General features: G+C 41.3%; 7 protein-coding genes across 24 annotated transcripts; 3 read left to right on the top strand and 4 right to left on the bottom strand.

Moving 5' to 3' along the window:
* Nucleotides 1-4,388: 4,388 nt before the first annotated feature.
* On the bottom strand, nt 4,389-15,098 carry LOC127784666 (uncharacterized). The gene is made up of 11 exons (XM_052312007.1): nt 14,608-15,098; nt 13,579-13,913; nt 11,873-11,947; nt 11,593-11,695; nt 10,378-10,466; nt 8,951-9,062; nt 7,868-7,921; nt 7,695-7,743; nt 6,478-6,584; nt 6,247-6,362; nt 4,389-5,026 (listed from the first exon to the last, which is right to left on the bottom strand). Exons 1-11 carry the CDS (start codon nt 15,052-15,054, stop codon nt 4,699-4,701), a joined length of 1,815 nt encoding a protein of 604 aa, XP_052167967.1. The 5' UTR covers nt 15,055-15,098; the 3' UTR covers nt 4,389-4,698.
* A 4,780-nt stretch (nt 15,099-19,878) lies between these two features.
* On the bottom strand, nt 19,879-26,739 carry LOC127784037 (uncharacterized). The gene is made up of 9 exons (XM_052311219.1): nt 26,488-26,739; nt 25,059-25,232; nt 23,703-24,108; nt 23,289-23,545; nt 22,705-22,773; nt 22,572-22,628; nt 21,670-21,722; nt 21,517-21,592; nt 19,879-21,386 (listed from the first exon to the last, which is right to left on the bottom strand). Exons 1-9 carry the CDS (start codon nt 26,529-26,531, stop codon nt 20,306-20,308), a joined length of 2,217 nt encoding a protein of 738 aa, XP_052167179.1. The 5' UTR covers nt 26,532-26,739; the 3' UTR covers nt 19,879-20,305.
* A 7,257-nt stretch (nt 26,740-33,996) lies between these two features.
* On the top strand, nt 33,997-39,000 carry LOC127769972 (uncharacterized). 5 transcript variants are annotated; one of them, XR_008016866.1, is made up of 10 exons: nt 33,997-34,739; nt 35,331-35,463; nt 36,057-36,126; nt 36,218-36,313; nt 36,405-36,509; nt 36,601-36,750; nt 36,844-36,969; nt 37,054-37,209; nt 37,461-37,623; nt 37,737-37,856. XR_008016866.1 is itself a non-coding variant. In XM_052295651.1 (10 exons), the coding sequence occupies exons 3-10, from the start codon at nt 36,078-36,080 to the stop codon at nt 38,329-38,331; spliced, it is 834 nt and encodes a 277-aa protein (XP_052151611.1). In that variant the 5' UTR covers nt 33,998-34,739; nt 35,331-35,463; nt 36,057-36,077; the 3' UTR covers nt 38,332-39,000. The 5 variants fall into 5 exon arrangements, 3 of the variants coding, with proteins under 3 accessions (XP_052151603.1, XP_052151611.1, XP_052151595.1); XR_008016865.1 differs by having other exon boundaries at nt 37,734-37,851; XM_052295651.1 differs by lacking the exon at nt 37,461-37,623 and adding an exon at nt 38,303-39,000 and having other exon boundaries at nt 33,998-34,739; nt 37,734-37,856.
* LOC127775738 (glycine-rich cell wall structural protein 1-like) lies at nt 34,159-34,575 on the bottom strand. The gene has a single exon (XM_052302064.1). It carries the CDS (start codon nt 34,573-34,575, stop codon nt 34,159-34,161), a length of 417 nt encoding a protein of 138 aa, XP_052158024.1.
* Nucleotides 39,001-49,621: 10,621 nt separating the features above from the next.
* Nucleotides 49,622-51,311, top strand: LOC127775651 (uncharacterized). The gene is made up of 5 exons (XM_052301964.1): nt 49,622-49,641; nt 49,736-50,075; nt 50,165-50,485; nt 50,582-50,620; nt 50,784-51,311. Exons 1-5 carry the CDS (start codon nt 49,622-49,624, stop codon nt 51,309-51,311), a joined length of 1,248 nt encoding a protein of 415 aa, XP_052157924.1.
* Nucleotides 51,312-53,114: 1,803 nt separating this feature from the next.
* Nucleotides 53,115-55,467, bottom strand: LOC127760564 (uncharacterized). Its single transcript, XM_052284844.1, has 2 exons — nt 55,306-55,467; nt 53,115-53,870 (listed from the first exon to the last, which is right to left on the bottom strand). Exons 1-2 carry the CDS (start codon nt 55,412-55,414, stop codon nt 53,494-53,496), a joined length of 486 nt encoding a protein of 161 aa, XP_052140804.1. The 5' UTR covers nt 55,415-55,467; the 3' UTR covers nt 53,115-53,493.
* Nucleotides 55,468-58,992: 3,525 nt separating this feature from the next.
* On the top strand, nt 58,993-66,460 carry LOC127776571 (putative disease resistance RPP13-like protein 1). Of its 14 annotated transcripts, none has more exons than XM_052303081.1 (7): nt 58,993-59,258; nt 59,391-59,578; nt 59,846-60,001; nt 60,752-60,967; nt 61,297-63,735; nt 64,342-64,968; nt 65,041-65,405. In XM_052303081.1, the coding sequence occupies exons 4-7, from the start codon at nt 60,782-60,784 to the stop codon at nt 65,080-65,082; spliced, it is 3,294 nt and encodes a 1,097-aa protein (XP_052159041.1). In that variant the 5' UTR covers nt 58,993-59,258; nt 59,391-59,578; nt 59,846-60,001; nt 60,752-60,781; the 3' UTR covers nt 65,083-65,405. The 14 variants fall into 14 exon arrangements, with proteins under 14 accessions (XP_052159041.1, XP_052158985.1, XP_052158969.1 ...); XM_052303025.1 differs by having other exon boundaries at nt 60,399-60,967; XM_052303009.1 differs by having other exon boundaries at nt 60,328-60,967.
* Nucleotides 66,461-70,262: the final 3,802 nt, after the last annotated feature.

Genomic DNA, 70,262 nt, shown 5'->3' with positions numbered 1-70,262 from the left:
GACTAAATCGTCTTGCTAGATTATATTAGCTTAGACATCTACCACCATAAAAATTAGTCAACATCTTGATTGTCTAGATATTGTGTTTCTTTTCATACTTTGTGTTGCATCAGTATGTTCGACCTACTAAGTTGTGTTTAGAACCATGATCTCTAGCCTGCTTCTTGATTGCCAATAGGGTAGTGTTGACGAAAAAATCGAACACACCGGCCTGGGAGATCTACTTAGCTCCTGTGCAGGTCCAAATCATGATGAGATGCGGGCGTGCTAGTCAGTTTGATCCTGCAACTGACAAGATATGCAAATAGCAAATAAAACAGCCGATCGGCTGACAAGCCGATGGAGTAGTTCCAGCCGATAGCCGATAATAGCCGATGCCGATACCAGCCGATAGCGATAGGGTTTAAGCAATCGGCTATATGTCCAATGTAGATAATGATATAGAGGCAATCGGCTGATGATGATGTAATAAAATAACAATATAATCCAGTATAAACCAATCGGCTAACAATATGAATCAATTAGATAAATCCAAACGATTAGATAAATCAATGAAACCTTTGTCGCAATCGGCTAAATCCAATACGCATGCAATCCTTGTAAGCCGATGCAACGTCCAGATAACTCATCGGCTGAAACCCCGATGAAACCCTTATTGGCAATCAAGAAGCAGGCAAGAGATTATGGTTCTAAGCACGACTTAGTAGATCAAACTTAACTGATGCAGCACTAAGTATGAAAAGAAACATAATATCTAGACAATCAAGCCATTGACTGAGTTTTCAGGGTGGTAGATGTCTAAGCTAATCTAATCTAGCAACGCGATTTAGCCGATACCGGCAGAATCCCTAAAACGAGAAGTAGCCGATAGAGCTAAATTGATATGCTAAGACTAGATTAACATAGACATATGATAAATGGGTAGGCAAATATATCATCCAAACCAAAGCAATCCAAGAGGTCGAATATACTGATGCAGCCTTAAACGACACCGACATAAACGATACAATTGCCTGGGCCGACGGAACATTGGATTTACCCCTTAGCTGGAGATCGAACACCGATGCAGCCCCGCGTCAGGTGCCAAGTCCCGCCGGACGATAAAATAAAGTAGAAAAGGTAAAAGGTGGCGATGCACCGAATTGTATTGATCGTGAAGATAGATTACATAGACCCCGGGTGTACATATTTATACCCATGGGTTGATACAAGTCCTTGTCGGACAAGAAAGAAACTTTCCTAAAGATAAAAGGAAAAGATAAAATCCTTATAGGACACTAAACACACTTTCCTAAAGATAAAAGGAAACTAACAAACTATTCCTAATTAATAGATAACTTGCCATGCCGCATTCTCTTTGAACTCGGTCTCTTCTGGATAAGCTTCCTTTAGTAGATCAATTTCCTTAACCGAATACAGCAAGAATCCGACAACTGACGACTTGATAACTCTCATCGGCTAATCTCAGGACTTTGAAGCCGATGCTGACTCTAAGCCGATGATTACTCCGGACTTACCAAATTTCACTGTTAACAGGTAGTATCGGGGTTTCAGCCGATCTTACCTAATATGCATGCTTCTTTACTTGTTTCATGTATATTTGCCATCTATATAGACAGATCACCTAATAGTAATATATCAAGTTTACGTCATATCGGCTGGATTACCAATATTGACTATTGATCTCTACTTGATATATTATTATAGATTGATTTGCCTATATAGATTTGTACCAGAGTATTAGCTAGTACTTTATCTTTTCTGCTCTAAATACTGTTACATCGGCTATGTTCATGGTATTGTATTAAACTTCTTTATCAACCTTGATAGATGGCATTACAGCCGATGAGGCATATTTAGGGTTTTATATTCTTCAATCTATCTAGTCCATAGCCGATTCAGTCTAACTCCATCGGCCGAGACCATCAACGATACGCTATCGGCCTATCAGCCAATCGGTTATCGGCTAACTAACTATATTTGTTGTTTCCTTGCTGGTTGCAAGATCAAACCAGCTGGCATGCCCTTAGCACACTCGAGGCAAGCCTTGGGCCTTCACTGGAGTTAATCAGATCTCCCAGGCCGTCGTGTTTCACGTGAACACAACGATAACCCCCTCGCTCTTTGTTCTTGGTAGTTTCGTTGGGGTTACTATGCAGGTGGCTTCCTAGCAGGGCTTTGCGTTAGTGTGTTGGGGGTAGTCGGAGCTGCTTGTCAAGGGTGACAAGCTCAGCAATAAAAACCCTCTTCCGCTTTCGTCTTAGCAGCGCTTTGGCAGCTTGGATTGTTGTAGTTGGTAGGGAGAGAGAGCCAGGGCGAAGCCCCTGCTCGATCCTGGGTTAGAGCCAACGATGTCGACGCCTATGGGTGTCGTTTTCCTTCTTAAAGGCATCGTTATTTTGCTCTCCCCTTTTTTCGGGTGAAAACCTTGTTCCAGTGTTCGGGCAGACGTTGTTTAGCGTTGCGACGCTACCTTCGTCCTTGGAGGCTTTGTCTTGAAGACCCTGCCCAACGTTGTCTGTGGTGTCTTGTTAGGAAGTCGGAGCTGCTCTTATGAGCTTGGCAACTATGACCTTTGTTCTTCACTTGAGCTGTCGCAAGTTTTTGGTTTGTTCTTCATGTGGGTTATGCCCGGTTTTCCCCTTTAAACCATGCTTATGTGAGGTTTTTGGACCCGGTTTTCCCTCGAAAACTGGGCCAAGTCTCGTCTTTTTAAATGAAAACAGGCACTCCCTTTCCTCTCTGAGGTTTTCGTTTCAAAAAAAAATTAATTTGATCGTGTTCATGGTCTTCTTTTTTCACAATTGTTGCATGGTTAAGAAATACATATGATGTCTTTGGTTTTTTAATAAATTCATGTTTAGCAGACGTTAATGAACAAATCATATTTTTCAAAAATGTGTTTCCTTTTTATTTTCAAGATAAGTGGATGAACAATAAACATTTAATTCAACAAACATGCATATAAGTAATAGAAAAATATAATCACTCCGTCCTAAAATATAAGTATTTTTAGCATAGTGCAAAGTCAAATATTTTTAACTTTGACTGTTTATAACAAACAAATAAACAAGATCAATGAAGGCTATCATACTATGTAACTTTTTTAAAAAAACATTTTACTTTTACATATATATTATTAGTTAAAGGAACATCTCGAAGACTGTGTCAAAGTCTAAAAATACTTATATTTTGGGACGGAGGTCGTAGTACATTTCATAAAGTACATCCATCCCACATCCTCTTAGCAATGAACTGTAACAATATGGTGGTCGTGCCACCGTTACCATCGAAATGGCGGACAATGGTGCCTAAGGCTCTGTTTGGGGGAGCTTGTCCCAGCTGCAGCTTTTCCCAAAAGCTGCTTCTGCTTGAAGCTGTCCCAAACAGTCCACAGCTTCTGAGAATCTGTAGTTATAGATTCTGAAAAATGAACTAAGAAGCCAAAAGTTGGAGAAGCTGGGTTTCAGAGCTTTTTCAGATTCTCAGAAGCTGGCTACCAAACAACTGCTTCTTAAAATCTAAGACTCTCCAAACAGACCCTAAAGCACCGATGGCATGGCAACATAAGGACAGCCCTACCACCATTGCCGCCAAGCATAGGAGGCAAATGAACCTACTACAGCACGGACCATGAGGCTGTTGGTGTCACTGAGAATGTCCTTTGTTTCCGGTGAGCTGCCGTGCTGTCTAGGCTAACACTGTCACCATGAATCGCATGCTCATAGGCTGTGTTTAGATCCTAAGTTTGGATCCAAACTTCAGTCTTTTTCCATCACATCAACCTGTCATACACACACAACTTTTCAGTCACATCATCTTTAATTTCAACTAAAATCTAAACTTTGCGCTGAACTAAACACAACCATAGTGAGAATATGTTGCAGCAAGAAGCCCCATGGTCGGCCACCGCTCGTGTGGCTACCAAAGGCCGTGTTGAGCAACTTCATATACTTACCACCTTTTCCTTTCCCTTCTTGTTCTGCTAACCATATTGTTTACTCTAGCATAATCTCTAATTAAACAAGTTGTAATCCCATATAGTACATATATTAGTTTGTTAGGAATTTTATTATTACACAGTCAACCAGCACGTGACTATTGTGTGCTCCCACGTAAACAACGTGAATGTATCACTATGCACTTCCAAGAGACATGTGGGTTCGACTTCAATATGAATTTGCAACAGAAATTTGGAAAAAAGAAAAGAATTTACCGCTAGTCTCCGTTGGAGCGTGTGATAAAGTGGTGCACTCAGACACGTGAATGTAATGCGCATGCGTAAAGGTGTGCTCGCGTGTGCATCTTCTATCTAAGACAGGAAATATATAGTTGAGCGCCATAACATGTGTTACACTTGGACATGTACTACAATTGTTTAGACTCAATTTTGTAGAATGATCAGCCGTAACATTGTATTATTAACCGTCTGGAAAAGTTCGTATACAGTTCAGAACAACCGGTATGCACAGTCGTTCATTAGAGATAGGTAGCAGGAGATAATGCAATAATTCATTTCCGGGAAATGGACATACGAACCCAACCCATCTAACATACGTTACACTTAAAGCATGGCTCGTCTTAACATCATTACTAACTTAGCATCCTATGCAATCTTACAGCAAATACATACCAGCGTATACTGGTGACTAACATCGTGATGCTTCATCTGTGATTAGCCGATCATCTCAAAATGGCTCAGAGGAAGTTCCTCTGAACAGCTCCGGACGAAAATCGGGACGACAATCCTTGTGCCATGTTCTCAGGATCCAAATTGACATTTTGCCGCCCAGCAGTCAGGTCCTTCTCACGGTCCCAAGGCTTCCATGGGTGGTTTCCTTCCCATTCTTCTTTATCCCGCTGCTTCTGCTTCTTTTTCTCCTTTTTGCTTTCTCGATGCTTTTGCACGAGAGATACTGATCGCTTGGAGGAATTGTATGTATCCACCAATGAAGCGTCTGAGGTTTTAATCTTTTCTTCATCTGCATCTGCAATTGCCTTTGCTTTGTTGTAGGCTTCTAAGTAGCTGTGACAAGCACGATAATATTATTCCATGTGGATCATTGCATTCATAGTGCATAAAGGGCGTCGTACTGAACAGCAAAAACAAAATTATCATTAGAAAGACAGACTCTCCTGTTTTCACTTCTTCCTAAGTTCAACTGTACCTATTTAAGAAAAAATCACCTCAAAAAAGATGCTTTTTACCAAATGCTGCATTCAAGATTTCAAGGTTGAAGGAAACATCATTTGAAAAGCTAATGGCCGCACCAAATAGAATATAAGGGCTAAAGACTAGCCTTGGCCACTAGCACGAGTGAAATTGTCCACTTCATACCATAATAAATGAATTCCATCACCTTATGTAGCAGATGACCATTCGAGGTAGTTTAGCTACTATCAGAAGTGGTGTAGCCTATGATTTGGCATGACTCAGCGAAAAAAAGATAAGATAAATCATTATTTAAATGAGGAATTAATTCAACTGATAAAGCTTCTTCATTCCTTACCCCCAACCCCACCTGCTATGCAAACCTCCAATATCACCTGATCCGAATTGAAGGCACTAAACACTGCTAATCCCCCTACCTCAGAAAAGCCCGGTCACCCATCTCTCCTCCCATGAACAATGTGCAGCTGGAGAAATCATCGTGCAGAGTAGGGAAGACCATGATTACCATGGCCAGCCAAAGGGGACCCACAGGCAGCCACAGCTAACCACATGATAAGGGGAGGCTTCGAGAAACTGCCACTGCCAGCACCAGTAGACTGAGCCAGCACGGAACAGGACTATTTGGGCAGAGGAAAACAAATGACAGAGAATAGTGAGAGAGGAAAGGAAAGAAGATAAGAAAGAGTCTTGTAATGTGGACCCATAGACAGTTTTCTAGTTTAGGGGGTAAAGTGGATGTATCTGAACAGTTCAAGGGTTAAATACACTTTGTTCAATCTTTTAAAGTACCCTCCCTGTCCTTAAACAGATGAGCCACTTGATATCAGGATCTCAATCCGCCTTCGCCTTTTCCTTAAATAGCCTAGGTAGCAATTTTTGGCCAAAAAAGTTTCTAACCCCTAGGAAGTGTTGACAGTTGACACTATGTTCTCTCCATCTCAGTAACATGCACAGGATGCCAATTAATGCCCTCTACAAGGCGACACCAATATTTGCTAAACTAGCAGGTATGCAAAATATTGATTGATAAAGGTGTGATATCATGATGTGAAAGCTAGTGTCAAAACTCTTACTTCTGTTGTGCTTTTTGAGCTCTTTCAAGAGGAGTATCTGTCCAGACACTTGTATCACCACGTCCTTCTTTACCATTCATACTAAATGACGTAGTCGAATGCATTGGTACTCCAGGCTGAAAAGGAGAGTTAAACATACATGTAAGAGAACAAAATAAAATAACCACTTTCTTTTTTTTTTCCTTTCAGAAGGAGATAAAACAGTAAAATGAGTATATTTTACTCAATTACTTTTCTTTCAGGAGGCAATGTGGTCATCCATTCATCTCTTTTAGGTGCCTGTGCCTGTGCCTGTTTTGGAACTGCCAGAAGTTCATCATCACCCTCAAGAGATACACCTGTAAACAAAATAACAACAAATATGCCATCATGATAGTTCTTCTAACTATGCTTCCATCTTCAGTTCTTATCAAGAACTTGCTCGGACCAGAATTGTTATGAAGGAGATGAAGTTTGTTAGTAAATTATTAGATTTAGTTTCTATAATATTTGAGACTGGATGTCAAGTCATTCCTCCCTATATATGAAGGCACCCCTTGTACTATATTATCAATCAAGTAATGAATCCCAAAATTCATTTGGAGAGACTTTAGCTCTAAGCCTGAGGCTAAGCCTGCGTTTGTTCTCTCCGTTTGGAGAGACTTTTTGCTCACGCGGAACGAGAAAGCTCATTAGCACATGATTAATTAAGTATTAATTATTATAAACTTGAAAAATAGAAAAAAATATATTTTTAAACAACTTCTATATAGAAACTTTTTGCTTAACAGGTTGAAAAGCGTGCTAACAGAAAACAAGGAAGTTGAAGAAAAGAACTGGGCCCTCTTTTGCATAACAGGGAGAAGCTTTGCTGGCGTTATTAGAGTACAAGTGCCCTATAACCCAGTCTTCAGACCCTTACCCTAGCTTAGTATAACCCAGTCTTTGGACCCTTACCCTATAACCCAGTCTACAACAATATTCAACTCTTTAAATTGCAAAAATCAAATACTCAAATGCTCAACAAACAGAAGATGATGACCAGACGGCTAGGACCTCACAAAAAATTACGGGTTATGAAAGTGTATAGGCCCTCAATAACTGCATGTATCAAATCAAACCACGGAAGACCAACAGTCCAACATCAGTGAAGTTCACAAGATTATCACAGAGGAATGAACAGTTAGAAGGATATCTAGAATTTTCTCAGCCCTATAATCTAAACCTTACAACAAAGCTATAATCAATTATATCCTATAATTAAAAATTAGACATAAGTGTTGTCAATGGCCCATTATAGGGATTCATATTTGGAGCAGTACATTTGGTTCTTCACGCCCAATAATGTATGCCCCATAAAGAAAATGGAATAGTTAATCTTCTTGCTAAAAGCCTAAAAATACATGTATTTTTTCTGTGTTTATGGCTTTTGGTGTTTTTGTTGATAACTAGACGCTACACAAACTTACCTTGTAGCCGCCTCCATTCTGCGGCCTCACGCATTGCTTTAAGCTCGACCTACAGAGGAAAAAAAAGGAAAGGTAACAACTATTTTTCATGCAGCTGACAGCAGTATCTGAAATCTTAGTTCAAGAAGAAAAGGTGCTCTATGTACATCAATATATGATGCAAATAAGTTTACCTCAAATTGTTCCATCTCCTCTTTCTTTTTTATCTTCTCATCTATCACACCTCTCTGGAACAAAGGGAATAATACAGAGAAAACATCAGTGTAAAGAAATTTCCTGACATGGTGAACTAGTGTAATAACTTCTCAAAAAATAAAAACAGTAAAAGTACCAACTGGTATATAAACAAGAACTTGGTTTCTATAGAACAAAAGGCAATAGGTATGTAATAAGTTCTAGACGTAATGAACTTCACACATGCTGGAGAGCATTGCTTGTTTGTTATGAAGGTAATACTATCTACAATCTAAAATTTTGGATAAATCAGCAATTTATGTTAAACCAATCTTAAATTTCCCTAGCAGCTGTATCTAGTAATGTTGGATCATTGGCATGCCAAAGACAAGGATTAATTCCATATACACCACTGAATATCTATGCAGTCCCTCATTATCTCAATGACCAAGTGAGTCCAGGTCCACATGTCATTTACACCAAGTCACATATAGAGATGCAGTAACTCAAAAGAAATCCAAGAAAATAGTATCATGGTAACAAGTTCATACTACAAATTCAAAATGAGCATATAAGGCTGTAACAAAAATAGCCAATATTTGCAAGTTAAGCATAAACATCGAAGCAATCAGCATTTTCTTCATAGAAAATTTTCTGTAGTTTAGAATCAGGACACAATACATGCATGGATTGCAATTCTCATCTCTAGTCTCTAGTAATAAGCAAGTTAATATTTTGTATGGTTCAGAATCAGGACACGGTACGATATTTTCTGCATGCATTAAATTTCAAGCAAAGAAACAGTAAACAAGTTAATTCTCATCTCTAGTCTCTACTCATATCAGAGGTCATTACCAGTTACCACCCAGTCATCTCTTGGCACTATTTACTCCAAAACTATCTAAGGACAATTCCACAACTTGCATGCAGAAATTCATTTAACAGATATCATATACCCTAGTAGTTGAAACATCTACTTTACAATTGCTCCTCCATATAAGAGTGGAGTATTTTGTACAACTTCACAAATGAGATCTTCACAGGATGATAAAGCTGAAGGGTATGATATAAAAATTAAGTACCTTTTCAGGGTCCTGTAAGTCTTTGAAAGCATTATTCAATTTCACAAATGCCTCCTGAGCTGAAGGATGAGGACATTTGTCAGGATGCACTAGAAGAGATAACTTCCAGTACCTGCCATGCAGGATAAGAGGTCAGCAAGAACAATTAAAGAAATTATCAGAACAACAGAATGCAGCATGATGAAATATATATTACACATGAATTACAAAATAAAAGTATGCAATAGCCTTTATAAAATATTTCTATGCTGCAAGTTATTGTTTGTAATAAATGCTACTATAAATTTTGCTGTTCCCTCGATACATGAGCTACAGCCAGCAAACAAATATTACGTGAATACCTCAAGATACAATAATTAGAAAAATGCTAATAAAACAATATATCACCACAAACATCAGAAGAAGCCTTAGGCTCAATGTTGATTTACTTCATGTGTAAGAAACACTACTGCAAATTTCAGGTGAGGTCAATGGAATGGTGCTATTTCACATGAAACTGCATCTACTATCAGGTTCTTTAGTGAGAATCTTAAAGTTTTATTCACAAAAAGGTCATTATGAGTGCATGGTATAACTGCATGTGTAAATTTGTTCTGGGCAGGTTAGAGGTTAGGGCCCTCATGCAGTCAGGCATAGTCAAGGAGACCCTACCCAAGTGGCATGACAGCGCGCATGGAGACAAGCACACCGCACACCACTAGGGGAAGGGATAAGATGGAGAGATAAAAGACACATATGGATTCATTTCTTAATGAAAAGAGATACAACCCCATCGTTACATAGAAGGGATGACCTTTGTGAAACTTATCTCTGAAATTAAGAAATATATAACAATTTACAGTCAAAAACATGCCAGCGCATAGGATTGAGGCCCGACTGAGGACGATGAAAACTTTGTAGCCCAGGGCTGTATGCCAGCAGAAATTAGACCTAAGTAGTAAGACTGCTAGAAATTGAATCTCCATATAAGTTTTCCGTTCTTTCTGAATGTTGGGCCCATTTCATGACCACTGTTCTGAAACAAATTTTACAAGGCCGCATACAGGGACTTTGTGCCCAATCTAATGTATTAAATCATCTTCAAAAGAACTAATGCTACAAGTAGAAAATATTGATATGATAGGTGTTACATTCACCAGAAATGACTAAAACAAAAATATTCTTGAAGCCTTGACATCATTTTTTTGAAAGCATAATGTGCAACATTTGCATCTTGCTACAGACATAAAAAACGTCACTGCACTATGCAATTGTGTGGATATATGTACTTTAAATTTGTGCTTGTGACCTGTACCATATTTTCAGTGACTACTTTGTAGGCCTATGAAATATGTGCATTTCTTCGCAGTGTATACTGTATATGTATGCATGTCATTCGCAAATCACACAACTGCCAACAAGAAAAGCAAATGCATACAAATTACTACCTTTTCTTGATGTTATCAGATGACATCTTCCAATTGATGCCCACAACATCATATGGCGAGTTCTCATCCGCCGCCAATATTCGAGTAACCTACAACCAATTCAAAAAAATACAATAAATAGTTGAATGTAGCACAGAAAATGAAAAGCAGTTAGTTGCATTGCGACTTTCAAGCAAAAACAAGTACTTTTGGCTTGGAGTCTGACCGACCTAATGGAACATCAATTACAATTATCCAAAAGACAAATGAGTATTATACAACGAAAATGGGCATACAGAATATAGCCTAACAAGAAAGTTAGAATTTACATTAACAAACACTGTATGTACGTTCATGTGCATGTTTATTACAGTTTCATAAACACTGGAAAAAATCTCGTAAGCAGTTCAATCAAAGATGTTTCAAGTAGCAAACACCATATAGTGCCATGTGAGTAGAGCATAATTTGTTGCATGATTATCACCAGAATGAAGTATAAATAATTCACCATTTAAGTAGATTATGTGATCATTACTGATTGAATATTAATAAACAAAAGCTCTGGCATAGAGATGGTAAGGACTGAGGACCAGTTTTTGGAAACCCCGCAGGTTACTGGCCAGTAAACCAAAACCGGGCTGGTGCCAGTTTTGATTTAAGACTCGATAACTCTGCATTTGATTCTGATTTCAACTGAAGCTTATTGCTGCTCATATGATATGTCTCGCACTTCAAACCTTGAAAAAAGGAAGCATAAACTCAAAATGGCTCCATAAAATATGGCTAGCTCTTCCCTGGATGTGTTGCCATATACCAGGCAAGTAGGCAACAATGAGCAACCACAACCAGCTTGAGTGCGGTTCTCATGGCAATTTTTGTTTCTAATGGTTAAGGGCAGGTATTACCAATAAGCTGGTGCAACCCGGCAGGAAATCGTTCAAGATTGGTCTAGCAATTTCTATTAATGGTGACTATATCACTGATTGAAGGGCCAACACAAACCACTGCCACACTATAATAATAGTATATCATGTGCTACTAACTTAAAAGCCTATAAGAACGAACCCACTTATTGGTCCAGACAACTGCAAAACATATTTGGTCAGCTACATGAAGCAGGAAGCAAACAAGACCACACAAGATAATCTAAAGTAGTATATTAAATTTTGAATCTGTAGAAATGTTCCAAAACTAAGGGTGAAGGTTCAAAACATAGTGTTGTCACTGAAAATGTACCTCTTCAAATCGCTCGGCTTCATTTGCAGATGCTGCTTCAGCGACCATGGCAGGCGGTGGGGGGCCTATGAGAAAACCATCATCAGCTTCAACTTCAGCATCCCTGGAGAAAGAAAATGCAATCAGTTAATATTAGGAGAATAAACAATGAATAACTATATTAACAATTTTCTCGCATATCAACTGAGTTACTTTTGGCATCACATAGCTGCCAGTGTCCATGCACTGTCAGTTCTTGACAAAATGGCAAAATAAGGAAGAGATAAACACAAAACTGTACCGGGATCTAAGAGCCTCTGTCATTTCAGCAGCTGCAGCTAGTAACTCGCGTGATGGCATAGCAGGACCAATTACCCTGGAGAGGGCACAACCTTGTGTTAGACAATAAATTGAGTTAATAGATAAGCATCTTTTTGTGTTGGATGACATTTGAATGACAAATAGGAATTTACTAAGAACATTCAGCCGCATTGAAGACCGACTAAATATATATCGACTGGACAAGGAATTCCATAAAAGCAACATATCCGTGCAAAGGATAAAAATGATACTAGTAACTAAGAAGCAGCATGAAAGAGAATACTGGGACACCAGCATGGTTAATAAGGCTAACACGTAACTCATGCATTTGCATAATCATCATATGGAACAGACAATAATAACCATAAAGAACACTGGCATATCCCCAGAAGTAGAAAAACTGTCAGAACCCTTTGGTACTAACAATGTGGCATCAGTAATGACTATTGACTTGATAACAGTGATATTGCCAATGCCTTAAACATTACCACCTAAAATATATGGGCATGATATGTCATTCTGGTGTTAAGTGTTAACACAAGGAGCAAATAAATTAACATGCATTTGCATAATCATCATATGGAACAGACAATAATAGCCATAAAGAACACTGGCATATCCACCAGAAGTAGAAAAACTGTCAAAACCCTTTGGTACTAACCATGTGGCATCAGTAATGACTATTGACTTGATAACAGTGATATTGCCAATGCCTTAAACATTACCACCTAAAATATATGGGCATGATATGTCATTCTGGTGTTAAGTGTTAACACAAGGAGCAAATAAAAATGCACAATGGACAGTTCAATGCCTATTGGGTATAGAAAGACTAACACACAACCTTCTCTCATTACCTATGAATTAAATCATATATAAATCAGGTAAAAATTATCTGCGTGAAATATATCACAATTGTATATTCTTTTTAAAAGAGGGCAATGATGGTGGCAGTGAATCTGCTACCACCTCACCAAGTATAGTATTTTTTTTTTATTTACCACCTACTCCATAATGTTCTCTACCAACTAGCCCATGTACTTTAATGTTATAAATAATCCCTCTACATATATGATTCTATCATATTTCAGCTTACAATATAGCATCTACAGGTACAAAATTGTCCCAAAAAAATCACTATTAATTTGTTTTAATCTGTAGCAAAGCATGGGTATTTGGCTAGTATTTGTAAAAATATCAATATTCTATACACATCTACTGTCATTGTGAAAAGAATAAGGAGACTAATAAATTATCTGCCAGGAAAAAGGGCATCAGCTAGATATTTAAATGTCTATGCATCAAAAGATGCTAGTGCTACTGCTATTTCTTAAGGAAACTAATGCTCTTGAACACTACCATCAAGTGGAATGCATGCTGGGACAAGACCACTTAGTAAATTACTAACTTAGTAAATACCAATACTTGGTTCTTAACAAGCGGTCTACTATAATTAGCTTTAAACTATCAAGTATCAATAACATTATAAAAATGAGACATTATAGCAGAGCAATGGTGGAACAAAAAATAATTCTATCTGAAATAATAACATTTTCTAGCAGAACAATGGAGCAAAATATAGCAAATATTTCCAAACACATAATATTTTCAATTGTGACGAAAAGAAAAGCTACAGCAAAGAGCCATTTGTTTTCTCGCATAGATTCTAAAACGCAGGTAATTTACCTCCGTTTAGGGGGTTGTTCATCAGCATCATTTTTCGCTGGCTCTTCAGGAGTGCTATCATTTTTATTTTGCACATCAAAATTGGATGATGGTTGTTCCTGTCTAGTTGGTGACGCTGGATTTTTATTTTCATTATCAGCCAGTTCACCGCTAGCTACTAATGCTGATCCAACAACATCAAGGGTGGGTACACTCTTTGGTGGCAACAAGTAAGCCCCATTTGAGCTTTCTCTCAGTTTAAGTGATCTGAAAAGTTTCTTTAGGCGCTTCACCAATGGCTTGTCAGAAATTCCAGAAATATCAATGCCTTCACCATTATCTATCATTTGAAGAAGCTGCAAGTTAATAGAAATTCTTATTAATGTACTATTCCATGGGGCAATTAGAAACGGTCCATAGGATAGGAAATAACAGTATAGCTGGAACTCTGGGAGTGCCACAAATATCATTCATACACTGATAAGACAAATGAGTTAGCATGTTCAAAATCAACAATAGGTGTGGATATACTAGTTTAGGCATGATACTAAGAAGCATTAAGGGAGTTAAGTAGATCTGCTAATCAGTAATCACAACGTATTAGAACAAGTAACTGAGGACAAACCAAGCCACTATGACAACAGACGATGAGAATCAAACATGTAATTAGTAGGTTGGAGGGTAGGACAATGGCATTCCCCCTATTCATGTATTTGATGGCTATAGATACTTAAACAAGGCAATATATTAAAAAAGAAAATTTCATTGGACTTAACAAGGCATAACTGAATGGAGAATATGGCCATAGTTGGCCCTAGTAGTTATTAGACATGTAGTTCAGCCAGTTCATCTTCACTGTTATGACTGCTTAAGATGGACAAATAGCACTGAAACTTCACACAGTTCAGCTTCATGGAAGAAGAGGTATGCCTCGAGCAAAGCAATGAATTTTCTTGCGATGCAATTGTACGGGTCTCTCGACAACTTAACCCATACTCCAAAGGAAATTCTCGTCGGAAATTTAAAAATGCGATAGGGAACGAACCCTACCTGACGGAGCTCCCCGGCGACGGCGGGGAAATCACCGAGGATGTCGCGGACGATCTCCCGCGCCTCCTCCGCCCTATCCGGCTCCTCCGAGCCCGATCCCGACGACTCCGACGCATCGCCGCCGCGCCTCCCGCGCTCCTCGTCCCGCCGCCTCCGCCGCCGCCGCCGCCGTTCATCGTCGTCGTCGCGCGAACGGCGGGACCGGCCGCTGCTCTTGTGGTGGTGGTGGCGATGCCGGCGTGACGAGGAGGAGGCCTTCCTCCGCTTGCTGCCGCTGCTGCGGCTGCGGCTGCGGCGGTCGGGGCTGCGGCTGGGGGAGGAGGCGGACGATGGGGAAGGGGAGGAGGCGGAGTCGGGGTCGGAGGAGGCGTCGCGGGATCTCCTGCTGCTGCGGCCGCGGCCGCGGCGGCGCTTGCCTTCCTTCTCCGCCTCGTCGCCTCTCCCCATCTTCTCCGACGGTCGGACGGACCTCTACCGGGGGAAGAATTTGTGACACTGTTATGAATGGAGAATATCAAATGAGGGGTCTCTTCATGTTATTGCCAAAATCAGCATTTCCGAAATTTAATAATACCAAATTTTTATCAAGTTGATAGTATGACCAAATTTCGGTTGAATAGAATAAATATATTGTGCTAAGATTTTCTATGCATTATCAATATTTAATAACAAACTAAATGTAGCTATATAGTATTTATTAATTTTATCAAGTAATGGCATGATTGAAAATAACATCAATGTAAAAAGGCCCGGAGTATATTGGACATGTTGAAGTACTATAATTTTTTTTATTGAAAATACTATAATCCTTTAAGAATCACACGCAGAAATGTACTCTACCTACTTATTCCAAATTGACATTGGGCATCTTTGTATCAAATATTTTCAGGGAAAAGATGTATGCAGAAGAACAAAAGTGCTTGTTCAGAAAATTTGTATTGCCTAAAATGTTGAACCTACATAGATAATAATAATAAAGGGATGAATATTTACCGGTTCTATGTAATCTTGAAAATTGGATAATGAAATACCGATGGCATTAAGCTCAAACATCGATTTAAACAGGGTTGGGCTGCAGTTATGAAAACGCAATTATATGTTTCTACCATAGGCTTCAACAGAGATACCTAAAATCCATACTGAATCAAATTAACCAACTGAAAATCCCCTAAATGATATGTGTTCATAGAAGGTTCCCCAATAGGTAGAATTGATGCCCTGCTACAGTTGGAAGGTGTAACAAAAGTAAAACTACCAGAAAACTACCATTTGCCGTCAGTGTTCTTCTATCCATCACGAAGAAGGCTGGTAATAAATCAACCATTTGTGATGGGTAAGTCCATTTAGTCAGCAGCTTGGAATGTCAACTGCACAGCAAGCGGGAGAATTAGAAGTAGTTATAGATTTGTATAGCATTAACCGTATATATCTCTTACTAGATGAATACCTCACCGCGTTGCTGCGGGAAATTAAGTTGTATAATATCTACAAATAAGATGAAATATGAATATTAAAACTAAAACAAATTGATACTTATGAATTTTGAGGCCTAAAAATGTTTGAGATTACATGGTGTTATGAGAGAAGATAGAAGAGACAATTTAAACTATAGATCTATCATCTAATGGCTAGAAATAATTGAGGTAATATGGTTTAATGAGAAAAGAGAGAAATAGCATTAACTACACTTAGTGGGGATGAACTATATAAGTATATAGGATTCAAGAGTTTCTTATAATCTTTATTGTATTGGCTATATAAATATAAAGAGAAAATTCTATCCATAGCACAGAAAAGAAATCGGTACCAAAAAATAGCACAAGAATTTTTCGCTTTCGATCCATAGCATAGGCCGCCGGTTTTTCTTCGCCCCGTAGCACTTCCGTCGCATTTTGAAGTAACGGTGTTAGATCGGAGTGGAGAAAATTTTTGTCGGACTCATTTGCCCTTCGTTCCCCACGTTCCCCACCACGTCTCCTCTTCCGCTCCCTCGTGGACGGCAGCGCGGCGGCCATCGGCTTGCCGGGCAACCGCCTCGTCTCCCCGCCACGGCATCTTGCAGCCCGGCGCGTTGGCGAAGAGGAAGGCGTTGAGGGAGTCATAGACGAGCAGGCGGTGGCGTCCCTCGGAGCAGAAGCCGATGAGGCGGACCACGAACAAGGTTGAGGTGGTGCGTGCTGCTGATGGTGGCCACCTCCATCCTGAACTACTTCTCCCCCTGCTCTATCCCCTCCAGCTGCTTCACCGCCACCACCGTCCGGTTCGCCAACACGCCACGGTACACGGCGCCGAACCACCCACCACCACCGCGACCACCCACCCGCGGACACCGGACGCCCTGCTCGACGGTGAGTCGCAGCCGCCGAGGGGCGGGTTGGATATCCTAGGGAAGTAGACCTTGATGAACGATGTGCTGAGCAGCGCCGCGGACTGGTACCCGCTGACGAAGTTGGACACCTTGAGGAAGAAGAGGCCCAAGCCATCGGAGAGCGCTGTGGAGGCAACGCATGAGCTGCCGGAGAGGCAGTTGAGGTGGCAGGCGGTGATGCTGACGAAGAACTGCTCCGTCGTGATCTCCGGCAGGTAGGTGAGGAACTGCGTGTTGTCGAGCTGGAGCATGGTGGAGTTGCCTGGGCAGTTCTGCTCGATCTTACGCCGGGATCACCCTCATCGCCGCGTCGACACCTCGACACCCTCGTCGCCACGTCGCTGTTTGGCGACGGCGCCTCTATGTCTTCCTCCTCTCCGTTGCAGATGGTGGGCGGCGCTGGCGCAGTTCGGCTCAGCAGGGCGGCTGGGGACGAGGAAGGCGGCAGCGCACCTAGGGACAGGGATGGCGGCGATGCAGCTGGGGACGGGGAAGGTGGAAGCGCGGCTGGGGACGGGGACGGCGGTGGCGTGGCTTGGGGACGGGGATCGTCGCCGCGTCGCTGTTTGGCGACGGCTCCGGCACCGTCGTCGTGGGCACGACCAAGAGAACGAGATGATAGAGATTACGACGAGGAAGACGAAGGGCAAATGAGTCTAACAAAATGTTTCTATATTTCAATCTAACGCTGTTAACTCCAATCCTGACGGAAGTGCTATGGGGCGAAGAAAAACCGATGGCCTGTGCTTTTGATCGAAAGCGAAAAATTCTTGTGCTATTTTTTGGTACCGCTTTTTTTCCTATGCTATGGATCGAATTTTCTCATATTAAATCCCCCAGGCTCTCCCCGTCACCCTAGCCTCCCGCGACGTGAACTCCGTCGCGCCATGCCCACCCTTCTATTGCCCTAGCGCCGCCACGTTGGTCGCGCTTCATTGCACTCTAGCGTCGTCCCTTCTGCGCCCTCACATCCTCGCGCCGCACCCTCGCAGTGCCCTAGCGCCGTGTCCTCCCCGTGCCACGTTATGTCTACGGATCGGCACAATCTTCCATTATCTCATCGACTGCCTCCACCACGATGTCCAGCGGTTCCCCCTCTTTCGGTGGCTACACCGGCGAATTCGTCGGTGCGATCGTTGTCAACCCCTGCGCCACCGTCGAAGTGAAGACACGCATCCCGATCACCTTGGAGCTCAAGCACCCTAATTTCAACAAGTGGAAAGCTTTCTTCACCTCCATGTGCGGCAAGTTTGGGCTTCTTGCCCACATCGATGGCACTGCTCCTACTCGTCCTGATGACCCGGCCTAGGAACAGACCAACTAGTGCGTCCAGGGCTGGCTTTTTGGCTCCGTCTTCGACGCCATCCTCGATATCGATGTGATACCAGACCAGATAGCTCAGGACCTAGGGTCTCCAAGACAACTCAAGACCTAAGGTATCCATCGACAACATCTTCCAGTTGAACAAGGAACCCCGCGCCATCTACCTCAGCCATGAGTTCCACTCCATGACCTAGGGCGATCTGCCAATCGCCGAGTACTGCCATAAGGTGAAAACGGCTGCTGATGCTCTCCGCAACGTCGGCCATGCCGAGCAGACGTTCCTCTTTACGGCTATTCCTCAAGCTGCCTTGTCTTTTGATTTGCTTCTACAGGGACTCTCTACCACGGTAGCTCTGTTCTCCTTGGGCGTCGAGCGTCTGAGACCTCCTTCGATTGCTCCCTCTGCTGAGGTCGAGCCACAGATATTGGATGACACTACCAACACAGATTTCTTCCAAACCATGACCAAACTTTGGACTTCACCGGCTTCGGCACCTCATCTTGCCGCCCCATCACCTGGTGCCACTGCTATCGACGATTTGTCCATGGGTGGGCAAGACAATCTGTCTACGAGCGGATCTCCATTCGGTTGCTGCTGCGCCTATCTCTGTGGATCCACCAGCAGACCATAATGGGCGAAGGCTGGATACTGGTGGCGCGGCCCAATGCCTCCCAACTCAGGTGGGGTGCTGGGCTAGACCCTAGCCCAGAAATCTCAGGTTGGGCTTCAGTATAGACACTAAAGTAAATATTAAGTCTATTTCTTGCCGTAGGCTTTCTACCAATTCTAGAAAATCTTTTAAACGATGACCATTTACTTTAAAACTGTTACCTACTTACCTTCGTCATCCTGAGCGTAATCGCTCCATGCGATGAAGTGTCGATGATGGTATATGGTCACAGCCGCTTGCTTCGTAGTTTCCCATGCCCCAAAAATTCTTGTAAAATGTTAATATTACAGAGCAAATCAGGAGGTTTAAGATCCTGCAGGAATTAATCCTCAATTTTTTTAATGTATAGTTAATAATATTTCCCTCTTTTTTTCTACAAAGCTATATAATTCTAAATATTTATAGTTGAATGATTGATCTATATCACAAACTGTTTTCGCTTGAAGCTATAGCATCTTATTATCTCTCTTCTCCCAAGAAGCCATGAAAGCCATATTTTCTCAATACTCTCTCTTCTCTTGTAAAAATAGATTAAGTTATAAGAAAGATAGAGTACGTTACAAAAATGCTATGAAGTTGTTCAATTGAACGATATTAAGTCCAGCAGTTCAAAACTCCAAATCAATCTCATCAATCCAACAGAGCCTTTATGTAACTCAGTTTATGCAATTTCCCAGTGACTAATACTAAGTAATTACTCCCTCCGTCCCATAATACAAGGAATTTTGTCCCATAATACAAGGGATGGATTTTGAGTTTTTCTCGTAGTGTTTGACCGCTCGTCTTATTAAAAAAATTATACAAATATAAAAAACGAAAAGTTGTGCTTAAAGTACTTTGGGTAATGAAGTAAGTAAAATAAATAAATAATAATTCCAAATTTTTTTAATAAGACGAGTGGTCAAACAGTGCAAGCCAAAACTCAAAATCCCTTATATTATGGGGACGGAGGGAGTACCCAGCAAGCTTACAAATGACTGCTAAGAAACTTGCATTTCGATCACCTCTTCACAGGAAGAGCAAAAACAAAACGCGAACACACGAAAGCACGCGTTAAGTGCAACAATCTACATCCTTAACACCGGTAGCTTCTCCCTGTCAGTTCTTGATATATATGAACAACACTATAGCCACTATTCATGTATTACATATACTTGTCTTGTTCTCCTACAGGGATACATAAAAAACAATCCCCATCAACACAACTACTGCTAGAAAGAACTGGGCTCTATCCATCCTCACATCTTCTACATGGTGCAGAAGGTATATGCCAGAGGAAGCACGTGTTCTATTCACAAACTAACAACAAATGCTCAGCAGATTCCACATTATCACATCACGCAGCATGCACATGCCCATTTTGCTCATCTGTAACCACATTATCTATGCCATTGTGCTCCTTGCTGTCAGAGTCATTCTCAATTTCTGACTGAGCTTTCTTCAGCTTTCTAAGGCGGACACTGGTCTGCTTGATGCGGCCTTTACCTGGGTCAGACACTAAGAGCAGGCGTGACATAACATAGGACAAAAGCTCCTCCCTGTGGGAGAATGTGAAATCCAAGTGAGCGTACTCGAATTCATTGTAGGAAACCTCTACACCAGCCTTGCGCATCAACTTGTAGTGCTTCTTTACCATGGATGGTGAGATAACTCTGTCTCTTTGCCCAGCAACTAAATCTACCGGGATGCCAATCAGACCATAATGAGCTCCCAGGTCCAAGGGTTCTGGTGTTCCATATGCTTCCATATTTGCTACTGGACTTCCATAGTCATACATTTGGAACCTTTTTGCCCTCTTTATTTGTGCAAGGTGAAGTGCGACATGGAATGATACACCAGGCATGTCATCCATGTTGTAATGTGGCAACCCGAGCACTCCCACCCAATTTGAACTGTCACCGCCAACTACATAGCCCATAAGAGTTTGGACAAGGCCGCCCAAAGCTGGATAGTTGTTGAAATCCCTGGCCAATTTGTTCAGTAGCATCCGGAAGAAACGTGTTGGTATGTAAAGGCCAGGTATAAATGGAGCTAGTACTGGTCCAACAAACAAAATGAGCTTTTCTACCATGCTGAACACCACATTAGAATCCTCATGAAAGCCAGCAGGAGATAGCAAGACCAATCTTGATAACCTGTGGGGCTTCTGCGCAATCCTTGATGTCACCACATACATTAACATCACCGCACCACCCAAGCTGTGGCAGACAGCACAAAGCTTGTATGGTTGATTGTCTCTTTCATCGTCCTGTGAAGCCTGCACTTCAAAATTTTTTATCTTATCGTTTTGATCTTCTGTTTCCTCACTTATGTGAGGTCTACTTTTGCCAAGTTCTGAAATTTTAATCTTGTGAATTTCTTCAACAATTGCTGGCATATCTTTGGTTCCATGTTCATTAACAGAATATTTCCAGTACCTAGAATGGATTGACAATAACAAATAAGACATGAAAAAAAATACAGAGACCAAAATGACATAACCTACAATAGATTTCCTGCATGCAGTAAAAAACCTGATATGCTTTGCAGTATTACTGCATTACTTACTTGTAGGAAGAAATATTTTTATCAACATGCTCCCTGGAGACTAAACCACGCAGATTTCCAAGAAAAACATCATAACCTGCATTCACCCATAAAGAATTTTTAGCATTTACTCCATACATCTGCAGTATATTATATCCAGTTTTAAATACTGACCTTGATCATATGCCGCAAATGCAGGTGAGCCAACAACACCGTTCGATACCCAACTGCAGGAGAAACGACATGGAATCAGGGGAAACCAAACTGTATGCTTCAGATAAACTACATAGAAACTGGATAGACACAAAACTATTTGAAGTTTATTTGACTAACCACTAATGCATATTTTCATTTTACTGAAAAACATTAACAGTACGATCTTCAACAACACAGTAACATAGTGTGCTCATACTTTTGTATGCGTGAATTGATCATTCGATTATAAACAAATGTTAGCGCTTTGATGTCAAAGTTCTTTAAGGAACTAACATAACTGCAGAAACAGATTCTCACAGAGTGGATATTGTGACATTCAGCTTACGACATTATCAGTCAGGAGCAACTACATTATAAATCCCAAGTCTGATATGATGATCAATAGCAAGATTGTGGATCATCGAATTTTAATATTTTATGGTCTGCTGAGTCATTAGTAATTTAGTATAAAAGCGAACAGCAAAGGCAGCATCTGAAATTTTTCTAGAATAGCATCAACTTCAATATCAAAACCTACTATACCAGCTCATATTTCTCAATATCAACTATTCATTACTGGAGTAAAAAGCCATCACCTTATCGCATCAACTACAGTCAGGGTCCAATTCGCATACAAATCATATTATCCAACTGGTCAAGGACAAGCTAACTCAGGGCAACCTCTTTCCTATCAATTGGCTTGTTTTTACAGTCTATTAAGTGGGAAGGTAATGCCAATATAAATACATAAATAGAGAAAAAAGGAGCAACAGATCAAACGGCATACAACTAACAAATTAAAATACATTTATAAAGAACCAACACCAAACATGTAAGAAATTAGAAATGCCATCATGACTAAGCATTTGATTGTGACTCACCCCATTGATGAGTCCAGTATTCCATGTTGCAGCAATACCACCTTCTGTGAATCACGCCTAAAAATTGGATGCTTCATATCTCAATCTTCGTACCACAACTGTTGAGATAACATGCAATAATTCTAATTCGTACCTTGGAATTCTCTCCAGCAGTAGGACATATCCATCTGAAGTAACAACTTTTATAGCCTCAAAAGGGTACCTGAAAAAGATGTGATGAGATTAACAATTTGACAATGAACACTGATGCAAAAGGATTTAATGCAAAATAAACCAAACTGACTGAACAGAAAATAGAGATCGTACAAGACTCTGGATTCATAAACAATTATAGAAATTTGCACATTAACCAAAACATGGTCCAGATTCATTTGACACGAGAAAAATTACGCACTTGACTGATAAAACCTAAAAAACAATGGGTAACACATCTTGAAATTCAAGCATAGCTCAAGCCTCAAGGATAACTAGATCTATTAGAATAACACCAGCGCAAGCCCTTAGCAACAATTTGACACAAAGCAAATATAACGAAAAGCAGAAAATCACTGGAAAGGACATACCCACAAATTTGTGGCAAATGCAACTGAGTAAACAGTACTAAAACACCTTAAAATGCTAAAAATGCTCATTCAGGATGCATCCATTAAGTTTGAACAATATACATGTTTACGATTCTATTACTAAACCATACTAACATATAGGTCGATCACCTACCCAAGCTCAGTGATAACATCTTCACATGTCCGAGAATCCGTGTTCAAAGGATGGCGATATATAGTCTTCCTTTCAGTTGGGGCTGGATTGTCACTGCCAACATTAGCTGTTGGTACATCAACAACAGGGCTACTGCTGCCATGAATCCAGCAAAATAATTTCTTCCACACCTCAGAAGGAGAAAGAACAAAATGCGCGCCTTTATGAACAATGTCAAACACTGATTCGATGAAAATCTCAATTGCAAGATGAAGGTCCTAAATTTGAAAGAAAAAAAAAAGAGATCAGGATGTGACTAAGTGGACATAGAAACCACTAAATGAATTTCTTCAGGGAAATAGGTTAAACAATAATCACAACTTTTTCATGCCATAAGATAGACAAACTAAGGGTCCACTTTTATAAAAGTAGTACCTCAACAACTCCACGCCTCCTGTCAGTCGTTCGTTGGAGAACTTGATCCTTAATGTGAAGCCCTCTCCTAGAACGGAAGTTCCTAGAAATATGGGGACTTTCTGGGGGTTTATTAGATGTCTGCATGATCCGAAATTTGATAGCGTTGAACAGAATCACCAGCAAAGAGACAAGAAATCTGACAGGCCAAAGAATCCATGAAATTGCATATCTAATAGGTCTTCTCAAGCGGCGATCACGCCTACTGAAACTGCTTGTATGTGATAATCGTGAACTTTGGGACAATGGAGATGAAGGACATATAAAATCTTCGTTTTCATCATCCCCAGGGATTGAATCAGTAACTGATTCACCATCAGAATCGACAGAGAGTTCATGAATAAACTCATTGAACGATGAAACCCCACTGATATCAGAACAAGTAAGTGTAGTCATCAGAAAGAGAGAGAGAAAAATTTTCATCACAGAAATAGATGTGGAATCTGTTACATTAACCATACATAAGTCATAATATTAATAATACAAAACAAAACTTCATAAAGCTAAAATGGTAGGCGTAAGATCTCATGCAGGTGAAAATAATCTGGTCCATATTGTTCAGTCATTACATATTATGGTACAAATTTTATTCAAAATTCTAAAGACCCATTGGTACTTATCACATTTTTCCAGCAAACAAAGAGAAGCTTTCATTGGGCAGAGCCCCTCCTAAGCATACATTGGCACAAACCAAATGCAAAATGGCAAGCAGCACATACAGAAATTCAAGATTATTGAATTCACTTCATGTTAATGATCACTCACTATCTTGTCCTCCTCGGTTACAATAGAACATTCCTTAACCATGCCAAAAAGCTACTCCCTCCATTCCATAATATAAGGCACAACCACTTTTTGAAGATGCTCCATAATATAAGGCATGCATGCATATAGGCAATTAACTATGACCCCTTCTCCATTAAATTATTACTTTTTTAAATCCTCCACTCTCATATTCTCTGATTCTATTGGATGCATGCATTGTATTTATTAGGATGATCCAAACTACAAGATGATAATAATTATTTTCTTGGTCTTTGGGTTAGGGGTGGTTATGCCTTATATTTTGGAATGGAGGGAGTATTAAATAGGCCTACAAATGCACGACTGAGAAATTGCTTTGTAGAAAAAGCTATGAAGGTTTTGCAGGGACAAAAATAAACTGCGTGGATTTGTTGCTTGTAGATGGGGAAAAAAATAGTGAGTTACCAACTTGTGTCCAAAACCACAGAGAAAAAAATGGCAGGAGACAGGAGTGCAATTAATATCACAAGTTGTAAATATCTAGCATAATTAAGTCAATGAAAATAAGATAACCTTTCCATCCAACGAGGAAGACGTGGGCCACGGAATGATGGTCTAAGTTCCCAGCCACTGATGCCTTCTAACATGTTGGCCTTCCCTGGTAATAGAGTCAACAGGAGTGCCGATATTCCATTTATCAACCTTGCAATATTGTTCAGTGATTCATATGTGAATGTCTTCACAGATCTGGCCAAACAAATGCAAGAATTCAATAGTGCATCTCATTCATACAGAAAGGCTAAAATAAGAGCAACTTAACTGGCATCTTATAAACTTCACAGTAGAGATAGCATGCATGGTTTTTGTTTTTTTATTGAAGCATGAAAACTATCCATAAACAAGTACAAGCAAGTAAACCCCAGACCACAAATGCACTTAGCAAAGACATAAATACTACATTGAAAAAAGAACAACTTAGAAAGCCTGGGACACTCATAGACAAAATGTCAGAAATTTGCATTCTAAGGTACAAGTCAGCAATCAGCCCATATTTGTCCAAGGCTTTCAGCTCTTGGAATCATCTACAAAGAAAGATTAAAAAAAAGCAAGGCCAGAACTGGTCTTTATGGTTCAAATTCCACATCCATACTTATGTGTGAGACCAAGAAGAGGTTAACAAACAGAATAGCAGCCAACGATGGGGCAAAGCGGTGTTGAGTAGGAAGTTCACACTTAACGACGGTGTCAAGCGAAATGGCCCCATGTCATTGAGATCATTATTCACTGAAATCTCAGTGATCTTAGGCCCTGTTCTTTTTCAGCTACTTCATCAAGTTATACGGTGGATTATTTGCTCCATGTCTCTAAAAATACCTTTTATTTTCAAAAGAAACTTTCTTCTAATGCATTCTTACACCACTTGTTGACGGTACTTATTAAGTTTATTTCTAAAAATATTTAATTTATCCCTACAATCAAGTACATAATCCGTTTAATAATCTGTTTCAAACTAGGACCTTTGTGCAGCCGGCATAATTACTGATTCACAATTCTGCACGCAAGGTATCATGGTACTGCTGCTAAAAAATTAGTGCTTAGCCAAATACCCATGCCATATTTTTCTATCCACCCCTTACCCTCCCCTCCCTCCTCTCGGCATCTCCTCATTTAACATTTTGACATTGAACCTAATCCAACAAATTCTCGTTTCATGGCCATTCTGGAGAGATGAATGAGCTATAAAAATCCCCGACATCTAACCTCAGCGCTCAATCCAAAATCCCTAGCCTGAAATCCTACCCTATCGAGGCACCGACCACTCCCCCCCAACGCGCCACCCCCACCCATAACCCATGACCCACCTCGGCTCGCCGATCCTCCGCACCCTAATCAACCATTCATCAAAACACCCGCAAACAAAACGAAGTAAGCAAGCCCCCCACCGCGGGGAGGTAGGGATCGAGGAGAGAGAGAGGGGGGGCGGATGGGTGTGTATGCTCACTCCTTGATGACGGCGATGACGTTGTCGACGAACTCCTGCAGCATTATCGCCCGCCGATTCGCGCACGGGAGCCGCGGATTCGGGGCGCCACGGCGTCTTCTGGAAGCTTCGGCGAAGCGCGAGGGCGAGGGCGAGGGCGAGGCGCGGAAGGCTGAAGAAATCCGGAGGAGGGAAGGCGACGATGGCGCACAGCAAACGGAGACGGAGACGGAGACGCCAAAGGAAGGGCTTGGGCGGTTTGGCCCCCATCTATTTCCGTAGCCGCATCGTGTGGAAAGGAAAAATTAAAGGGGGGAATAACCTGGTCCGCGGAATACACCGGCCGCGTGGATGTGAGCATGACATGTGGGCCATGCTGGGAGATCATGGCCCACGTGCCGGGTGTCTCATCGGGTCTTGTTGCGTGACGTGGAAGGTTAGTTTATCCCGCGGAGCACTGTTCGACCCCCTGTATGCTACGGCAAAGGGTAGGCTTTGATTGGGATAGCTTTGTGACCGACAGGTGGGTCCAGGAACTCTGTGGGCTCAAATGTCAGGCAGGCGATCTCATCTGGGTTAGCCGCAGCGGGGTGTGTTTTCTTTTTATACTTTTCTTTCTTTTTTTAGGAGCATATAAAAGGTTTCGTGCGGAGCGAAGCGTGGGATAATGCCGTGGTGGTGACGTGTCGCCGTCTGTTGTTTCTCTACCATGCGTGCGAACACGTGCCGATGTCTTGGAGCGGTCTCTGTTTGAGGTTAGGCCCGGCTCTTGCTATGACATCATTCATCATCATCAATCATTTTTCTCAATTTCTAATTTTTTTTAAACTCCTAAACCTTTGTGTTACATAATGGATTTTCATTAATCCGGCCTCTATATTCACGAAGGATATACACAACTAAAAAGATACAAAAGCCCTTAGATTCAAACCTCATCAAAGAGAACATTCAACCAAAAAGAAAAACCTACGACCTCGGCACATTCTTGCTTCCCGACATCTTCTCCTGAAACAGTCAAAATCGACGAGTGGAAGTTGTTTGGTCATCACTGCCCCTAGTGCGTTGTTGCTGCGAAAGTCCACCGGTGCCATTTTCATCCGCTTCAAAGTGAACCGATGCCACACGCCGCCGGGTAGCCCATCTTCATCCGTCTTCGTATAGTCAGAACTAGTTGACCAGACGGGAGCTGAAAGGATCTGCTTCCGCTTCGCCGTATTCCTAAGCCTCCGCCACCCATAGAGCCGCTGACGATGTCGGAATCCTCCTTCGCATCTCGGACTCCCAACCCGCCGCCTCTACCGCTGTCACAGAGGATATCATCTTCCGCTCGGACTCCCAGGCCTCCACCACCCCTAGGGCTGCTGTTGCCAACGGGATTCACCTCCGTTGGAACCACCTTGCACCAGCGCCTAGGCCGTCGCTGCCCCTAGGGCCGCAGCCGCCGCAACTGATGCCCGAACTCACAGGCCGCTGCCTCCCCTAGGGTCGTTGCTGCCTACGAAACCACCTTCAGCGGAACCGCCTTCTCCTTGTCGAGGACCGGACTTCAACGCTTAGGCTACCACTGTTCTCCGCTGCACCCGCTGCCGCACGTGAGCTTTTTGGTCTCCTAGCCACCAGTCGCCTTTGGACACACGGTCAGCCTAGCCATGGGGCGCCACCCCTCCAGCTGCCTGAGGGCGCCGTCGGCTAGCCGCCGGCTGCTTATTTCTTCTTCTGGACCTTCTTCCACGCGATGTACACCTTCCTAAGTTCCCATCCCCCTCCCTTGCTCAAAGTAGTTGAGCACGAGGCGACTTAGGGGGGAGCAGGCCATAGAAGTATTGGCACCGGCCGCGAATTCGCACAACCGGCCAACAACGAGGCAAAAGAGGTCTACGTGCCCTGCTGTTACGTGCCGCCACCATCACTGAATCCATGTGTGCAGTGTGCAGTTACTAAGGGCTCGCTAGTGTTGCCGCAACGGAAGGCAGCATTGAACCGTCGGTGCTGCGTTGTCGCCGAACAACCACTGGCGCCGGGCCACCTCACAAAGCTCTGCCAAAAAGGAATTGGATTTAGATCTAGAGAAAAGGGAAAAGGCGACGCGTGCGGAGGATTGGTGGTGGATCGTCTTATTTTAAAAAAAAATGTAAAACTATTATTTATTTTATTTTGACTTGTTTTATCATCAAATAAAATACAATATTAACTTATACTTTTACATATTTATATTAATTTTTTTAATAAGACGAATAGTTAAACTTGTACGAAAAGTTAACTGTGTCAAATATTTTAAAGGAAAGTAATATTACTTAATTAATTGTCATGCTGATATATTGAGTGAGATCGATCATGAATATAGTGCATGGAGGGCAACCAAGCATCCATCAATGGCGGCGCCATTGACTTCACCAAGGAGCTAGACGCACATCTGGCCAGCCTCCGCCGTTTCGCCCAGCACCTGCTCCCTCATCACCTCCTGCTATCCCACCGCCGCCTGCTTCAGCAGCAGTTCGTCGGCCGGCATCTCATCTATCTCCCCTAAAGACAATAATTAATAAGCAGCCGCAGTTGGGTAGTTAGAGCTCGATGGTGAAGTTGCTTTTCAAAGAGGAGTGTGCTGGTGCTGGTGGGAATTGAACGGCGGCTCCAAATGTGGAACTATGACTATGACAGCATTGGCCATGGAAGCGGCACATCTGGTGGTGAAACGAATGGAAACGAGATGAGGCATCACATGTTCCCAAATATGAGGGTTAATTCCATTTTTATGGTTATCAGAAAGAGAATCAGGGAGGACATGCTCATCTTGGTTAAGCTGCAAGCTAGCGGCGGCTGTGGAAGACGCCAAGACGGAGGAGTCCCAATCCTACCTCGTGTGTTACTGAAGCGGTGTACGTCCTGCTACGCGTGCGTGGACAACAATCGTTGCCGGGCTGTGAGCCTGTAATCATTTGTCAGAGGTTGTGTCGAATATGTGTATCTAGTCGGTTACAGTTTAGAACTTGGAGTTGTAATAAGTATTAGAATTAGAGTATGAGTCGGACTCTATCCTAAGATCTCTCATAAATAGAGGGGCGTGCTTGTTGTAATTGCATGACGACATAACATAGCGAGAGGGAGCGGCTGCCGGTGGCGTCCGGCCATGAGTCGTTGTAACTCTGATACGCTGTATATGCTGGATCGGGGAGGAGCGCCCGTAATCAGTGCTCCGGAGATGTAGGCCTCGGCTGAACTCCGTTATCAAATATCGCGCCTCGGTGTCGTCATCGTGTTTAGATCTCCTATAGCGTTTTCTTCCGCGTTTGGCTTCCGATATAATTTCTGGGCCGATTTTGTAACGCGCTCGCGGGCTCAGCGGCTATGCAAACACGCGCGACGCTGAGGGGATGCAGATCAGCAGATATATATATATCTCAACGACAGATCAGTCGGACGGTGACGAACGGAAAATTATCAGTTTTTATAACAGGTATATAGATGTAGATTTGGGAAACATATTGCATTCTATGGTAATGCCAATAAGAAAAGGATTCTAGGATGAGCCATTCGTGGTATAAAATCTAGATGATTAGTAAAGTCATTGATTCGACAAATATTTGGTAATCAAGAATTAAATTTGGTATTTATTGCAGCTGTGCTATATATACAACCATGGAGAATGCAGAAGGGATACATAACCAAGGCTTGACACTGATTAAGAAAATGGTTGAGCAGACAAAGCACAGTACCAAAGGACTCTTGGTGGTGTTCTTGGTTCTTCTGGGTTGTTTTGCAATTCCTGGACATGAAGGTAAGTCACTAGCTACTTGACGTTCATTTTCAAAGGGAAATATAGTGTTGTTTCCATTCATGCAATTTCATCGATCTTGACTATTCGCAACAGATGAAACATATAAATATATATACGTACATGCACTGTTCGTACTTCTAACACATTTCCCCATACACATATGCATTGTCTATACTCTTTCTTTTTTTCAACAATTTTTTGTTGATCGAGATAATATATATATACAAGTGTTTGTTTCGATCATCAGGTAAGAGTATCGATTACACTGATAACGAGATCAGAAAGGGAGGAAGCTATGAAGTCATGGACAATGGTGAGATAGCCTGCATAAAACAATTTGCCGGGCATTATGCAGGGTACTTCTGTTGCTTCAACACACGATCAAGACATAATGGCCAATGCTACTCTACAGTATCAGACTGCCTGCCCAATTGTTTCCAAATCTTGTGACTGATCAGCTATTTTGCTCATGTTCGTAAAGTTGTTGCAACGATCTTAATCATGTACTCGCCAATTGAGAACTAATATGCAACAATCGTGCTTGATCATATCACGACTTTTAATCATCATATTTGCATCTCGTTTATGTTCAAAATAGAAACTGGAACTGAAACCTGTATCTGCTGATCATCTAGAAAAGTGAGCAGAGCCTGGTCAAAAAAAAAAAAAAGAAAAGTGAGCAGAGCAACGCTGAAAACGTTGAAAAATGAGCTGTAACAGACACAAGATTATCACCGAAGAAGTAGAAAATTCATCGCTACTCGACACAAAATTTACACCGCTTTGGGCTTGGGGACGTCTGCCAGAATTGCCCCAAAATCCATTGGCCCTGCTAGAAACGAACAATTAAACCTGTGTATATGCCATTTGGAGTATATGGTACCATTTCACCCTATCGCAAGCTCTAGCACTTATCCTACTGTTTTCTCATTTTTCGCAATTGTTTTTGCTCCTTGAAGAGATTTACACGTGTTAGACTGTTTTGTAAAATAATATACGGAATATCGCACAGCTGCTCAAACCGCTCGACGACCCGTTGTGTTTTATCCAGAAAACCTCTCGTCCTTTATAGAAATACAATGTGGAAAAGATAACATTCTATTTTCAGGGTAGTTCTATAAACATAAAAAGAATAGGGGTGTTGTTGCAAATCCACTCTCCTCTAAAAACCAGCATTACCCCTAATGACTACTCCCTCCGTACAAAAAAAAGTTCCAATTTTAAAGATGAATCTAAAAAAGAAAATCCAATTCTAAAGATGAATCTGGACTCACCCCGTTGCCTTAGGATTCGTTAATTCTCTTTCTCAAGGGGATAGGGAAGGGATATAACTCAGCGGTAGAGTGCCACCTTGACCTAGTGGAAGTCATCAGTTCGAGTCTGATTATCCCTAAACCCAATGTGTGTTTTTTCTATTTTGACTTATTCCCCCACTACAATCGAACGGGAATGGATAAGAGGCTTGTGGGATTGACGTGATAGGGTAGGGTTGGCTATACTGCTGGTGGCGAACTCCAGGCTAATAATTTGAAGCGCATGGATACAAATTATCCTTAGAAGGAAAGACAATTCTGAACCCGCTTTGTCTACAAATAAGGAAGCTATGTGTGTCCAGATTCTCTACTATTATAAAGATTGAAGATGTTTCCGCCAAGATTTTGGTCCTGTCGTTTTTTCTTACACCAGAGTGTCCCTCATATCCGAGACGCATGTGAATTATTTGAGCCCGCACCTTTTTCGATTCTTGCTGCATGTAGCGATTGGGCCCGTGCCTGAGTCCTTTTCCACACGTGCCTTTCCGCGCCGCCTCGATTGGGCCCGCAACGCCCTCGTGTGCGTGATTTTCCGTATGCCCGATTGGGCCCGCGACGCCCTTGCGATCGATATTTGCCCTTGCCATATGTCCGGTTGAGATTGCGTCCCCCTCACCCACGATTTAAAAATTAAAGATGTTTTTGTCAGAACTATGGTACGTCATCCATATCCGGTTCCCGTCACGCGTAACATTCATTGACTCGTGAACAAACTGTAAAAGAGAATCCGTGTGATGTGGATACCAAGCGAATGAAACTCGCAGAGTCCGTATGGATATCACGCACGTTGTTGCCCGGATCATCCGATTCTTTTCGTATTACACGACGTGATTCATGGGACATGTTAGCATGATTTCAAGTCAGTCTCTACACATGCTCGTACGTACTACTAGGGGATACCGTTATAATAATTCATAAGAATCAGTTTTACTTTTGAAAAAAACATGACAATTGGAATAAAGGATGATCAAAGTTGCTGATTCCATCCATCATCAATTCTTGCCCTACTTTGGACGACAAATCGGTTCTTGTTTTGTTCACACAAGAAAAAAAAGGAAAAACAAACATGTGATAGTTTTCCGGAAATGAAAAGAAAAAGAAAAAAAAGGAAACACGATGATATTTTTTCGGTAAATCTAATTGGAGAGGCCTCTTTAATTAGTCTTAACCAGAGACACCCACGTGCTAGTACTAATCCAATGAGCAAGTAGGGGAAATATTTCTATCATCTATGCTTCAAATAAAATTTTCTCTTAAATTACTCATCTGATTTACAATCCGATTACACCGTTGTGTTCGTAATAATTAAATCTTTACAACAAGATCTCAGATGATTATATTTTGATGAAAAATCACAAATTACTTTTACGATATGTCTAAATTACTTTTAGATTTCACTAAGTTACTTCTTAGACATATAAAAGTAAATTCAGTAAAGCCTAAAAGTAATTTACATATATTATAGAAGTAACTTATAACAAAATGAAAGTAACTTTAATTAATGCCTTTTTTCATTGAACAAATTATCATACATATATATATATATATATTTGTGATAATTAATTTAATTTCTAGATAGAGTCACGTTTTTATATCTATAACGAATTTACTTCAAATGACATGCCAAAGTTACCTTTGTTTTGTTCTAAGTTACTTCCATAATATATGTAAATTACTTTTAGGTTTTACTGAATTTACTTTTATATATCTAAGAAGTAACTTAGTGAAATCTAAAAGTAATTTAGACATATAATAAAAGTAATTTGTGATTTTTCATCAAAATATAATCATGTGAGATCTTGTTGTAAATATTTAATTGTTACGAACACAACGGTGCAATCGGATCGTAGATCGGATGAGTAGTTTAAGAGAAAATTGTATTTGAAGTATAGGTGGATGGTGCCTCTTATAAATGGAGTGGTAGCTGGTTTAGCACTAGCTGTATAGTTACGTCCATATTTTTTTCCCGTGATACGGAGCAAGAGACGCATAACAGGAAATTGGACCCACCGCTACCTCAGCATCTCGCGCAGACCACTTCTGGAAACGGCGGGTACGCACCCATTAGTGCATGCCCAAGGCTAAGACTATGTCATTAATATTTCCTCCGTTTCTAAATATTTAACGCCGTTGACTTTTTAAACATGTTTGGCCGTTCGTTTTATTAAAAAAATTAAGTAATTATTAATTATTTTTCTATCACTTCATTCATTGTTAAATATACTTTTATGTATACATATAGTTCTACATATTTCACAAAAGTTTTTGAATAAGACGAAAGGTCAAATCTCTACTACTTAAAAAAAAATTCATGGTGGTGGTGGTGAGTCCTCATCAATCGAACGGCTGACATCTGTTTTAGGATCCTCCCATACGATCTAACGCACCAGCCTGCTCCCCATCCTTCTGCGCTCGCATCGCCCGCAACCATCCGTCCGCATCTGTCGCCTCACGCCTTGCGCCATCCTCCCCCTTGCTCACGCCTGCTCGCCGCCTCGTCCTTGCCGTCCTCGGTCGCGCCAGCGTCGCCACCGCCATCGATCCTCCCCGACGCCCTCTCCGTCCTCCTCGCCACCACCATCACCATCCTCCTCGCCGCTGCCATCACCGTCCTTCCCCACAAGCGTGGACGCCGTCGATCCTTCCCGCCTCCCCGTCATCGGTCGCGCCAGCGACGCCACCGCCGCCCCACCGCCAACCGTCATCGGTCGCGTTAGTGACGCCACCGCCGCCCCACCGCCATCGATTCTTGCTGCCATCCTCGCCGCCGCCATCGCCATCCTCCCCCACCACCTCCCCGTCCTCGGTCGCGCCAGCGACGCCACCGCCGCCCCACTGCCGCCCCACCGCCAGCGACGCCACTGCCGCCCCTCCGCCACCACCATCGATTTTGTCTGCCATCGTCGTCGCCACCATCGCCATCCTCCCCCATTGCGCTGCTTTCGATTCCCCTAACCGCCCCGCGTAGCCGCCGCCATCGTTCCTCCCCGACGCCCTCGCCGTCCTCCTCGCCACAGCCATCACTGTCCTCCACCAGCTCCCTCCCCTACTGCCGTCCTCGCCGCCGCCATCGCCGTCCTCCCCCACCAGCTTCGACGCTGTCCATCCTCCCCGCCGCCCTCACTGTCCTCCTCCGCCAGCGCCATCCTCCTCCACCGCGCCGCTATCGATCCAACAATGAACAGGTAATATGTTTCTTCGTTTACCCCTTCCCTCTTGTGAATTGTATGTTCAAATGTTCAATTCATGTACTTCATTTACCATTTTAGACTGATATGCAGAGGATTGCTAACAAAATGAACCACTGTGAAAACAATACCTTCTATTTTATTCACACCAATTAGCCATGTTCCTTACTGCTGTCATCTGTCTAATACTGAGGTAATATCAGTCACCCTACAAGAAAAATGAATTTGTGATTTAGAGGTAAAATAAATGTGTACAATATCACTGACCCTTGAAGTCAGATGTGATACATCTTTCAGTGCTGATCTTATAATGCTTGGTATAATCCAATGTCAGATCTTATATGTTGCTTGCTCATAGATACAAAGCAGTGGATTTATAATGTCGACGGCAATGCAGCTTAATGTAGAATCTGTTTTTATACATCCGTTTATGTGGATTTACTATTGTGAAATCTGCTTGCGATTTTTCTTCATTTCTTTCTGATCTACCAAACTGAGATCATATTTACATTTGTCTGTATCAGATTTTCTTCCTGTTATCAGATGAGAAGTTCAAAACCAAACTAATCAGAGAATTTCTTCTTGCAGGTAACAAGCCTGCCACCAGGCCTTGGTTCTGGGGTTCGCCTCCGCCTTTCCAGTCTTCGCCGACACCGCTGGTGCCTCCATCCACCGCCGCTGGATTGGAACTGCGCTTGTGCGCCGCCTTCGTGCCGCCTATGTGAGCCAATTTCTTCATATTCTTTGCAGCTCATGAATGCCTCGTTTCAAAACAAAAGATTCATTACCTGTTATACCCTAAGAGCTCCCCTTTAGCAATTGGTTATATACTTTTCAGTAATGAATTTTCAACATGAACAGATGGATGTACAAATTATATGCCGTAAGAGCATTTGGATTCCTGTTTACCATGCAACTCTGAATAGGTTTTGCACATGCTTATGGGTACTCCATGCATGAGCTATTTTAGCTGCACATGTACTGCTCCAGTTTGAGCTATTATCCACTAATTAATTATTTTATAAACATGCATGGATTTTGCAGTACAGATATTTGGAGCTTTTACAGTTACATGGGTACAGAAAAATCAATATGGGAAACACCTTTTAACAGAACAATTTGTAATGCTATTTCTTCAGTACAAATTGGGAAACACAATGGAATATCCAATGTTTTTTTTGTTCTTCCTGCTGATGGATCCCCTGCAGGCTGCTATAATCGGTTTTCATTGAGAGGTTCTTTAGTTAGCTAAACCTTAGCACTATTAGACTTGCTAATTTATATGATGACATTGTGGCCTTTTATACTATTCAGCTGGCTTACACACATTAAGATATGGATAACAATATTGGAGGCTCCACACCAACATCGTTAAGAAGATCATGTGAGTTTTTTTATTGCTCTATTTAAGGGAAAATTATTCAGTGCATTAAAATGTGTTTTGCATGCTGATTTCGCATGATTTCCTCCCTCAGGCCCTTTTGCTGATATTAATAATGCAAGTGCTGGGGATTCACCAAAAAAACGTAACAATATTGGGGTCTTCACACCAACATCGTTAACAAAATCAAGTGAGTTTTTTTATCGGTTTACATATGTGACTAATATTCAGTCCATTCAGATGTGACTTGCATACTGATTTCGCAATATTTCCTCCCTCAGCCCCATTTGCCGATATTACTAATGCGAGCGCGGGGGAATCACGTATAAACAATGGCAGTGACAGATGCACATCCTCCAATGTGCCGCAAAAGGAAAATATGCAAAGTATGAATCCGAAATGTAAAACATGCAAGTTATGATTTTCCATTTTCTACCTACTAGAGTTAACATTAACATAATTTGCATGTGTGCACAGATCTGCAAGAAGATGGTGCTAAACTCAGCGCATTAGAATTAAGAAGGAAGCGTGCTAGAGAGAGATATGCATCAATGAGCCCAAAGAAAAAGGAGGCGAGGAAAATGAAGGCCCGTGTGTACAAGCAATTGAAGGAAGACGAATACTCAGGTTTAAATCAAACAGCTAATAATTATGTCAAAGGTTCCTACATAATCACAATTATATGCCAAACCAGTTTTTAATATTGTTGCATGTGGGCAGCTCCACTTGGTGATATCACAAATGTTAGCATTGATGATTTAAGAAGATGCCACGTAAATGATTGTTCTACACTGCAGCAAGGATCAAACCATGCATTATTACAGTCCGTTGATAGGACTGGACCTGGTAACATCTTCATTCTTACATTTACCTTGCATAAACAATATGGCGATACAGTTGTTTTTAAAGTAATGTTCTACGTTCCAACAGGAAGTGATCAACAACACATGATCACACCTCGGCGTCTACCATTTACAGTGATCAACAATGTAGCTCATTATGATAATATGGATCATACTGGATCCCCTTTCAGCTGCATACTTCAAGGAGCAACACAAAACAGCCATACACTACCTGCAAATACAGGTAAATTCGTAGTTTTTGCCTGAATGAAATTTTGTGTTCATAATAATGGTTATTATTACCAATCGAACAGTAGCCAATATGCTTGATTAAAAATGTATGAGATTCAGATCATAACTAATGTTCCAAATATTTTTTAAGAAAAAAATTGATGTATTGTAAAACAACGCAAAAACAAAAAAATTTTAAATAGATATGTTGAATACACATGGTGACCCATTGAAATAGTACTTACGTGGGACAAATTTTTGAAGAATGTACTGAATCTCATGCATTTAACCAAGACAAGAAACAAAAGAAATAGTCTGAGCGTACTGGCGTGAAGGACAATGAGAAGAAAGGAAATGAATTGTCTAAATAGGCTGCAACATACACAAAAAATATTGTGTATAGAGAGGTCCTCACAGATTAGAAAAGGTATATTATGCGACTAATTAACCATGCACAATATGCTTGCTTAAATTCCATTCTTTCCGTAATTTTTATATTCCAAGTCTAACATTCCGTGTGTTATTTTTCTTGTACAGCAGTAAACATTACTTTCTTGGTCTGCCTCTTCTCCTGTATATGCCTACATCCACTCCTTCCCCGAGTAGTCCAGGATGAAGCAATTCACTGTTATGAACAAATTCAAGACGAAGGCCTTACTTGTAAGCTGACAGTTATTTCTTCTTCTTTTTTAAAACAAGCGTAGTTGGTTTGTACATGTTTTGCAGCTTACTACTGATGTTAGCAGATTTCTGAGGTTCTGCTTTAGTTCAGATTTCCAATTGCAGTTTAGCATTTCTTGTAATCATGTTGTGGCAGTCCAGTTTCCAGTGGGGTACTGAATTACCACTTGAGTGGAGATCATCTAAACTGAAAGCCAACATTTGAGCTCATGCTATTAGCCTATTACTGTATCAAATAGAACTTTGTTCTTTATCAAAGAAAAAAATTATAGAATTTTTGTTTCGATCATTACTTTGGTATGAGTTTTCCCTGCTCATGCTAAGCTCACTCCTGCCAAACTATTTGATGTTTCTAGCAAGAGAGTCAAATCAGTGATGTTTTTATTTTTAGAATCAAGAAACATGAATATTCATATAATATGCAGGCCTTCAGCGAGTGTTAAGTGTTGTGTGAGGATATAAGCAGGAGACAGGAACTGTGAGTACTGATTTGTATAGAGCACATTTCATCAGTAATTTGCTCCATGTGAAAGGAGCTTCGGATTCAGATTAGGTCAGGGATTAATATGTTTTGCTGAACTGTCTATTTTATTTAATTGCAAATTTCAGATTGTCAAACCACTTGTAAAGTTTTTTCCATGTTGGACATGCATTTGCTAATAACCATGGAGTCATTTTAGGTAAAGAGTTTGAGCATTACTGTTGCTGTTCCTTAAATTTGAGTCAGCGAGTAATTCTGAAACACTAATTAAATTATGTTGGAATGCTGGAGTTCACGGCTTTAATGGTCCACATATGACCAAATTTGTGGATTGTGGTTGTGAAAACCTTATAACTATCTCATTCTTTACTCGATTGTTGTTGATGAAACAAATATATTATACCAACGTCATTTGAGTGGTCATTACGATATTGTGCAAGAAACGTGATTATCCCTGATGAGTGTGAAAGCAACATCCCTAACGGCGCACAAGATTTTCTAAAGTGTATAAAAAATGCACAACATTAGGGTAGTTATTTAACTGGAACAACATTAGGGTAGTTATTTAACTATATGGAGTGATTTAATTTGAGGTGATCATCCATTAGAAATATCGTATCTATAAATGCTGGATGTTCTATATTTTTTGTTCGTGCTTTATTTGTATGACAACATCAAATTTTCATAGTTGTCTTCTATCTATGTTGCTTTTTATAATTTAATAAACGCTATGAGATTGTTTTATGCGCCAAAAAGATTGCACTACGCTTCTGTAATGATAACATAAATCTTGCTTTCAAATTAATCTCATAACAACTATGACATGTAGTTTCTTTTCGATGCCATATTTGTCTTTTCGATGCTAGATTTTATCCCCCGTGATAAACAAAATTCACCGTCGCAACGCACAGGCACTCTATTAGTAATCTATTAATCGTGTGAATGTCGCGGTCTCGCATCCTAACTGTGCCCTAACTGTGCGAGGGCGAGTGGTCTTGTGTGATTTGGCGCTTTTATTATGCTACAATGGTATATTTTTATAAATATCTTTTAAATGCGTATATTTGTGTAAATCTAGTGAAGAAAAGGTATATTTTTAATTTTATTTCGGTTTATTTTCGGTAGAGGAAGTAAGCAAGAAGATAAATATCAACTTATTTTAGTGCAAAGTCTGAAATCTAAACATCAATTTATTTCGAGACAGAATGTGTAAATCGTGACGGGAGAAAATAAAAAAAAAGAGAGAGAGAAAAGTTAGCGCTTGGTAAATCGTCGGGGATTGGGGATCGATTGGTTCCACCGTCGGAGCCGGGGAGGTTGATCCATCGTAAAGTCTCAGAGCACGAAGAACCCTGGTTTTGTTGCAATCAGATGATCTGCGGCTCGATCTAGTATTCCACGCTCTCGCCATCTGGTAAGGTCCCCTAATCGCTTTGGTCGTTTTCTTTCAACCATCTCTTATCTGTAAAATCCGATCAAACCCTGTGTTTTCCTGCTTGTTAATTGGGATGTAATCGTCGGTTGATTTCCTTGTGTCCTGCTTCAAATCGCAAGAGAAGATTTGGGACTGGAGATTTAGAATTCAAATTGTGTTTTAATGAGGTTAAATATTCGATATTCCAACCAGCACATTTCTAACATTCCCTAGCAATTTCAGGATACTTGTGCTGCGTGGAGTTACGCCTCTAGCAGAGTTTTTTTTTTCCCTTCTTTTTTTCCCCCAAATTTCAATGGGATTTTGATGTACCAAACATTATTATATATCTTATCATGCAGATCTCTAGTTTCATTCTTCTACTATGGCGACCTATTTACAAAGAAAAACAGTATAGTTAATACAGTGCTCTGCAACTTATTTCCTTCAAATTTGCTGCGGATCAGATGAAATCAGAGCATTAAACATTTTACCGGCTCCGTTGGCACTGAAGCAATTTATGACAGGGACTGCCGCAAGTTTTTTGATAATCTCATTTGACGCAACTGCTTCTCTTTTAGGCCGAGTTTAGTTCCAAAATTTTTCTTCAGACTTTCAACTTTTCCATCACATCAAAACTTTCCTACATAGTGTGTTTAGTTCACGCTAAAATTGGAAGTTTGATTAAAATTGGAACGATGTGACGGAAAAGTTGGAAGTTTGTGTGTGTAGGAAAGTTTTGATGTGATGGAAAAGCTAGAAGTTTGAAGAAAAAGTTAGGAACTAAACCAGGCCATACATAAACTTCCAACTTTTCTGTCACATCGTTTTAATTTCAATCAAACTTCTAATTTTGGTGTGAACTAAACACACCCTTAACTAAGTTACAAACGATGATATTATTGCATTTTGAAAATATGGAGCAAATGTGAGAGAGATTAGTATGTCAGCAAGATAACAAATTTTTGTCTAATCTTGTCGAAACATAAATTCGGCAATAATAAAAGGGGTAGCGCACGAGACCTAAAAGTGGATGGATGTGGAGACAAGGATTTAGACAGGTTCAGGCCCTCTCAATGAGAGTTAATACTCTACTCCTGTTTGGGGATTTGAATCCGCCGGGTGTAGTATAGATCTGACGATCTAGTTGTCTCATACCCCTTAGAGGGTCTCCTGCCCACCTTATATAGGATGGGGGGCAGGATTATAAGATAGAAACCTTAACCAATACGGTATCGGTTTCCTAAATCTACTTTACAATCTTATCAAACCAGGACTTTAGGCCGTTCCATAAAATACAGGGAAATGTAATACCCAAGTTATGATCCGTTACATATTTCATAGATATAAGTCACTACTACAAAAACACTCAGAGATCGGCCTTATAGGTGCTGGGTCCTTTAAAACCGACACCTATAAGCCTTTTCCTACCTCCGCACGCTGAAAAAAAATAAGAACCGGCACCTATAAGGTACTATAGGTGTCGGTTCATTAGTCGCACAGCCGTGAAGGCGAGGATACCAGTCAGCGATAGGGTCGGCAGCTCCATGATGTAGAAGAACGTTCTCCTAAGAGAATTGATTCACGGAGGTTGCCGATGAAGCTAGCGACTTGATCATCTCATCAGTGATGAAATCCAGCAAGCTCCCAAAACTTCCAAGGTCGAATAATTTCCTTAGTTGATTTGAACGTGGAGCAAAGCCGTGAATAGTTGCTTCTGCTAAATAATCATGGGCATGCAGCATCTATGCTTTGTGTTGATGCATGTTGCGTATATGCATAACGTGTCCTTCCTGTGCATGTCCAGGGAAAAAGAAATTGTTGACCATGCTGTACGTGTATCCCAGCCGTGTAGCCTGCCGCTGCACTGCTTTTGGCTTGTGAATATTTCGACGTAGGAATACGGCCGAGTAGATAATAGCCTGACAGACGATCGAACTTGCCAAAGACAATTCATCCCCAATTCCTTTTATATATATATATATATATATATATATATATATATATATATATATATATATATATATATATATATATATATATATATATATATATATGATACCTAAGGTATAAAACACATAAATTCTCTCAAATTTTTAAAATTTTTTAAATTGTGAGTATATACCTAGGTATATGAATTTGATTCATATAAATACCTAACAACAAAACAACTAAAACTCAACTTTATTTCACAATTCATTATTACATACCTAACGAATTATATGTTTAGATGTTATATACCTAGAACCAAAATCTAACAAAAAAAAAGGTTCAAACTCAGTTCAAACTTGTTTGAACTTGTTAGTAAAGAAGTTAATGTTCAAATCTAAACATTTAAAAAAATTTCATACTCATTCAAATTGGGTATATACTCAATTTGAATCTTGGAGTCCATACTCCATGTAGCACCAGTTAATTTACCTATATATATATATATATAAAATTGTAGTCGATGCATCTATGCTACATTTTTCAATTTTCTCTCACTTTCTCCCTTTCTCTGGACATCACATCTGCAGCTGATTTGATTTAAAACACATTGCTTTTGTTTGAATAAGGTCTTAATGAGAATGATCATTTCCACTTTCCTATATTGTTCCTTGCTTCCTTTTTGGCCATGTTCATTCAAAGTATCTTAAAATCAATGTCTTATTTGTTATGTCCTCTTCATCTTAGACCGAAGTTTCATGCTCATCTGGCTGCATGTGTTACAAACCGTGACCGGGAAACCATGGATATTAGCTTGAGTTTTTGTTCTACACATTGCTGCCTCCTTAATGACCCGTTAGCTGCTATGATCCTCTGATCCCAAATGTTCAAAGACAAGCTTTTCGATAATTGGATTTTGAGGCTCTCGGTTCATTTAATTTAAGTTGAAACTTTTAACAATTTTGTCAATAAGCTTGCAGTTTCTGATAATTTTCAGTGTAGCAGGTTCTCTCTGCCGCCTGCGCGCCATTGTTCAGGGTGTGCCACCCCGGGTCGTAATTGAGTCATGGCTTTCCACCTCCGTGGCACGGCCGCCTATGTTCGTAATTGAGTCGGCTCCTCACCTCCATGGCCATGGCCCTCGTCTCGTCAGCACCTAGTTTCTTGTTTTGTTTTGTTTTTCACTTTTATCACGAATGGCTGCTTAAAAATGTGCTGCAACAATTGCTCTCTCCCTTGACCTATCAACCTGTACTATGGATAAGAATCTACATTGCCACTGGTTCTATTGTTTTTTCTTTAATGACTTTGATGTATAGTTGCTTTATGATGTAATAGTAATAGTAACTTCATTACTAATAGACAATTTGTTGAGAATCATCGTTGTAATATTAACTTGGTTAATAAGAGAAATTTTGTGGCAAGATCAATATGTTATGTTAAGAACAATCGGTGTAATTTAGTTACTAAGAGACAAAATGTTGAGAACCATTAGTGTAATAGTAACTTGGTTACCACGAGAAACTTTGTGGAAAGATCAATATGTTATGTTGAGAACCATCGGCGTAATAGTAATTTATTTACTAAGAGAAACCTTGTGGCGATACCAATACGTTAACTCTAAGTAATTTATTTACTAAGAGAAGAGCTGAGAACGACCAGAGAATAATTTATTTACTGGCAAGAGGAACCAAATCGAGAAGGTATGAAAACAACCTTGGAATAATCCATTTACTGAGAGAAGGAATCAATTTACTAAGAGAAGGAATCAATTTGGAAGTGCGAGAGTGTTAGTAACTCAATTACTCGTAGGCTAATAGACTCAATAATCTTGTTACTAATAGGATAATCACAAAAGAAGTGCGGAAGAAAAGAGAAAAAAGAGGAAAGAAAAAAAGGTGCGGGATTCATGGTGTGGGGAATCTTTTGATAGTAACTTGATTACTTATCGAACAAAAACCACTAATAGTAATTGACTTAACGAAAGAATTTTTTTGGAGAAGCAGGGATGGGGGAGTTTGTGCCGCGGGGGGGTGGGGGTGGGGGGGAGGGGGTTGATGTGAGGGGAGTAGTTTAGTTATAACGCACCCTGTGTGCGGTTTAGCGCATCCCTATATATATATATATATATATATATATATATATGAATTTGGCAGCAAAGCTGATGACGATATAATGATGCCGACAGACTTGTAGATTGGATTCATTGATATGTGATCCTCGCGGCGGGACGTGCGACGTGGAGGGTCGACGTATGTCACGGTGAAAAGACTCTAAATCTTTGATTTGTGCTTGACGAAGATTGAGGCAACACCTCTTACTTATGAAGATGACAGTAGAACTTGGTGTTATAGTTGTTGTAGATGCTCTACTTGGAGGAAAGTAGATGCTATTGTCCAACTCGTCAAAACTGAGCTGATTGGTTAATAACTCTGAACTCCCAGATATGTAAATTAAATCTCAAACTTGAGAAATTTGGAGTAGATTGTGGCGACGACGGAGAAGCCAAAATTGCTAGTGAAATAATTGAAGTTGCTGAAGTAGAACGTCTGCTCTGAAGCAAACACGAAGATAATAACTCCTGGAGTTGACTCGTGGGCTGATTTATTGATTGCTTCATCTTGACATAAAACTTGTCGAATTGTGAGTCTTGTATTTGTGTAGCCCCCGACTCTTTGGTTAGTTGGAAAACAACTGAAAATAGAGTCGAGAATTGTAGCTTCTTGTCATCGAGTAGCCATCACTTGATTGAATATATGTATTAAGGATGTCCGGGTAAAAATCTTGAATATTGGAACACCACTTGTTGTAGTAAAATAACACAACGTCGAATCTGGAAGTGTATGCCGAGATGTCGAAGCTCTTGTAGACGTCGTGGTTGGTGAAGTAGCAAGACTTGCGAAGTAGCGGCGATTGGGTTTGCCAGTGCAGAAGACAATGAAGATGAAGTTGCTCCACCATGGTGACAAAGTTGCATAGCCGTGATGAAATGATCACGAGTCGGCGGCAACAGAAGCAAACCGGTAGCGAAGACGCGTAGTTGTGAAGATAAAAACCAGTCGGCGGCGGCATAACCAGTCGGCGATGGAAGAACTAGAATGATGATGAAAATGAAGACGTTCTTTAACAGCGGCAAAATAGGCCAGCCATGAAAGTGAAGACACCATGGGCGGCGCCGAAGGCAAACCAGCGATGACGATGACGCCAGTCAATGATGACGAAGATGCGTAGCCATGGAGGTGAACAACCAGTCGGCGTCAGACAAGGCGGCCAGCAATGAAAACGATAACGTCCATCAGTAGTGGTAGCAGTATAAACCAGCCGTAGAGGCGACGGCACTAGTCAGCAACAGATGAGACAATCGCCAGTGAAGACGATAAGGCCAATCAACACTGGCAGAATCATGCAGCCATGGAAGTGAAGAAACCAGTCGGCAGCAGACGTAGGCAGCTTGTGTTGAAGATGTTGATGCCTATTAGCGGTGGCGGCGACGTGATCAGCCGTGAAGACGATAGCACCAGTTGGCGTCATACGAGGTGGCCGGTCGGAGAAGATGTAGACGTCCTACAACGGCGGCATAATAAACCAGTCGTGCAGGCGGAGACACCAGTCGGCGGCGGCGAAGGCGAGCCGGCGGTGAAGACGTAGACGCCCAACAAATGGCGGCATAATAGGCAAGCCATGCAGGCGGAGACACCAGTCGGCAGTGGCGAAGGCAAGCCGGTCGGTGAAGACGTAGACGCCCAACAAACGGCGGCATAATAGGCCAGCGTGCAGGCGGAGACACCAGTCGGCGGCGGCGAAGGCTAAGCCGGTCGGTGAAGACAAAGACGCCCAACAATCGGCGGCATAATAGGCCAGCCGTGCAGGCGGAGACACGAGTCGGCGGCGGCGAAGGCAAGCCGGTCGGTGAAGACGAAGACGCCCAACAAACGGCGGCATAATAGGCTAGCTGTGCGGGCGGAGACACCAGTCGGCGGCGGCGAAGGCAAGCCGGTCGGTGAAGACGAAGACGCCCAACAACGGCGGCATAATAGGCCAGCCGTGCGGGCGGAGACACCAGTCGGCGGCGGCGAAGGCAAGCCGATCTGTGAAGACGAAGACGCCCAACAACGGCGGCATAATAGGCCAGCCGTGCAGGCGGAGACACCAGTCGGCGGCGACGAAGGCGAGCCGGTCGGTGAAGACGTAGACGCCCAACAATGGCGCCATAATATGCCAGCCGTGTAGGCGAGACACCAGTCGGCGGCGGCGAAGGCAAGCCAGTGGTGAAGATGTAGACGCCCAACAACGGTGGTGTGACCAACCAACCGTATAGGCGAAAACACCAGTCGACGGCGGACGCGGCCGATCGGTGAAGAAAACGACGCCCAACAACGGTGGTGTGACCACCCAACCATATAGGCGAGGACACCAGTCGGTGGCAACGACGGCAAGCCGGTTGTGATGTTCTGACTGATCCATTCCTGTAACATAGGAGATAAGCTTAAAGCCATGAATCCCTTTGATGCATATCTGGATCAGGATCCTGCAGAACAAACATATAGGATGAGTAGTATCTGATGTAAATACAGTACTTGAGAAAGATTCAAATATTAAAAGTGTTTATAAATATTTATTTCTCCTCTTGTCGATTTTGATTTCCCCGAGTAGATGACTCATTACGTTTAAACACTCTGCCCGACTAGTCATAGCCCCCACATATCGGGAGTCGGTCTAAGCACTTCCCAAACATGCAGACGAGTGACATGAGTTCGTCATTAGTGGAACAAAGTTTCACGGATCGGAGTTTACTACTCAGGTACTTTTGCAGTTATTAAGAGTAGAAAATAAATTATCTTATCTCTATGCTTTTGATTTCTTCCGAGTAATACTTAGCACCTTGTGTTACTCGGTCCATCCAACGAGCCCCCGGGTGCTAGGGATCGGCCCAAAGGCAACGATCCATCGACAAACCAAACAGAAAGCATAGGAAGATATAACTCCATAACTCGATAGGCACTTTTGTACTCAGATTATGTCGCAAGCAATCAAGATAAATATTATGAAAATTGTTTAAAAAATATGATATAACATCTGTAGCCCCCGACTCACTAGTCAACGGCGAACCAGTTGATGTAGTGAGGCAGAGGAAAAGGAAAACATCATATAATGAATAAAATAAATGATGACTTAGCTTTGTTGTATTCCCTCGGTGACAGCGGAAGTAGCCGACATAGGAACGAAGTAGTCTATCAATAACAATGAAGACACCAGTCGGCGGCGACGAAGGCGGTCGATAGTGAAAGTGAAGATGCCCACCAACGGCAGCATAACAGGCCAGCCGTGTAGGTGAAGACACCAGTCGGTGGCGGCGAAGGCAAGCCGGTCGGTGAAGACGAAGATGCCCAACAACGGCGGCATAATAGGCCAGCCGTGCAGACGGAAACACCAGTCGGCGGCGACGAAGGCAAGCCGGTCAGTGAAGACGAAGACGCCCAACAACGACGGCATAATAGGCCAGCCGTGCAGGCGGATACACCAGTCGGCGGTGACGAAGGCAAGCCGGTCGGTGAAGATGAAGACGCGCCCAGCAACGGCGGCATAATAGGCCAGCCGTGCAGGCGGAGACACCAGTCGGCGGCGGCGAAGGCAAGCCGGCAGCGAAGTCGTAGCCGTTGCGATGGTCATACATGCAACCAAAAAATCAGTAAAGATGAATATGTTTTAGTCTGTTAGGAATCAATGCAAATATAGATGTTGGGAGGCAGCACAGCACAGGAAGCGGCAGCACAGCCCAATCCAATCTCCCAGCAGCAGAGACGACATCTGTTGATCTTGATAGCCTTCCCGTTTTCTTGCATGCAAAACAAGCAACGTAGTTTGACCAGTGCACACAACATGCCGTGTGATTCCCGACGTAGACGTGGCCGTCACTCGGCAGCATGGAGGTGGCCGACGACGGGAGCGGTGAAGCCCGATAGCAGCAGCTCTAAGGCGGCCGACTGCGAAAGGGGTGAAGCCCCACGGCGACGGTGCGGAGGCAACCGGAGTGGCGACGTGAGAGTGGCCAACCCTGTAGGCGATGAAGGCCGACCGGCGGAGCGGAAGGTCATGGCCTGACTTAGGGACATGGTTGCTACCCGGCGGCACGGCAGGATCCTAACCACCATGGCATCTTGGGTAGCCAGATTGGAATATTAGAGCCATCAATGATGCCACGCTGCCGATTAAATAATTAGCTTGGTGACCTGGTTCTTTGGTTTGTACGCATGCATGCATTTGCATGAACCATGCATGCGGCTGGGAGTGCATGCAGCGCTCCTCGTAATGTGATCTGTCCTAGCCGGATCATGGTGGTAATTCCGATATCAGACCTCCTGAAGAGTGCGGATGAGATTGATTTTCCCCGTTGGATTGAATCTGAGTCGAAGAAAACTCGCCGAACCCGCCGTCCGGAAAATCGAGGCTGGCTATCCGATAAAGCGAGATTTGCTGCAGAACAATATACTTGGCTTGATAACGAGATTGGACTCCGTCGACGACAATGCCTGACCAGGGATGACCGTGATGCATGCCGGCGGCATCGATAATTGAAGCCATCTAACTTGATGATATAGATTGGAGCACAGAGCGCTTCTTGTGAGGTTGATTCCATCACACTTCTTAATGGAAAACTTGACGCTGGCCCCTCCTGGCGTGCCAACTGCCGAAACATAAATTCGGCAATAATAAAAGGGGGTAGCGCACGAGACCTAAATGTGGATGGATGCGGAGACAAGGATTTAAACAGGTTCATGCCCTCTCAATGAGAGGTAATAGGGGATTTGAATCCGCCGGGTGTAGTATAGATCTGACGGTCTAGTTGTCTCATTCCCCCTAGAGGGCCTCCTGCCCACCTTATATAGGATGGGGGGCAGGATTACAAGATAGAAATCTTAACCAATACGGTTTCGGTTTCCTTAATCTACTTTACAATCTTATCAAACCAGGACTTTATAGGCCGTTCCATAATATACATGGAAACGTAATACCCAAGTCATGATCCGTTACATATTTCATAGATATAAGTTATCCCCTATAACCAGTCAGATAACCACGCCGTGTGGGTATGGGGTATCCATAATCTCCACAAATCTTAAGTTGATTTGTAAAACAAACTGCATTGATTTTGGGTTTATGGTGCTACAACAACTTAAAGAAACAAGCATGATAGGTATATATTGGTTTACAATGAGATCGTATATCTAAAACTTTGTCTGACTCGGTTGTACAACCCCTTCTGGTTACTATCTATCATGCTTGTTTTGTTTGTGACCTATTGCAGAAGATGTCTCTCTGTTACAGGATTTTTCCGATTTTCTTTTTAACTATTTGAACCCGGATTTAGGGTTTATCAGTACCTAAATTATATGCATTCCAATGCACCGGAAATGTTCTCATGTTAGCTTATGAGGTTAAAGTCAACAATGGATTGGTCCTAAGGGCGAGTATCACTAGTTACTGTCTCATTGTCAGACTTACTGCACTTTATATGACAATTTTTTTTAGGGGATCACTTTATATTGCAATTAGTTATCAAGTTTTCTGTGTTTGTGGCATTTGTACCTATTCATGACTATCATAAGATAATTGTTTTCATAGGATATAGTAAATTGCTTTCTTTAGGCATAGGCAATTTTATGACAATTTTGTTGTACTTCGTAGATTTTATTTTTCTTTTGTTTATAAGTTTTTAAATGAAGATACAGTTAGTGCTAAAGCTAACCTTTTCCGAGAAGAGGAAGAAAGCTAACCTTCTAAAAAAAGCATTTTTTTTCTCTTCAGTTGTCCACAATTCTTAAAACTTAGCATTCTCCATATTATTTCTAAGATCTAATATGTTTTTAATGCACTGAACCTTGATTTTAATTACAGATGAAATTCCAGAGAGTTTTTCAAATGGAAAATGGTGCTCAAAGGTGAAAGTAGCTCAGCAAATGTCCTCGACATTGAGGACTAGGCAATTTCCATAAAAGAGAACCTGAATTACTATCACTCATTATCTGGAATCAGGAAGAGGAAAGTACCATTAATTCACAGGGTGCAAAATAATATTCGCCTGGCTGAGAAGAATGCTTATGACCCAGTTCTCATATCGATAGGCCCATATCATCATGGTACTCCTTCACTTGCTGCTGCAGAAAAAGACAAATGGGCTTCTCTTGACTACATCTTAAAGTTAAACCAAGAAAGAAATTTGCAGGATTACCTACATGTTTTGAGTTCACTAACAGATCGTGCCAGAAACACATATTCCGAGGAAATTGAAATGGACGAGGATAAGTTTTTACAGATGTTATTGCTTGATGGATGCTTCATAATTGTTTCTCTTTATGGAACAGCTGGACTATTTGTGAGAAAACAAGAAGTTTGTGATGGTAGTTCTTGTAATGTGGTGAAAATGGAAGAAGATAGGGCAAACTATGTACTCTAGATGTACAGAACAATCTAGATAGAAAGGAAAGAGGAACATTGATAGACAAGGCTGTTACAGGTAGTTCAAAAAACAAAGCAGAGGTATCAGAGGTTGAGTTAACTGATTTCAATGCTGAGGAGAGTATTCAGAGGGGTAAGTCTGTGCATACTTCGGAAGACAGATGTGGAGATAAAGGGCCATGGTATAATTCTTTTGTTGCGCATGACCTTCTCTTACTAGAGAATCAAATTCCTTTTTTCATTGTCAAGGGAATATATGAGCTCCTTGTTTCTGATGATAGCACTTCCAGATTACTTACTGACAATATTGGTGACAATATTCAAATTGTCCCTTTATTGATTTAATTACCCCAAATCTATCAAAGAGTTCGAAAGGCCTGTAGATTTTCACCATTTGGTCCACTTGTGTCATATGTATTTCAGACCAAGGGCAGAGGAGCATCAACACTGTGCAAGAATACAGTACTTTGGTTATTTTTGTAAGAAGTACTTTAAAGTTGGGAATCAACTAGAAGAAAATCATTGGGTGGGAACAGATAAGCAAAACTTCAGTTTACACGGTGAACCACAAATATTACGCTGGCGCCGAGCAGAACAATACCATGACGCTGGCATTGAATTTAAGAAAAGACTGTTCGATCATAAGAGTCCTCATTCACTTCTGGACATAAATTTTGTACATGGGGTGGTGGAAATTCCCTTTTTAATGATTGATGACAAAACTAGCTTTCTTTTCAGGAATATAGTTGCATTTGAACAGTCATGCCCTCAGTTTGGGAATTATTTCACTGCTTATGTTTGTTTTGTTTCTCAGCTTCTCAGTTTGCCGAAGGACGTGACAATACTCGCTAAGAGAGGGATCATTGTCCACCAAATGCGTAGTGATGATGAAGTGTCTGTCCTTTTCACCAAACTTGGTAAAAATGTGGATTTTGATGTGAATGGAAAGTACTATCTCAGGCACTTGTGCCATGTAATGGAAGAGCACTACCAAAGTCGCCTGAACAGGTGGATGGCATGGTTATGGCAGAACCATTTCAGCAATCCATGGCTAAGTTTAGCTGTAATAGCTGGAGCTGTAGTGCTTCTGTGCACGATCCTGCAATCACTTTTTGCTTTATTAGCACATGTGAAACCAGCCGATCCGCAGTAAAGTTGGATCATCTTATAAATGTATAGGCCATGCTAATTACTAAATGGTGCATCGGTTGGCAGGTAATCAACTTGCATGTGCTGTGATATTATCCTTTTTGACTGGTTTCCGCTATTGAAAAATTCATACTCCTGCTGCATGAGCACACCTTGGCAACTCCTCGTCTTTTCGCTTATGCTTATACTTATCAGCCAAAATTTAAGTTTTCAACCTTAAATTTGAAGCTGATTTTGGGATTTTTTTCATCGAAGTTTATTTTTTTCAGCTTTTGTTTTTAGGTTGCTAAGAACACGTATATAAAAGTTTTATTTACAAATTACTTCTCGCTTGCAAATGTGCCATTTGGCTTATTCCACGAATAAGCCAAACAATGGCTTAGTTAATTGGAGTAAAAGTTTTGGTGTATATATATTATCATTATACCGCTCTCTTCCTTCTACTGCTATTTAAACAGTAAAAACGTTAACTCTACATAGGAGGTAAGAAATTCAAATTGACCACATATAGAAGTATATATGGGCATTACAACATTATTCCTGGTGATCTGTATGGCCAATTAGAATACATATCATACTAGGGAGAAGGTGATAAGCCCCGGTTATGGAGGCCGAGCTAGCAGAGCCACATTTGGAGGAAGGCCAGGTGGACGGAAACGAGCCCGAGCTAACATTGCCATGTTACGTTGAATTCGAGGCGGACGGAAGAGTGGCGGAAGTCGGAACCATGACGACGAACTTCTTTTCTCCGTTACTGATTCGACTTGCTTCTACAGCACCAATGAGAATAAGTAAGCGGCCACAGAAGTTCAGTTACTATCTGGAGTACAGATGGGCCATGTACAATGGGATGCTTAGGTAGATGCTTAGAGAAAAAAGGCAGGTTTTTTTTTTACTAGACCGGCGCTACGCGAGTCGTCCGTCACCACGCGAAGCGGTCGTCGCTTGCGCGAAAAAAAGAGGAGCGTAGCAAGCGCCGGCGCTCCATACCGAACTAACCAACCTTGTTTAACTAACTAGCTAACTAATAACTAATCATTACATAGCTTGATTAGGTCACTATGCATGGCCATGTAGAAGCCAATTTTCTCTATAAATAGAGGTATATTTGGCTGGGACAGAATTGCACCTTCTTCTTGCTTTTACAAATAATGGATCCTACACCAAATGGATCCACTACTACAAAAAATACCTATTAGTGCCGGTTCTTAAGGCCTAATAGGTGTCGGTTTCGGACCCGACACCTTTTGGTCGGCACCATTGATCAAAGTCATTGGTTATAGGTGCCGGTTATAGGTGCCAGAACCGGCACCTATAACATTATAGGTGCCGGTTATACACCAAGAACCGACACCTACATTTATTATAGGTGCTGGTTATCAACTAGAACCGACACCTATAATATTATATGTGTCGGTTATACACCAAGAACCGACACCTACATTTATTATAGGTGCCGGTTATCAACTAGAATCGACACCTATAGTATTATAACCGGCACCTATAATATTATAGGTGCCGGTTTTACACCAAGAACCGACACCTATATTTATTATAGGTGCCGGTTGTACATAAGAACCGACACCTATATTGATTAGGTGTCAGTTGTACTCCTATAATAGGTGTGGGTTCTTTATAAGAGCCGGCACCTATAATTATAAAAACCAAAAAAAATATATTGTGAAATACAGCATCCTGAAACACAGAAATCACAAATGACACAATATTATATTTACAGATTCACATAGGCATTCACACAAATATAGACATTCACATATGCATTCGCAGATTCACACATGCATCCACACAAATCACATAATATTACATTCACATATGCACATCTACATCCTCCACATCCACATTATCCACATAAATACAATATGGAACAAAAATGACAATAATATTCGCATCGTCCACCAAAATCACAGAATATTACATTCACATCTTGCACATCCACATCATTCACATTTCCAAGAAGACTCATTTTAAAATCCCACAACAATTCATATCACTCACCTGTTGCTTATATCGGTAACAACGATGATGCCAGCGTCATACAGTCAATGAGATCACCTGTTGCTTTGAGGGATAAATATATAAATAGAGAAAGTTGATACAGAGATTAGGTAAATGTTCAAGAAAACAGATAGATAAGCATTAAGTAATAGATAAACTTAATACAGAGATTAGGCTGTCTCTCCATCACGCAACATCTGATCCAAACCATCTGATTCTTCACTGTCATACCCACCTTCGTCGGTAGGCAACTCCGCATTCTCTCCGTCCATTCCATCACCATGATTATGCACATTGTCATTCTCATCTTCACCATGATTGTCCTGACATGCGCAATTACGCATAAAACCCCTTGTTAGGAGATGCTCGTGAACTTGATTTGCAGGAAACTGTCTCTCATTCATGCAATCAGCGCATGGACAAAGCAAGTGTTCTGTCCTGCTCAACGATCTAGAAATTGTTGCCCCGATCACGAAATTGGTTACTCTCCTGGCATATTCCAACGAATCGCGCTTCACAACATTCATCCCACCTTCATCCATTGGCCCTATGAAAATTCCAAAATTTACCGCTACCATCATATATCAATTAAATACATAGATCAATCAAGCATCATTAGAACTAATCTTTTATATCTCAAATGCTTGATGATTTAATACCCTAGACATTACTCAAATTGAAAATTAATACGCAAAACGGACCGGAAAATACGCACCGTTTAGTACTTTAGAAAGCGTGCGTGCGGAAAATGAGAGATGCTTTTGAAATTTTTGGGCAAAACCTCCCCCCCCTCCTTTTGGATGAGCACGAAGAAAACCTCAAATCATGAGCTAGTGTGGTGGGGGGAAGAAAACAACCTAAGTCATTATGCTTTCTCAAATCAACATCTCAAAACAAATAGATGCAAAAAAAATATATAGCTAGCACTACCATGTACATTACAAATCTCTTAATATTTTTGAGGAAAAAATACATCAAGAATCACACAAATAAAGAACAATTATGTAGAGAATCAAGATAAACTAACCGTTAAGCATGCAAAGACATAGATCTCTTGATGCTTTTGAAATTTTTGGGCAAAACCTCCCCCCTCGTTTTGGATGAGCAAGAAGAAGACCTCAAATCGTGAGCTAGTGTGGTGGGGGGTATATATAGGCTGCAGGCTAATAGGTGCCGGTTCTTGTTAAAAACCGGCACCTATATAAAAAACCGACACCTATACTTTGTGTCATATAGGTCGGGGAGGATTATAGGTGCCGGTGCCGGTTATTAATTAAAACCGACACCAATAAGGTTTCAAAAACCCAACAAAACAATAAATTCTAAAAACCTTATTGGTGTCGGTTTTAATTAATAACCGGCACCTTTTATATAGGTGCCAGTTTTTTTACATGGCCGCCACCTATTAAATGTTTGGACCGTTGGCGGGAGGATTTTTAGTGCCGGTTTAACTAAAACCGGCCCCAATTAACCGTTATAGATGCCGGTTTTTCGCTCTAATGGCGGGAAACGCCTTATAGGTGTCGGTTTTTAGCTAACCGGCACCTTTATGGCTGACACCTATGGGTGTTTTTTAGTAGTGATCCTATATCAGTAGTAATCCTCCGCATTACTCTGTTCTTTTTTACAGAAATTAGATTTGCTCTGTTTTAAGCATATGGATCACGCACGTAAGTATTTTAGCACATCACCTTTGTAATAAAGATAACAATAAAATTAAAATTTGGCTGAGAATGAGACAGTAAAATAAAAAAAATGGTAGACTCATTCACTACCATTGTAGCACCCAGATGCTTAGATAGTCTCTTAAAAAAAACTAAGCGTCTGTGAAATGGATTCTCTCCATTGTAGATTAAGGCTCTTCAACGGATGCTTACGTACTTTTTTTCTAAGCACCTATCTAAGCATCTGGACCATTGTATATGCCCTAGTGCAAAGTCTGCCCAACTGACGGAGGAAAGATGCTGGACTAGTGGACTTACTGGTTGATGCATGGTTCATCGGATTGGCGCGATCTGCCGATACGGCGGCAACCTCTCCAGCCACGACGAGCAAGATAATAACGAAGACAAGGAGTTCTTTGAGTGCCATTGCCTGTCCGTGTCGTGATTTGCACTTAATTGGTATCTCTCAGCGACCCACACTCCTCTACTTGGGTCACATATATAAATAGTCTTGGCGTTGCAATGTTTTTCTTTTGAGAATTGGCAAGATGGGTTACCTGATACTAACACCGTTTTAGGTTATAAGGCCTATATTCATATAAATATTAATGAATATATATGAATATGGACAATGTTAGAAAGTCTTATAATATGAAACGGAGGGAGGGAGTATATTTGATAGAGCAGGAGATGGCATTGCAATGTATAGGCTGCAGCATCGTCAGTTGCCGACCTGACACGATATCATCTCTCTTAGTCGTAATTCTCCTTGTTGGTACTATATAGTGAAAGTTTGGCATGCCAACTTGGAGTCTTGACAGCATAGGTGTGGATCAATATCTTGTAGGCTTTGTAGGAAGAAGAGTCATAAATCAGAAGCCGTCATCCAGACACTGACGCGCAACACTGCCAAAATTTGCGGGCCGAAAAACAGCAGCGGCACAAATTGCATAATTTTTCGCCATGAGATTTATATTTTTAGATCTAATTTTTTAATCTTTATTTTCCTCTCGATCTTCAGTTTCATTCCCCTCCGTGTTTTTATTAATTACCTCACTTGCTCTCTATACTGATTTAAGAAAAAACTCACTGCTTGATAAATTTTTTCGTGTTTTTTAAAGCATGCTGGCAAAATTCTTCATTTTTGTCAGCAATTTAATTACTAGAGGATATCTACCATCATATTTGTAGTAGAAAACTGTTGTCAAATACCTAGGACAATTATTATTTCCCATATTTACCTAGAAAAAGAATGATTTAAGTAATTTGTACTTAACTAGCTGGGTAGCCCATACAATTGCATGGCTAGCAACCATACAAATTATCTATTTTTTACATAACATTTTACTTACAATTTTTTAACTAGCTATCCATTGTCTTAGAACTTTAAAAAACTAAATCTTATCATCCTCGGGTTACTAATTTTATAATTTTTAAAAGTAACGCCAATAGCTACCCCTTATTTCTTTATCACCCCTTTATTTTTTTCTTGATCTATCACAACTTCTATTTATTCTCCTCAAAACCTTTAAAAATTAGATCTTGTAGTTTTTAGAATTTATTGTTTTGTTGGGTTTTATTTTTATAATTTTAGAAGTCCCGTCAAATGATGTCATTGTAGTCCTCTATGCCCTGCCTGTTGCCTATGATTCGATGATCTGAACCCCTTAGGGGGTGTGCCTTTTATACCATGAGTTACCTTAGTATCCAAGTAGACTCGCAGACAATGAACCCGGCACGATATAGAATCAACCCAATCCTCTCCGAATAGAACTTTGTTAATCACCAGCCTGTGAGGATATCTTCCATAATGTTTTGTAGATTTCCTTATCTCATACGGTAAGTATACCGTCTGGATAAAGGTATACCATACTCGTATATTTCGTAAGTTCGTAGGATAAGAGTTATACCTTATCCGTAACCATGACAGTAGCCCCTGACTTCAACTTAAATGAACTCACGTTGTTACCCATGACTTCTCTACCAACGTTATCACGCTCGCTTGGTCGTTCTCGATAAAAACCGAGAATACATAGAGTACTTGATAATATTGAAAGAAGTTCAACGGTCCACAAGTGAATTTAATTTGAAGTCTAATCAATCTGTTAGCAATGGGCCTCAAAAAATTTCGGCGGCAATCTCTCTCCTTTCCTTGAAATATGAACCGTCAGGTAGTGCGTTTATATAAAGCAATTTTAGGATCCATTTCAGGTCCGTTTGCCCGAAAAGTTCTCCAACTTACTTCATGCCCGGACCCTCTGTTTCTCCAGTCTTCTAGAAGAAACCCGAGCTTTCTTCTTCCTCTCCGGCGATCCTGTGATGACGACGGATCTCGGGCCGTCCAACACCGACACCACAGCAATGAAGAAGCTGTAGGTGGAAGGATCGCTCCCTGGCCGTGAGCACCTGGAGCGGGATAAGATAGGAGGTACTAATCCCCAACCCATCTTAGGTCGGATGGTAATCGTAGAGGATTTTGTATGATGCGGTTTCTTGCCCCCACCGTCCGAATTTCTCCTTCTGATCTTGAATTTCTACGATCTTTCCCTTTTGCACCTCTATCACAACTCCATCACCATTCTGAGCATTTTTGCTCATCTTTGCGAGGCCTATATTGGGGTAGTGCCTTTTCTCGACCTTTTTCGTTTCTACTATGAGCTCCGGTGGATAGAGTCCAACAGGGTCTTAGGATGCTGTGGATTCTGTCTTCGCGATAGGATGAAGGCGGCTTACATTTCTGATAATCCCTGAGTTCCACTCGACACTAAAGGCTGTTGTTGATCCGATCTTTCGGTGAGTTTAGATAACTACGATTTGGAAGAAACGTTGATGACCCGACTACAACCGTATAAGATGTTGCGTTGCGTCTTAGTGATCGATACATCTTTCCGTAGGTTGATGATCTTGCCGGTGCAAATCAATCCTAGTCATGCAAGCAAATCGAAGAAACAAGCAAGAACAAGATCTGAACCCTTCAATTAAAGATCAACGGTTCAGATTACTTTCTACTACAAGAGCACTAGTGTGGTACTCTTTAAAAAATATATTTTTAACTCGCACAACTTAATAATCGGTAAAATCTAAACCGAGAAGCCTCTCGGTTTAGTGTTAACCAGCGACGAACCAATTGTGAGAAGAATTACTGCTACACGTGCTGATGTGGGTGTTGTTTTTCCTCTTAGACAAGTGGGTCTTTTTCTTTCTTCTTATAAAGTTTTCTCTTAAATTACTTATCCGATTTACAATCCAATTACACCATTGTGTTCGTTACAATTAAATCTTCACAACAAGATCTTACATGATTATATTACGATAAAAAATATTTATATTTGTAAATTACTTTTATTATATACTAAGTTACTTTTATCATATATATAAGTTATTTTTAGATTTGACTAAATTACTTCTATACATTCATAATACTCTAAGTTGATTATTTTTATTATTGTTTTTAGTTAATTCTATATTTTGTGGACTTTATAAATCTTCTCTACACTTTACTTACGAATTTACTCTACATAATTTCTTATTTCAGCTCCCTCACAATATAATTATTTCTCTGTACTCCCTGTTTTATAATATAAGTCATTTTAGCATATTTATATAGATGTTATGAATCTAGATATAGTACTTTCCTTTTGTTATAAGTTACTTCTATAATATACGTAAATTACTTTTAAGTTTTACTGAATTTATTTTTATATGTCTAAGAAGTAACTTAGTGAAATTTAGAAGTAATTTAGACATATCATAAAAGTAATTTGTGATTTTTCATCTAAATATAATCATGTGAGATCTTGTTGTAAAGATTTAATTGTTACGAACACAACGGTGTAATCGGATTACAAATCGGATGAGTAATTTAAGAGAAATTTCTCTAAGAAGAAAAAAATACATAGATATTAAGTGTATTAGTAGCTTTTTTTTCGAAAGAATGGTTTCTCTCTTTTATCACTATCCAGATAGATTAGCAACTCTCGGTCGGTGTAGTTGTGCCCTTAATAATCCATCGCAATAATGCAAGAAATAGACTTTTTGCTTCGCCTCCTCCATTCTGCTGCTCGGGGGCCGTCGGGGGGTGCGAATCCCACGCCGCGGCGGCGCGGCTAGGCTATCCACGGACCACGTATACTACGGCATGGAGGCGGCCGACTGGGAGAATCCGTTGCCAGGTTAGTGGCGGCTGCCGCGACGGAAACCCCCAGGTGGCCAGGTTCTTGATTGGAATACCCATCGTCTTCGTCAGCAAATCACCACTTCATCAGTTCTTGGTACTATTTCGTGTCCTCAAATCTTATGCTTTGGTTCAGGCTATTTCTCGAGTAGCTAGGTGTTGGCCTAATCAGGAACTATGGATTATTTTTGGGCGATTTGGGTCATTGCCGTACCTGCAAATCATTCAGGTTTAAGTTGGCTAAAAGCTAAATTGGGCGTTGGGTATCTGTTCACGGAAGGGTGAATCCCACAAAGAACTAATATAAGCAGCAGTATCGTGCTGCTGCCCATTCTACATCATCTGGACACCCCTGTATGGCTGTATCAATGGGGAATACTATTTGCCAATTAGCCATCCTCACAGCGTATGCCACTGGTAATGAACTAATGATCTAGTACTTCAGTTGAGCTAATATCATTCTTTGGTTAAGCATTCGCACGATTTACGATTATACGGACCATCAAGCTTGTCAGTTGCCATATCTTGTATAGTATTTTAGATTGATTATCCTCTTTCTATTAAAAAAAATCAATAACTCTTTGCAAAAAATAAAAGAAAAAAGAAAAAGTCATTGCCAATTGAGCATAAAGCTATTTTTTCATGTTGATTCTTGACTGTTTTACTTTTTGTATTTGATTGCAGTGAGTTGCAGAGCGGCCTATATTCTATTTGTATAATTGTATAAAACTTGTGACTACAGATAATACCAGAGTGGCCTGTGTTTGTTGTAAAAAGAAACACGTAAGATCATCGCATTTGTTTCCATTGAGGACGAGGGCAAAAGTTACAGCCCTATTGGTACGTCGAATTCTTGAATCACATGCTAAAATTCTGACATTCAGAATCAGCTAATCACATATCAGATAGAAAACAGAAGAAAGAAGGGACGACATTAAACTCTTAACTAACAAAGAAAGGGCATGAAATAGGTTAAACAATCTAAAGTTGTAGAAGGCTATTCATACACGCAGCCTCTCTACTCATTGACTACTTTATTTTATATTGGGGTATATATGCTTGTTGTTGAAGACTGGACTAAGGTGTCAAATCTTCCCAGCCAGTATTTTTATAACTCATTTTCAATCATTGATCAAGTGGTCTGGATTCTGTCATTGTTGCACCAGATTAATTAATGCCTGGTTGCCTGTTAACTTCTGTGGGTGTGCCTGACTGTCGACTTCAAACACATGAACAGTTGGTCAAGAACTATAAAATTGCAATCAGCTGAAGCTGTGTCTGCTTTATTTACTTTGAAGACTTAGCACATGGATAAAGAACTTCTAGTACCTGCTCCATTTACTCCAAAGACTTAACTTTTGGGCAAAAAGACCTAAGCCAAGGAGCCTGAACAGAGCTCATATATATTTAATGGGGGAAGAGGTAAATTCTTAAGTTATGGCGAGTGGGTTAATTTCATCTCTTCTTTCATCCGCTAGCAGCCTACTGGCAATTCTTCGTGGGCCGTCGTCGGCTTTATATCCCCACAGTTCTTATCCCACTGCATCTGCTGATCTGCAACGGCTGAAAAGACTGATATTACGCATCCAGGCCACACTCGACGATGCCGAGGAGCAAGGGATGCAAGATAACTATGTTAAGTTGTGGCTTAAGGAGCTCAAGGACTTGGCCCGTGATGCCGAGGATGTCCTTAATGATTACCGGTATGAGCTTCTGCAGTGCCAAATCCGAGAGTGTCAAGTTGATTGTCCACGCAAGCGGAAGCATTTGGATACTGACGAAGAGGATGATGATAGTATTAATGAGGTATGCATGTAGTTGTTTGGTGCAGAAATTTTTATTTATAACATGTTTAATTGATTTATTCAAAATAAATGTTACTGATGATTAAATCTTCTTAGGGTACTAATGGATATTAGTCTTGTACTCTTGTCATGCTCTTAATTCATTGCATCTATTTTCCTCTTTGTTAATGGGGTTTACCTTTGCTGAAAATAGTTGCTTTAGTTTAATAGAAGATTATATGCATATGGGGTTAAAGATTTAAAGCTTAGCAGCGAAACAATCATATTTATAGCTATTATGCATCCTGTGTCTTCATACTCCTATTCACCTTTTCAGCGATAAATTCGCAGAGAATCAATGAGATAACAAACCGATTCGAGGAGATATCCAGAGATCGAGCCGCTCTGCAACTCAGGCCAGAAGATGGCCAGAAAATAGCAGGCAGGAGTGACTGGTTGAAGTCACAGCCAACTAGCCACCTTCTAGATGAGTCCCTTGTTTTTGGTAGGATTGATGAGAAGGAGAATATTGTAGAATCGGTATTATCCCAAAGCATGAAGCCTGGTATTGTTGTTTTGCCAATTGTAGGAATGGGTGGTATTGGAAAGACCACGGTAGCACAGATGGTATATAATGATGTCCGTGTTAGAGAACATTTTGAGCACAGTGGTTGGATTCATGTCTCCCCAACATTTGATGTCCTAAGGCTGACAACTGCAATAACTGAGTCATTGACCAAGAGAAACTGTGGCTTCACACAGCTAAGCCTAGTTCATGAGGTCCTCCTCAAAGAACTGGATGGAAAGAAATTATTTTTTGTGCTTGATGATGTATGGAGCGAATGTGAAAGTTCCTGGCATGATTTAATACGTCCACTCAGCTATGCTCAAACAGTCATAATATTGGTAACAACAAGGAGTAAAGAGGTGGCACGTCTTGCTGGAACAGTGAAGCCATTTTACCTTACTGCCATTCCTAATGACGATTGCTGGCTATTGTTTCAGCATTTTGCTTTTGGGAAGCAATGTGTGAATGAAAAATCGAGTTTAGTTCAGATTGGCAAGAAAATTTTGCAGAAGTGTGGTGGTTTACCACTAGCAGTGAAGTCAGTGGGCTGCCTTTTACGCTCGAAGACAGATGAACATACCTGGATGGAAATATTGGAAAGCGAGCTTTGGGAATTAGATGAGAAGGACAACATTTTCCCAGCTCTTAGATTGAGTTATTACTGGTTGCCTACAAGATTAAAACCTTGTTTCCTACTATGTTCATTGTATCCTACATATTTGGGTTTCACAAAAGATGAAATGATTGACCTGTGGATAGCTCAGGGTTATGTTTACTCCACAGGTGGTAAAACACGTCAGGAGGTTGGTGACGAGTATTTTAATGAGCTGCATGCAAGATCGTTGATTGAAACTTCATCAGGGCAATTGTTGCGTGAAGCACATTATTTTGATGAGTTAATAGGAAGATCAGTGATTGACAGCTTGTATGAGAATGTTGAGAGACTTCGCAATATTGAGCCAAGTTATTACGCATCTTCGCTAAATCTATTTCCGATGGACTCCATGAAATCATTTTCATCTGAGCGCATTGACAATTTTCAACTATCGAAATACATTGATATGAAACAATCGCTGATTGAAACGTATCTGGAGCGATCATCAAAGTCAATTCAGCGTTTTAAGTTACATGATGTTATTTTTGATCTTGCAAAGTCATTTACTAGCAGAGAACGCTGTACGGCAATGCTTGGCACACTATGTAATTTGCCAAACGAACTTCACCAACTTCATGCATCACAAGCTAGTGGCATACTTTCCTTTCATGAACCGAGGTCTCTACAGACATTGGTATTAAACTGTTGTTTCTCTGCTAGCTTCCATGAATTGTCCAGTTTTGTACATCTTAGGGCTTTGGTACTTAATTCGAACCAAGATGTTACCAATATGATATGTTCGATTGGCAATTTGAAGCACCTGCGTTATCTCTCTCTAAATTGCTATCTGCAAGAACTGCCTGAATCGGTGTCTTGTCTTTACAGCCTGGAGACATTGGTGATTTCCAATTTGAGAATATTGAGGGCAACAAACTTCCACAATCTTGTCAGCCTTAAAAGTCTGCATGTATATTTCGAGTTTTTGGATGGATCATTGGATCAATTTTGCAAGCTTGATATGTTGGACACACTATGTCTGAAGAGATGCAGTAACTTGACATACTTACCCTTACATGTAGGAAGCCTCATCAACTTACAGCGTCTTAAACTCATTGGAATACCAAACATCCGGAATTTGGATCATGCATCTTTCAAGTACAGAAGAAATAACAGCATAACAAGGTACCAAGAAGCAACATTTCCATCCTTGGAGGAGTTAGAACTCGATAAATTGTGCAAACTAGAAGATTGGTATGGAATACAACATTCAGATTGCCCGAAATTGCAGAGACTTACAATCAGAGACTGTACCAAACTAAGAACAGTACCTTGTTTTATTGCCCTTAAAAAGCTAGTAATAAGCAATTGTGCCCTCATGAGTCTCCAGTTTTCAGTTAGTAATGTGACATCAAAGCTCCAAACTATTGACATCAGGGATTGTTTGTGCCTCAGTACTTTGGTGGGACTACAAAATCTTTCTGATCTTATGAGCTTGTATATTGCCCGTTGTCCTCGGCTCCTCGTTCTTCCTTCAGAAAGTATGATATGTAAGCCTCACTATACATTTATTGCTGATTGCCCTAAACTGAAGCTGTGGTGCGAGAAATATGAGTTCAACTACTTTCAGGTATTTGCAATTTATCTACAAAAGTACAATCATTTTGGTAACAACCGCTTCAGTTTAGCCTTAGTGACACATAGGTGATAAAGATCATATTCGAATTTACTTTCACAAGCTAATGATTTCTTTGCTACTGCAAAAGATGGATCGATAGAAACAATAGTCAAGTTCCATTGGGTAGATTGCTGCAAATGGAAGCATGCAGTATAAACTTCAATGAAGGATTATATTCTCGTGGAACGATTATTTTGTTGTAAATTAATAAACCTACTCTGGAACTGTTTGAGACCTTTTTAATTCACATCAACAGTTTAGTAATAAAAACACGCAGACCAGTTTACTTTCATTTATGAGAAACATACTGAGTGCCACAAGCCCATAATCTGGTACATGAATGATATTTGAAATACAGCGGTCTGCACGAAACTTATTCCTTAACTTGCAGTTCATTTTGCAACTCTAGTAATGCACCACATCCATATGACTTTTGAGTTTAATGAACATCCATTTTGGTTTTGACACTATAATTTAACCAGGTCAATTAACTGTTGGAAAACTAGAGATATATATTTAGGAACAATCTTCACAGATAATTCTGTGCCTCTTCAATAGGTAACTAGGAAGATGCAGATTTCAGATGTGCAATTGATCACAGAGTATGGCGTTGAGAATTTCATGACCGTTGAACATTTAACAATTGATAAATGCTCGGAGATAGGCCAAAATTTGCTTTCCTCAACCAAGAGCTGGTTACCATCTAAGTTGCGGTTCTTGCAGTTCAGTTCTGGCACTTTCTCTGGTGTTCTTAATTTCCACAAGGGTCTTTCGATGCTTTTAAGACTAGAGATCAGGAGCTGTACTAAGCTTGAATCATTGATTGGTTTGCATAAACTATATGGCCTTCGAGAATTGGTTTTGATTGAATGTCCTTTACTTGACATATCAACTGAGACAAAATTTCCATATCGATTGTCATCTTTGATAATTCGGGGGTGCCATCAGATTCTATCTCTGCACTTAAATAGTCCTGCTGTTTTGAGGGAGCTTGAGATATCCGACTGCCAAGGATTCATGTACATTGGAAGGTTAAGTGATTTTACAGACCTTGAAAGCTTGAAACTTCTTCACTGTCCTCTACTTCAGCTGCGCGAATTGATGCCAGTTTTTCCTGAAACTGCCATGATATGTTCTTGTCCGAGGCTGAAGAAATGGTGCGAATGGCACGAGATAGAGTATATGGTAAGCTAATGTTCTGATATTCTGTTCATTTTTATCATGTTAAGTCACTCTGATATTTTAGTTCCTGAATAGGAAATTCAGGAAAATCCAGAAGATTTATATGGGAAGCAGTGATACTTTTGTAATTGACCATTTCGTTATGACAAGTTCTCGAGGATTCATATGGGATGGTTGGTTATACATTTTGATATAACCGATCTGGTCTCGATACAGATATTTGATCTGTAACAGCTCAAGACAATTAGCCTGTGTTGTATTGTAGGATGGTGGTGTGAGAAAACTTATCACAGGGTTTGCATTAAGTTCACTTCAAATTTTACAGACAACTTAAATGGAATTGATGCTGCATAAATTTTCTTCAGAACAATGTAAATTTGGTGAAATGGTGTAACGGTTTTATAATTGAAGTGCATTTTCCTAGCATTGTGCAGATTACAGTTTTAGTCAAATTATAATATGCAGTTGCACTTGCACCAGTTGCAGCAGGACGGATTGATGATGGCTGCATGCTGGTAGGCTTCATGCCGGTCATCCAGCCCAGGCCCAGCGATGGCCACCTGGCGGAGCGGCCGTCGGCAGCCACAACCACGACCAGAAGCAGAGATGGATTTTTCACAATTTGGTCCTTTTAAAAAACTTATTTCGCAAATAGGTCCTAAAAAACTTATCCTAAAAATGGTCCTTTTTGGCGCCAGAGTCACTGGCGCCGTCGTCCAACAGGACGGCGCCAGCCCTACTGCCAAAAAAGTAACATCCGATTTTCTCCGCTTTGCTAGGTTTGGCGAGATTAAAACCTCCAAATTCCGCTTGCAAAATTGTGTTTTAATGCGAGAAGTTTTTCGGTAGAGCTTTGAAAAATTCTACAGGTCATATATTTTGTCCGTTTGAGTTAAACTTTTCTATGGTTGGTTTTTGTGTGCTCCTAAGTGTGAAAGAAATATCAAAAAAAAAGTTGTACATCTCTCTCCTACACTGGAGAGGAGAGGAAAAATTCAACAAGTCACATATTTTGTTTATTTGAGTTTATTTTTTTAGGTTGATTCTTGCGTGCTTGTAAGTGCGAAAAGAATATAAAAAAAAATTTGGGGGGGAGTGGAGGGGGGCGCCAGCCACACTGGCGCGCTCCCCCCGCCACCTTAGCACCGTCCCGCCACGTCGGCAGGAGGACGGCGCCAGAGAGGCTGGCGCGTCCCGTTGAACGACGGCACCAGTGACTCTGGCGCCTAAAAAGACTATTTTTGGGAGAAGTTTTTTAGGGTCTATTTGCGAAATAAGTTTTTTAAAAGGATCAAATTGTGAAAAATCTAGAGAAGCAGAGCGGCCAAAATGCTGCTTTCCACACCATCTTGTTCTTACCTTCTTATATTTCATATAAATATTTATGAAATATTTATTATGAGTGAGTCTAATAAGTATATATGGGTTGGATCTTCTGATCCCAAGCCCAACGATTTTTTAATAGATGTCACGTTGATTAAATGAAGACAATCGTGTGAAAAACGACAGAGTGTGACTAAACAGAGAATTTATAGTTTGTTAGCAAGTTACTCCACGTTTCAAATCTACTACTCCCTCCGTCCTACAAGGTATTTTGAGTTTTTGCTTGCAACGTTTAACCACTCGTTTTATTCAATTTTTTTTAAATATAAAAAACGAAAAGTCGTGTTTAAAGTACTGTGGATAATAAAGTAAGTCACAAATAAAATAAATAATAATTTCAAAAAATTTTGAATAAGACGAGTGGTCAAACGTTACAAATAAAAACTCAAAATCCCTTATATTATGGGACGGAGGGAGTAGTAGACACAAATCGGGTGGACTTGCATCCACGTCATTTCACCTGTCGGCACACCACATTCCACGAGGGCAAGTGTTTCTTTCCAAATTATTGGTCCGGTATAGTTCGATTTTCTTTTTGAAACCGTAGAGCTTTATTGGCATTCGACTTAGTTTGAAGACGAAAAATCTACTTGATTACAAAGATAAATTAAGTATTGTGATAAAGTTTTCATAAAAGAATGTTCTACTGAACAAAAGATAGAACTGAGATTCAGATTACCATCAAACCGTGCCACCCTAGGGGGCGAAACCCTAGCCGCTGCCGCCGCCCCTCCTCCTCCCTCCTCCGTGCTTCGCTGCCGCCGGAGCTCCTCGCCGGCAAAGCCGGGTGACGCGTTGAGATAGCGGCGGCGGGGCCATCCTCCTCGGCTCCACCTCGCTCCGGCGCGGGCGTGGCGACGATGGCGGCGGGACGGCGAGGTCGTGGCGACGGGGACGGCGCGGCAACGGCGCGGAGTTGGGCACGGCGGTGGGGCGCCACGGTGTCGGTTCTCCACGGCTCTAGCAACGGGCGACGGCGTCGCCAGATCTGGTCTCCCCGCTTGGCCGGGGTGATCGGCGACGGGCTCGGTCGTCGCCGGCGCCGCTCCGAGGACGTGGCAGGGAGGTGGCTAGCAGCGGCGATGGTGGCGGATGTGGCGGCGACGAAGTTGGCGACGACGGCGGCGGACTGCGGCGCGTGCCGCGACGCCGGCCCTCGTCAAGAACCTCGCCACCACGAGGGAGGCGCGGCGCCCTCGTCAATGTTCCGGCTGTGAACGCCGTGCCCGTGACGCCTTCCTCCATGATGCCCGCGACCCGCGCTTCGCGCTGCACCTCCGATCCGCGCCACCCCGGCCGGATCTGGACGGCTGGCGTCTGGCGGCGCTGGCTAGCGACGGTGGCGGCTGACGGTGGCGGCTGGACGGTGGTGGCTGGATGGGGGTGTCCGTGGCGATGGCGGTGGCGGTGGCGATGGTGGCTGACAGTGGCGGCTGGCGACGGTGGTGGCTGTGGTAGTGGCGGTGGCGGCTGTCGACGATGGTACCTATGGCGGCGATGGTTGAAGGCCATCATCCGGCTGACGGTGCGTCGGCGGCGGCGACGGTATGTGGAGGCGGGAAAGGGGTCTGGCGGCGGGGAAGGAGTCCGGGTGCGGGCGCGCCGTCGACGGCGGGAACAACTGTGGGCGGTGGCCTTGGCCGAATCGCTGAAAGGACAATGTTGTTGACCGACGACGATCCTTCTTGTGCGGATTGGTGGTGTGGGTTTGGACAGGGAATCGCGGGCGAAAGCCTTGCCGAGCCATTTGGCTGGCTGACAACGGCGACGCCGTTTGGCATCGTTCCCCTTCTTGGAGGCGTTGTTTTAACATACCCCTTTCCTTTCCCTACCATATTCTCCGGGTGAAAACCTTGCTTCGGTTCCGAACGAGCAGTGGTGGCGATCCACGTCGCATCCTCCTTGGGGGCACCGCTTTGGAGAAACCTCTTCGTGCAAGGATATTGTCATTGGTCTATGCATTGGCTTTGAACTTCAGTCCTAGGCCTTGACGAGGCCTTCTAGCTCCACATTTTGTTTTGTTTTTCTCAGTTTGGGTCCTCTCTTCTCTTGTTTGGTGTGTTCAACTTGTCTTGAACTACACTCTCTTCTGGAGTGGATCTTTATAATAATTGGCTGTAGTTCTTTTTGAGCAAAGGCCGGGATATTATATTCCATTATCTAAAAAAAAAAGAATGTTCTACTACTAATAAAGAAACTTAAAACGCAACTTAAAACAGTTTAAGCAATACATTAGAAGAATTTTATTTTGAAAAAAATATTTTTTGATGCAACGAATAATTTGTTTCAGCTCTTCGGTAAATAATCTGAAAAGAGACTAAAGGCTAAGCTAGTTTAGTTTAGTTCCACTTAGTAGAAGCCAAACCTTTAGTAAGCTCCATAAAGGTTTGATGGGTTGATGCCAAATTGAGTGTTCCAAGTGCCAATTAATGGTTAGGTTCAAGCACTCCAAAATAATAAACCTCTATTCTTGAATAAGCACTCCAAAATACAGTTAATATGCCATAGGATGTATTAGCAAAAAGAAAAATAATTTATAGGTAAAACTTTATCTATGTGTTCTTAGCAACTTAAATGACAATGCTAAAAAAATAAACTTTAAAATCAATTTTTAAAATTCATATTTTGACCGCGACTGATGCTGTATAGAGAAAACGATAAGGCCTTAGTCTGGTTGGAGGGAGATTTTCAGCGCATGTGAAACGAGAAAAGCTCATTAGCACATAATTAATTAAGTGTTATCTATTATAAACTTAAAAAAATAGATTTATTTGAATTTTTTAGAAAAATTCTATATAGAATTTTTTTTTTGAAAAACACATCATTTGAAAAGCATGTTAACGCTCGAGTAAGTTGAGGGTTTGGAGTGGAAGAGTACATAGAATAAGGTAGCGATGTAGTAAAAAAATGGTGACTAATTTGTCCTTGGCAATTGTTATAAAATGTAATTAAGAAAATAAGTAAAGTGGATAGGGAAGGGATGGAACCAAAATCAAAGTATATAAAGCAGTTAAAAAAATTTACTAATGAAAGTGGTGGCTACAAGTATTTGAACACAAATGATTTGATCTAAATTGATAAGTTACGGAGGAGTGAGGAGTGAGGACCGGAGGGAGTATCATAATTTACTGTTTCAACACCAAAACTTTGATGATAGTATACACGTTTTGGCATCGAACGCCCCAAAACCAGAAAAAAAGACTTCTCCCTACTTGTCCCTCATGCTGCTGCTGGGATGTGCGAATCCCTTTCCCACGCCGCTGCTGCGCGGCTAGGCTATCAACGGACCACGCGTACGACGTCGTGGAGGCGGCCGACCATATCTGTGGTCTCGCTGCACGCGGCTGCCGTGACGGAAAGCCCCAGGTTCTTGTCTTCTTGATTCTAGATACCCGACATCTTCCTCAGCAAAACAACCACTTTCTGGTTTCAAGATGATCTTATTTTTCAGGCTTATGCTCGATGCAGGGTATCCTTGACCTTAATCCGTACTAGCGGTTGCCCTAGTCCCTAAGCAGGAACTATTGGAATTCTTTTGGGCGATTTGGGTCACTATCGCACACCCAAATCATTAAGGGCTTAAGTCGATAAGACAAATTTGGCGTAGGGTACTTGTTCACCCAAGGATGAAATTCACAAAGAACTGATATGAGCAGCAATTGTGCTTATACTTGTTCTGCATCATCTCGACACCCCTGTGTCAATGGGAATTGGAGAATACTGAAGACCTAAGCCAAGGACCCTGAAGAAAAATCATATCTTTTTTACTGAGGAAGAGGTGAAACTCCAAGTTATGGCTAGTGGATTAGTGTCATCTCTTCTTTCATCAACCAGCAGCCTGTTGGCAATTCTTCGAAGCCCGTTGTCAGATTTATATCCCCGCAGTGGTCATCCCACTGCATCTGCCGATCTGC

Source organism: Oryza glaberrima, chromosome 1 (genome assembly GCF_000147395.1).
Source record: "Oryza glaberrima chromosome 1, OglaRS2, whole genome shotgun sequence".
Taxonomy (NCBI): domain Eukaryota; kingdom Viridiplantae; phylum Streptophyta; class Magnoliopsida; order Poales; family Poaceae; genus Oryza; species Oryza glaberrima.
The sequence above is the reverse complement of the archived record's forward strand: the minus strand, read 5'-3'. Positions and strand labels throughout refer to the sequence as shown.

What these genes read in the sequence shown, in the direction of transcription:
- LOC127784037 (XM_052311219.1), bottom strand. Translation starts at nt 26,531, where the DNA reads ATGCTGCAGGAGTTCGTCGACAACGTCATCGCCGTCATCAAGGA. An exon ending in GTCATCGCCGTCATCAAGGA is followed by an intron (nt 25,233 to 26,487) that starts GTGAGCATACAC and finishes TTGTTTGGCCAG; the next exon opens with ATCTGTGAAGACATTCACAT. An exon ending in AAAAATATTTCTTCCTACAA is followed by an intron (nt 21,387 to 21,516) that starts GTAAGTAATGCA and finishes AATCCATTCTAG; the next exon opens with GTACTGGAAATATTCTGTTA.
- LOC127775738 (XM_052302064.1), bottom strand. Translation starts at nt 34,575, where the DNA reads ATGGCTGTGGCGAGGAGGACGGCGAGGGCGTCGGGGAGGAACGATGGC.
- LOC127775651 (XM_052301964.1), top strand. Translation starts at nt 49,622, where the DNA reads ATGGAAAATGGTGCTCAAAG. An exon ending in ATGGAACAGCTGGACTATTT is followed by an intron (nt 50,076 to 50,164) that starts GTGAGAAAACAA and finishes CTAGATGTACAG; the next exon opens with AACAATCTAGATAGAAAGGA. An exon ending in TTGGTGACAATATTCAAATT is followed by an intron (nt 50,486 to 50,581) that starts GTCCCTTTATTG and finishes TATGTATTTCAG; the next exon opens with ACCAAGGGCAGAGGAGCATC.
- LOC127760564 (XM_052284844.1), bottom strand. Translation starts at nt 55,414, where the DNA reads ATGGCACTCAAAGAACTCCTTGTCTTCGTTATTATCTTGCTCGTCGTG. An exon ending in GATGAACCATGCATCAACCA is followed by an intron (nt 53,871 to 55,305) that starts GTAAGTCCACTA and finishes GAATTTTCATAG; the next exon opens with GGCCAATGGATGAAGGTGGG.
- LOC127769972 (XM_052295635.1), top strand. Translation starts at nt 36,078, where the DNA reads ATGGATAACAATATTGGAGGCTCCACACCAACATCGTTAAGAAGATCA. An exon ending in CGTTGATAGGACTGGACCTG is followed by an intron (nt 36,970 to 37,053) that starts GTAACATCTTCA and finishes ACGTTCCAACAG; the next exon opens with GAAGTGATCAACAACACATG. An exon ending in TACACTACCTGCAAATACAG is followed by an intron (nt 37,210 to 37,733) that starts GTAAATTCGTAG and finishes TTTCTTGTACAG; the next exon opens with CAGTAAACATTACTTTCTTG.
- LOC127784666 (XM_052312007.1), bottom strand. Translation starts at nt 15,054, where the DNA reads ATGGGGAGAGGCGACGAGGCGGAGAAGGAAGGCAAGCGCCGCCGCGGC. An exon ending in AAGCCGAGCGATTTGAAGAG is followed by an intron (nt 10,467 to 11,592) that starts GTACATTTTCAG and finishes AATTGGTTGTAG; the next exon opens with GTTACTCGAATATTGGCGGC. An exon ending in CATTGCCTCCTGAAAGAAAA is followed by an intron (nt 6,363 to 6,477) that starts GTAATTGAGTAA and finishes TCTCCTTTTCAG; the next exon opens with CCTGGAGTACCAATGCATTC.
- LOC127776571 (XM_052303045.1), top strand. Translation starts at nt 60,599, where the DNA reads ATGGCGAGTGGGTTAATTTCATCTCTTCTTTCATCCGCTAGCAGCCTA. An exon ending in ATGAGTTCAACTACTTTCAG is followed by an intron (nt 63,736 to 64,341) that starts GTATTTGCAATT and finishes CCTCTTCAATAG; the next exon opens with GTAACTAGGAAGATGCAGAT. An exon ending in GGCACGAGATAGAGTATATG is followed by an intron (nt 64,969 to 65,040) that starts GTAAGCTAATGT and finishes GTTCCTGAATAG; the next exon opens with GAAATTCAGGAAAATCCAGA.